Below are 64889 nucleotides of genomic sequence, written 5' to 3'. Positions count from 1 at the left end.
ATCCCGACCCTCATCGGGTGTAGCTGCATCAGGACTGACACCATTCAACTCAAACATAGACCTGAAAATGTAAAACAAAAAGGTGCATTTTGAGAAAGACTTCTCTGTCTGACTCAAACTGCTTTACAATGAAAAACATAAAGAATAGGACACAGCTTAATTTTAAACTACAGCCTTCAATGAAATAACCCACCCCCTTTCCCTATAGCTGTTTGTTCAAGATGTTTTGCAAAGGTATAAATATCTTTGGTGACAGGGGACCGAAATCATAAATTAACTCATTAACATCTTGGCATTCCAACAAAATTACAGAATACTCATTCCAACAAAATTACACAACACTTGTAACTCTCAAAGTGAGTAATAAAGTTCAGACTAAATTATTGAAGAAATTCTGTCACAAGTGAAATAAAGCTAACATACAACTGCAAGGACTCAATAGTTTTCAAAACATGTTGGTGTTCATTTACCTAACACCCATATCAATCCCTCTATCTGCTTGTCTTTTCTCTCTCATGCGAGCAGTTTTAGCCTTCCTGGCTTGGCTACATGACTTCTTTCTTAATTTTGGCATCCTAAGTACAAATGTAATAGTAAATATAGTAGAGACATTTTTTCAATTATACAAGTATTTATGAAAGTTTAATATGTAACCTGGCAGAGAAATGTTTCAACTTTATACAATAATTATTTTTAAGTTTGGACTCCAGTGGCCTCAAACAAGAAAGGTTGGAACCTATGTGACAAATACATGTAAACCAAGTACCAAACCTTTACAGGAAAAGATTAAATATCATCTAGTCTATAAAAACTTGGTGTTCAGTAACAGTGACCTTGATCTTACCAATAGTTGAGGTATCAGACTGAGTGTCTAAAGCAGATATCAACTATCAGAAGACTAAATACAAGCTTGTACATGTTAAAATGACCAACATACCAACTTAACTTTAACATATATCAGAGAATTAACATATATCAGAGAATTGGAAGTCATGGAATAGAAAAAATATTTCTGTTTGCATTCAAATTATATTACCTCACTCCTGAAAGTCCCCTATCTTATGATCTCTCAATCAAACACTTGAAGTCCTCAAATAGGTCACCTCCTCCAACACTTGAATTACTCTCACCACTTATCTCTCACTATCAGTTTGTTTAATCACTATTTTCGCTATAATCTGTCACTATCAGCTTTTTCAGTCACAATATCTAACACAATAAATATAATGTACAAAAGTAAATTGTCACAAAGAATGTCTTCAGAATGTTTTCAGAAGGCTCAAGTTGATACTAGAAGAAAAAGAAAAGTTTGTTAGTCAATATAAGATTGATGACATGTTCATACATCAAAAAAAGATAAAATTTTCAAAATCTTATTTTAGACAATATTTCATTCCAAATTAATAAGGGGGAGAGCTCAATAACTGAGTAGTCTGTGACTTCAAATCACTTGTTTCTCTCAGCTCTGGGTTTAAGTCTCACTCAGGCATGTAGGGCATTGGATTCTGGTCTATTGTTGGAAAATTAAATACTGCTTAAACTAAGTACACGCATTGTTGCACATCTTATGTAAAATAAAATGACAAAAATGGTCCTGAATAGCTCAGCTGTCTACACATGATCAAGTTTTGAACTGAGCTCACAGATCAAGACAAACATTTTGAGCAACTTTCATGAAGATGCATTGAAGAATATTCCCTGTAGAGGGGTCAAAAAGTCCATTTACAAGCTATGATTATACTGGAACTTACTTTGACAATCACAGGAAATTTTATTTTTTTTCTATAATATGTCTCACTTAAAGTATATCAGTAGACTACTTTCAAAGAAATTTACGGATATGTAAGAAATAAAGCAAAACATAAATGATAACCATGTTCAACAAGGAAATGTCCTCCCTGGAAGAGGCCCTTTTCAGCATTGGTAATTATAAACAAAAATGTGTGTTTATTATGTAAGGATCATGATCCAAATGTTTTCTTTTTATTTGAAAATTGTTAATAGAAGAGGACTACAGATAGCAACAAAATTATTCAATCCACAGAATTTAGCAAATCATTTTTTTTACCAATGGCACTTACCCGGTACGGCTGAAGCCTGCGATAGCCAATAATAAAGCATTGTATTATTAATAATTGCATGTCAATAATTTGAGAAATGGGTACAATTCTGTTTTTGCAGAATTTTAGCGCATTTTAAACATGATTTTTCTGCCATCAATGCAGAAATTCTAATAAATAATATTTTTTTCTTCCTCTGAGAGATCGGGTAAGATCCACTCCAACTGAAGAATCCTGAATAGATACCAAGAGGGTCATGATGACCCTGGATTGCTCACCAGAGTAATATGAGCTATAAATGAGTTTCAAATGTCAAACTGATGATTTTTAGAAATTCTTTGGAAGATTTTCTGATGTACAATCAAGTAACCCCTGGGGCTGGGTCAATTTGACCCTGGGGGTCAAGATTTGAACAACTTTTGTAGAGGTCTACTAGGCAATGCTACCTGTCAAATATCTAAGCTCTAGGCCTTCTGGTTTATTTTTTAGAAAATTTTGAAGACTTTTCTATGTACAATCAAGTAACCCCATGGGGCGGGGTCAATATGACCCCGGGGGTCATGATTTGAACAAATTTTGTAGAGGTCTACTAGGCAATGCTACATGTCAAATATCTAAGATCTAGGCCTTCTGTTTTATTTAAAGCAAATTTATGAAGATTTCCCTATGTACAATCAAGTTACCCCTGGGGCTGGGTCAATTTGACCCTGGGGGTCAAGATTTAAACAACTTTGTAGAGGTTCACTAGGCAATGCTACATGTCAAATATCTAAGCTCTATGCCTTCTGGTTTATTTTTAGAAAATTTTTGAAGATTTTCCTATGTACAATCAAGTAACCCCATGGGGCGGGATCAATTTGACCCCGGTGGTCATGATTTGAACAAATTTCGTAGAAATATACTAGGCAATGCTACATGTCAAATATCTAAAATCTAGGCCTTCTGGTTTATTTTTAGAGAATTTTTGAAGATTTTCCTATGTAAAATAAAGTGACTCCTCGGGCGGGGTCAATTTTGACCCCGGGGGTCATGATTTGAACAAATTTTGTAGAGATCTACCAGGCAATGCTACATGTGAAGTATCTAAGCTCTAGGCCTTCTGGTTTATTTTAAGAAAAATTTTGAAGATTTTCTTATGTAAAATCAAGTGACCGCTGGGGCGGGGTCAATTTTGACCTCGGGGGTCATGATTTCAACAAATTTTGTAGAGGTCCACTAGGCAATGCTACACGTGAAATATCTAAGCTCTAGGCCTTCTGGTTTATTTTTAGAATTTTTTTTGTAAATATTCTTATGTTAAATCAAGTGACCTCTGGGGCGGGGTCAATTTTGACCCCGCGGGTCATGATTTGAATAAATTTTGTAGAAGTTCACTAGGCAATGCTACAGATGAAATATCTAAGCTCTAGGCCTTCTGGTTTATTTTTAGAAATTTTTTGAAGATTTTCCTATGTAAAATCAAGTGACCCCTGGGGCGGGGTCAATTTTGACCCCGGGATCATGATTTGAACAACTTTAGTAGAGTTCTACTAGGCAATGCTACATGTCAAATATCTAAGCTCTAGACCTTCTGTTTTATTTTGAGAATTTTTTTGAAGATTTTCCTATGTAAAATCAAGTGACTCCTGGGGCGGGGTCAATTAAGCTCTAGGCCTTCTGGTTTTTGAGAAGAAGATTTTTTAAGATTTTCCTATGTAAAATCAAGTGATCCCGGGGTCATGATTTGAACAAACTTGGTAGAAGTCCACTAGGCAATGCTTCACACCAAATATCTAAGCTCTAGGGCTTCTGGTTTTTGAGAAGAAGTTTTTTAAAGTTTTTCCTTTCTGTTGCCATGGCAACCAGAGTTCTGCATGGAATTCAATTCTGTGAACAGTTTTTGTAGAGCTTCACCCAAGGAACATTCCTGTGAAGTTTGGATGAAATTGGCCTAGCGGTTTATGAGGAGATGTCGTTTAAAGTAAAAGTTTACGGACAATGGACGCCGGACGGTGGCTGATCAGAATAGCTCACCCTGAGCCTTTGGCTGGGTGAGCTATCTGCTGGTCATGATCAACCTCCCTATAAAGTTTCATGATCCTCGACCCAAGCGTTCTCAAGTTATTGTCCGGAAAAGATTTAAATGACTTTTGACCTTTGGAACCCAAAATAATTATGGGTCATCTGCTGGTCAAACTTCCTATTAAATTTCGTGATCCTAGTCCCAGGCGTTGTGAAGTTGTCCGGAAACCGTTTAAGTGTTCCGGGTCACTGTGACCTTGACTTGTGACCTGCTGACCTCAAAATCATTAGGGGTCATCTGCTGGTCATAACCAACCTCGCTATCAATTTTCATGATCCTAGGTCTAAACATTCTCAAGTCATTTGGAAACCGTTTAACTGTTTTGTGTTATTGTGACCTTGACTTTGACCTACTAACCCCAAAGTCGAACATGACCTGTATTTAATCATGTTACACCTGTGTACAAAAATTTAAGATCCTAGACCCAAGCGTTCTCAAGTTATCATCTTGAGCCCATTTAACTGTTCCGAGTCACTGTGACCTTGACCTTTGACCTACAGACCTCAAAGTCGAACTTGACCTGTATTTCATGATGTTACATCTGTGTACTAAAAATTATGATCCTAGGCCTAAGTGTTCTGAAGTTATCATCCAGAAACTATTTAACTGTTCCGAGTCACTGTGACCTTGACCTTTGACCTACAAACCCCAAAGTCGAACTTGACCTGTATTTCTTACCAAAATAATATATGATCATAGGCCCAAGCGTTCTCAAGTTATCATCCGGAAACCGTTTAACTGTTCAGAGTCACTGTGACCTTGACCTTTGACCTATTGACCCCAAATTCGAACTATGTTTTGATGTTACACCTGTGTACCAAAAATTATTCAAATCAGTGAAGGTTTTCATGAGTTTTCATCCGGAAACCACAAAAACCAATAGACCGACCGACCAACCGACCGACCGCCAAGATCACTCCTATATACTCCCCAAAGTTCGTTTTGTGGGGGTATAAATATGAACTCTAGAGTGGTCACAGGGTTTTTCTATTTTTAGACCTACTGACCTAGTTTTTGACAGCACGTGACCCAGTTTCGAACTTGACCTAGATATCATCAAAGTGAACCTTCTGACCAATTTTCATGAAGATCCATTGAAAAATATGGCCTCTAGGGAGGTCACAAGGATTTTCTATTTTTAGACCTACTGACCTAGTATTGGACTGCACATGACCCAGTTTCGAACTTGACCTAGATATCATCAAGGTGAACATTCTGACAAATTTTCATGAAGATCCATTGAAAAATATGGCCTCCAAGGAGGTCAAAAGGACTTACTGACCGCACGTGACCAAGTCAAAGTGAACCTTCTGACCAATTTTCATGAAGATCGCACGTGACCCAGCTTCAAACTTGACCTAGATATCATCAAAGTGAACCTTCTGACCAATTTTCATGAAGATCCATTGAAAAATATGGCCTCTAGGGAGGTCACAAGGATTTTATATTTTTAGACCTACTGACCTAGTTTTGGACCGCAAATGACTCAGTTTCGAACTTTTCCTAGATATTATCAAGATTAACACTCTGACCAACCTCATAAAGATCCCATGAAAAATGTGACCTCTAGAGTGGTCACAAGCAAAAGTTTACGCACGCACGGACAGACGATGGACGCTGCGTGATCACAAAAGCTCACCTTGTCACTTTGCGACAGGTGAGCTAAAAACAAGAGCACTGCAATGCAGAGCAATATACACAAAGCAAAGACATATATGACCTTTGACCCCTAAGCGTGACCTTGACCTTGAAGCGAGTCATCCGAAAAATGCGCTCTGCACATCGTCTCAGTGTGGTGAACATTTGTGCAAAGTTTTTTTGAAATCCTTCAAGCAGTTCAAGACGGACGACGGACGCTGCGTGATCACAAAAGCTCACCTTGTCACTTTGTGACAGGCGAGCTAAAAACAAGAGCACTGCAATGCAGAGCAATATACACAAAGCGAAGAGATATATGACTTCTGACCCCTAAGTGTGACCTTGACTTTGAAGCGATACATCCAAAACATGCGCTGTACACGTCGTCTCGGTGTGGTGAACATTTATGTCAAGTTTCTTTGAAATCCTTCAAAGGGTTCAAGAGTTACAGAGCAGACACGAAATTGCTAACAGGTGCACGGACAGACGGACGTTTTAACATATCAGGTTTATGGGGTATTCTTTTGATATTTTCTTTTGTTTGCTTATGGGCTACTAGCCCCTAAACCCATTGTTTACGGAATGAATTTATTGTGTTCTTTTGTTCTCTGTTCCGTTAGATAGCTCCTAATTCCTGAATGTTGGCTCGGACAGACGTACACCGGGTGTATAACAAAATACGTCCCTTCATATATCCATGCATGCCATACTATATAACCAGACAATAATCGGACACAGTGCATCCTAAAAATCACAAACCTGGACAAATTTTCAATAAAATTGAAAACAAATGATATAAAGAAAACTTCTTGTACTAATACAGACCTACGTATCTGTCAAACAGCAAACTTTGCAGTTCAGACAGCTTACTAAACATTCTTTGTGGAATTGTATCAGAATACACTTTCTCCTTAAACTTGTAAGTAAACTGTAAATCAGCTTTGAAGTTAATAACATAGCCTATCTTTGCATCAAGACCACTAGCATTGTAGACATTCATGACAGGGTCACTGGGATACATTTTACGAAATTTCGTCAGATGATCTGATATGTAGGTATGCAAGTTTCCAACAGTCAGAAAATCCCCTGATATATGACAGTGATCACATTGATGAATCTCACAAATTCCTCCAAGCGCAACCCTGGTAAGGCCTTGAATAAGAAATCTTCTAAATACACTCCCTCCTTCTTCTTGAATAGAATTCTGGCCTGACCTACATGCATTGATTGCCACAATGCTAATGTTTGAATCCAGTTTAAAAGCAGACAGCTGTTTAATCCAGCTACACTTTTCCTGAGATTTTGTGTCTCCTGAAGCAGCTTGTGAAAGGTTGGCTGAAGACTGTTGTTCACTGTCACTCGGATGTACGTTCTCCATGGATGGTGTTGTAATTGTTGGAGCTGAACAACAGTCTAAGAATACTATTGCGCGCTTTGAGGCTGTATGTCCTTCTCTGACAGATGCTGACCCATTTAAAATGGTAACAATTATATCTTGCAATCCTTTCAATGAAAGATACTGGAATTTTGTCTCTTTCTGAAGTTTTCCCTCCACTGAGTTACAATGACTCAGTTCAAATCCACCCTTCAATGGCTTATAATGGCCAGAGAGATAAACAAGCAATGTATGAATACCATCAATGCTTGTCAAATTGGTGACAGACTTTTGAATTTTATCTAGTATATTATCTTGCTGCCCTGGTATCTCTGGGTGCACTGTCTGCACATGGTCAGCTCTAAAATTAAGAAGTAAAAGACATAAAAATCAAACAAAGATTTTACATTTTTTCTGTATTTCTTATCTATTACAGCTACTGTAAAGTTTTGATCGCTCAAACTCAGACAATTCGTACACCAACCTTCCCTGAAGGCATTTCTAATTTTGGCTTTATCGGCCCCTGAAAGGGACCAAGTGCCCCAATTTAAACAAATTGAGAGAGGGATTTTTAATGATGATATATACCAAGTTTGATTAAAATCCTTCAAGAAAAAGTCCTTTAAAGGTAATTCTAATTTTGGCTCTAGCTTCCCCTAAAAAGGGCCAAGTGTCCCCATTTGAAGAAATTTGGGAATGGACCTCATAATGATGCTACGGACCATGTTTGATGAAGATCCATCAATCTCTTCATGAAAAGAAGTCATTTAAAGGTATTTCTAATGTTGGCTCTTTCGCGCTTCAAACGGGCCAAGTACCCCTATTTGAACAAAATTGGGAGAGGACCATATAATAATGCTACAAACAAATTCTGATGAGGATCCTTCTAGCAGTTCATGAGAAGAAGTCATTTAAAGATATTTGTAAGTTGGGTATTAGTGGCCCCTAAATGGAGCCAAGAGACCCCATTTGAACAAATTTGGGACGGGAAGTTTTAATGGTGGAGGAAAAACCAGCCTTTGTAGAAGGGAGGGAGGGAGGGGGAGGGCAATTTCGTGGAACCACAGACCACTGCTGAAGCAAGCTAGATAAGTTTGTCATATAACAGGATTCTATATCCCAAGAAGGGTTTTGCGCAATGATGGTGACGAATAAGCAATTTTGAACCTCTAGGTCATAGATGCCCCTAAGCTTTGTAAAAAACATTTTTCATCTCTTAGACTAAATTCTGTAGCTTTTGACATTAAACTTAAAATTAGTCATGGTAATAAAATTCTTCTTTAAAGAAGTTCCCAAGCATTAAGAATATACTTACCTGACTCCCATTACCAGTGGACATTTCGATATAATCACTTTGTGTATATCTTTAACATCTTCTTTAAATGATTTTGCTACAGTATCCCTTCTATCATTACCAGCTATAAGCAATGCTGCCCAGCCATGACCTGATATAACACAATAAAAACAATTCTTATATACAATGTAACTCCTAATGTATAACAATAATGGCAACTGCGATGAGTTATTTAAAGGACTGGACTCCAAACTTTGGCACAAAAACCAATCTTTCTTTAAAACTGAAGTTTAGTCATATAATGAACATTAGATTTTGAAAAATGCTTAATCAAGATCAATAAGGGCGCCATAGTCACAAAATACTCCTCTCGGGAGCTTGTTAAGTTGTCATTCTTGTATCTGACTTTTGGCCTCTTAGTGTGACCTTGACCTTAGACCTAGGGACCTGGTTCTTGCATTTCATACTACATCTCATGATGGAGAACTAGAACTGTCACAGGAGTGACTCATACCCCCACCATACGGTCTTGTCACAGAAGAATGGCAACCATAAGAAATGTTAAAAATACTTAGAATAATATAAAAATGTCAAAAAAAAGCTTAATACTTAAAAAGAATTTTACTCGTCTTTGGAGTACTTCATCCTGGGCTTCTACATATAAGTAATACTAGTATAATACTAGTATAGTAATACTAGTAAATATAAAAAAACTCTAATATAAGAGATACACTAAAAGTGAATACAAAAAATGTTTTACCAACCCATGTTACCACAGAAAAATGTATTTACTTTTTGCATAGGACTTATAATTAAAAAGTTAGAAAAATACCTAAAATATTCAAAATCTAAAAATAGGATTTCTTAAAATAGACTAATTCTTGGAATTTAAGGGGAAGAAACTCAATACAAAAGTTAAACCAGAGGGCCATAATGGCCCTATATCGCTCACCTGTTATCACTGCACTTAAGGACAAGAAGGTAAAAAAATCATCAAAAGAATCATGAGAAAATATAGCTGAAATTTTCTTAAAGGTACAGATATGTCACAAGAGGGTCATGATGACCCTGGATCACTCACCTGAGGGGTTAAGATTTAAACAAATTTTGTAGAGGTCCACTAGGCAATGCTACAAGTCAAATATCTAAGCTCTAGGCCTTCTGGTTTATTTTTAGAAATTTTTGAAGATTTTTCTATGTACAATCAAGTAACCTCATGGGGCGGGATCAATTTGACCCCGGGGGTCATGATTTGAACAAATTTAATGCTTCATGTCAAATATCTAAGATGTAGGCCTTCTGGTTTATTTTAAGAAAACAATTTTCCTATGTACAATCAAGTGACCCCTAGGGCAGGGTCTATTTTGACCCTGGGGGACATGATTTGAACAAATTTTGTAAAGGTCCACTAGGCAATGTTACAAGTGAAATATCTAAGCTCTAGGCCTTCTGGTTTATTTTTAGAAATTTTTTGAAGATTTTCTTACGTAAAATCAAGTGACTCCTGGGGCGGGGTCATGATTTGAACAAATGTTGTAGAGGTCTACTAGGCAATGCTACATGTCAAATATCTAAGCTCTAGGCCTTCTGGTTTATTTTTAGAATTTTTTTGAAAATTTTCTTATGTAAAATCAAGTGACCCCTAGGGCAGGGTCAATTTTGACCCCGGGGTCATGATTTGAACAACTTTAGTAGATGTCCACTAGGCAATGCTACATGTCAAATATCTAAGCTCTAGGTCTTTCGGTTTTTGAGAAGAAGATTTTTTATGATTTTCCTATGTAAAATCAAGTGACCCCTGGGGCGGGGTCATGATTTGAACAAATATTGTAGAGGTCTACAAGGCAATGCTGCATGTGAAATATCTACGCTCTAGGCCTTCTGGTTTATTTTTAGAAATTTTTTGAAGATTTTCCTATGTAAAATCAAGTGACCCCTGGGGCGGGGTCAATTTTGAGCCCGGGGTCATGATCTGAACAACTTTAGTAGAGGTCCACTTAGCAATGCTACATGTCAAATATCTAAGCTCTAGGGCTTCTGGTTTTTGAGAAGAAGATTTTTTTAAGATTTTCCTATGTAAAATCAAGTGACCCCTGGGGCGGGGTCAATTTTGAACCCGGGGTCATGATTTGAACAAACTTGGTAGAGATCCACTAGGTATTGATACACACCAAATATCTAAGCTCTAGTGCTTCTGGTTTTTGAGAAGAATATCTTTAAAGTTTTTCATTTCGGTTGCCATGGCAACCAGAGTTCTGCATGGAATTCAATTCTTTGAAAGGGGGCCATTCCTGTGAAGTTTGTTGTAATTCTGCCGAGTGGTTTTCCAGAAGAAGATTTTTTTTACAAATTGTTGACGCACGACGCACGACGCACGACGGACCACGCACGACGCACAACTGACGACGGACGACGGACATCAAGTGGTCACAATAGCTCACCTTGTCACTTCGTGACAGGTGAACTAAAACGGTTACTTCCCTTTGGCTCTAAGCCAATCAGAATGAGATATAGTGACAATACATCAAAATTAACCTTAAATTCTAAGTCAAATGGGACATAATTCAAGAACAAGAGGGCCAAGATGGCCCTAGGTCGCTCACCTTAGAAAGACACCATAACAGTGTAAAACATGTTTTACCTAGTGATTTCATGGAAACAAATATTCTGGCCAATTTTCATTAAGATTGGACTAAAAAATTGGTCTCTTGCGATCAAACAAGCATTTTCTTAGATATGACCTAGTGACCTAATTTTTGACCCTAGAAGACCCATGTTCAAACTCGACCTAGATTTTATCAAGGCAATCATTCTGACCAAAATTCATGAAGATCAATTGGAAAATACAGCCTCTATCACATACACAAGTTTTTTCTTTGATTTGACCAAGTGACCTAGTTTTTGACCTCAGATGACCCATATTCAATCTCGACCTAGATTGCATCAAGGCAATCACTCTGACCAAATTTCATGAAGATCAATTAAAAATACAGCCTCTATTGCATACACAATGTTTTTCTTCGATTTGACCTAGTGACCTAGTTTTTGACCCCAGATAACCCATTTTCGAACTCAGCCTAGATTTTATCAAGGTAATCATTCTGGCTAAATTTCATGAAGATCAGTTGAAAAATACAGCCTCTATTGCATACACAAGGTTTCTCTTTGATTTGACCTAGTGACCTACTTTTTGACCCTAGATGACCCATTTTCGAACTTAGCCTAAATTTCATCAAGGAAATCATTCTGACCAAAATTCATGAAGATCAACTGAAAAATACAGCCTCTATCGCATACATAACGTTTTTCCTTGATTTGACCTAGTGACCTACTTTTTGACCCCAGATGACCCATTTTTGAACTCGGCCTAGATTTCATCAAGGTAATCATTCTGACCAAAATTCATGAAAATCAACTGAAAAATACAGCCCCTATCGCATACACAAGGTTTTTCCTTGATTTGACCTAGTAACCTAGTTTTTGACCCTAGATGACCCATTTTCAAACTCGACCTAGATTTCATCAAGGTTATTATTCTGACCAAAATTCATGATGATCAATTGAAAAATACAGCCCCTATCGCATACACAAGGTTTTTCCTTGATTTGACCTAGTGACCTACTTTTTGATTCCAGATGACCCATTTTCAAACTCGGCCTAGATTTCATCAAGGTAATCATTCCGACTAAATTTCATGAAGATCAGTTGAAAAATACAGCCTCTATCGCATACACAACCAAAATGTTGACAGACGACAGACGACAGACGCCAGACGACAGACAGACAGACGACGGACGCCGGACATCGAGCGATCAGAAAAACTCACCTGAGCATTGCTCAGGTGAGCTAAAAATTGGTGTCAGAGTTATGCACCTTGTGTCACATGATGTGGGTGGTGAGGTGGAACATCCAGTTTAAGTTTGAATCAAATCCATTCAGTAGTAACTGAGATATAGTGAAAATACATCAAAATTAACCATAAATTCTAAGTAAAAAGGGGCATAATTCATGAAATATTTGTGTCAGAGTTATGCACCTTGTGTCACATGATGTGGGTGATGAGGTGGAACATCTATTTTAAGTTTGAATCAAATCCATTTTGTAATAACTGAGATATAGTGAAAATACATCAAAATCAACCTTAAATTTAAAGTAAAAGGGGACATAATTCATAAAAAATTGATGTCAGAGTTAAGCACCTTATGTCACATGATGTGGGTGATGAGGTGGAACAACTATTTTAAGTTTGAATCAAATCCATTTAGTAATAGCTGAGATATAGTGAAAATACATCAAAATTAACCATAAATTCTAAGTAAAAAGGGGCATAATTCATGAAATAGTGGTGTCAGAGTTATGCACCTTGTGTCACATGATGTGGGTGATTAGGTGGAACATCTATTTTAAGTTTGAATCAAATCCATTTTGTAATAACTGAGATATAGTGAAAATACATCAAAATCAACCTTAAATTTAAAGTAAAAGGGGACATAATTCATAAAAAATTGATGTCAGAGTTAAGCACCTTATGTCACATGATGTGGGTGATGAGGTGGAACAACTATTTTAAGTTTGAATCAAATCCATTTAGTAATAACTGAGATATAGTGAAAATACAACAAAATTAACCTTAAATTCTAAGTAAAAGGGGACATAATTCATGAAAACTTGGTGTCAGAGTTATGCACCTTGTGTCACATGATGTGGGTGATAAGGTGGAACATCTATTTTAAGTTTGAATCAAATCCATTTAGTAATAACTGAGATAATAGATTTCGCGAAGCGACGTGATGTGACGCGACAAAATTGACTCCTATATACCCCCCACCCCCAAACATGTTTGGTGGGGGTATAACAACTGTGCAGAGTAACATCAAAATCCCTCCAAGCATGAAGAAGAAATGCTACGCACAAAATTGTAATTTGTGTATCTGACCTTTGATCTCAAAGTTTGACATTGAGCTTGATTTGGGGACCTGGTTCTTGTGCATGATGCTCTATCTCATGATGTTGAACAATTTTGCCAAGTTGCATCAAAATCCCTACAAGCGTGAAGAAAAAATGCTCCGGACAAAGTCATTCTTAAATTTGACCATTGATCTCTAAACATGATCTTGACCTTAGACCTAGGGACCTGGTTCTTGTGCACGACACTCCGCCTCATGGTGGTCAACATTTGTGCCAAGTTAAATCAAAATCCCTCCATGTTTGAAGAAGAAATGCTCCAGACAACGTTATTCTTGTATCTGACCTTTGGCCACTGAGTGTGACCTTGACCTTAGACCTAGGGACCTGGTTCTTGCACACAACACTCTGTCTTATGTTGGTGAATATTCTTGCCAAGTTATATCAAAATTCGTCCATACATGAAGAAGAAGAAATGCTCCGGACAAAGTCATTCTTGATTTGACCTAAGACCTCTAAGTGTAACCTTGACCTAGGGGCATGACACTGCGTCTCAAGATGGTGAACATTTGTGCCAAGTTACATCAAAATCTCTCAATGCATGAGAAGAAAAGCTCAGAATAAAGTTTGTGTAAACCGCAGGTTCCCATAATTCCTCTAGACGGGTGTATAGAAAGTGTGTCTTGAATGGGGAATCAAAACTGTGTTCACTCTGCTATAAAAACTTTATTACCATGTTGACCAATACATCATGGAGGAATTTGAACTGGACGGGCACTAATAAAAAGCTTTAATTAACACAATTTACCTTTGGTACCCCCTGACAAACGATTTATAATTTGTTGGGAAAAACTAATAAAAACAAAGCAGTCTGAAAGACGGCTAAATCCCCCGCCACTGTTATGGATGGTGAAAGGGTAAAACTTTGACCTTAGCTATGACCTCGACATTGGACTTGATGAGGTGATCATTTGACCCATGTTCCATGAAAATTATTCAAGGGGTTTTGGAGATACAGAGCTCAGATCTTTGACCTTGAATTGTGATTTTGACCATGAGTTGACATGGCTGACTCATGAAAATCCTTCAAGGGGTTTAGGAGATACAGAGTGGACAGAAAATGGAAGGCTCAAACCTTAGTCCCTAAGTTGTGTGTGACTTTGACCTTGAGCCAACATGTCTGACTCATAGTTCTGTACATCGTCTTGATTACCCAGGTTTCATATGAATCCTTCAAGGGGATTAGAAGTTACAGAGCGGACACAAAATGGAAGGCTCAAAGCTTTGACCCTGAGTTGTGAAATTTATCTTGAGCTGACATGGCGGACATGAGTTCTGCACATCGTCAAGATGAGGTAATCATTTGACCCAAGTTTCATGAAAATCCTTCAAGGGGTTTAGGAGATACAGAGCAGACACAAAATGGAAGGCTAAAACATTTGACCCTAAGTTGTGACCTTGAGCAGACATGGCTGACTCATTATTTCTGCACACTGTCTTGATGTGGTAATTATTTGACCCAAGGTTTATGAAATTCCTTCTGAGGGTTAAGGAGATACAAAGCGGACACGAAGTGGAAGGCTAAAACATTTGACCTTGAGATGCGACCTTGACCTTGAGCCGACATGGCTGACTCATGAGTTCTGCACATGGTCCTGATGAGGTGGGTCATTTGACCAAAGTTTCATGAAAATCCTTCAAGGGGTTTAGGAGATATGGAATGGAAACAAAAGTGTTACGGACAGATGGAAGGAAGGAAAGACAAGAGACCATTCCTAAAAACCACCACCACTCATGGCGGGGGATTTAAAGATCTGTCACTACTGGTGACAAATACCCCCGAAGCATGCCCAAAATGCTACAATTGTCAGTGCAAAAAATATGCAAGAATAGTTCATGAAACTAGAAGATGCTTTTGAAAAAAAGCGCATGTCTCCCCCAATGCATAGTCGTATAGGCAGGAAGTCAATAGAGGACAGGAGAGAAAGTCAAAGAGACGCTGATGGTTGGCTGCAACAGCGATCATCTACTTGGTATGTCCAATCATCGCATTAACTTTCAACATTCTGGGCCTGGTGGTTCTCAAATTATGAACTAGAAACAGTTTTCCATGTTCAGGCCCCTGTTACCTTGACATTTGGTCGAGTGATCCCAAAACAGTAGGGGTCATCTACTCTTCATGTCCAACTATCCTATTTAGTGGCAACATTCTGGGTCAAGTGCTTCTCAAGTTATTTGGAAAGAGTTTTCTATGTACAGCCCCTGTGACCTTGACCATTGATGGAGTGACCCACAAAAACAATAGGAGTCGTCTACTCTGTAAGTCCTATCACCCGATAAAGTTTTAAGGTTCTAGGTCAACTGATTCTCAAGTTATTGACCGGAAATATATTTCCATGTTTTGTCCGCTGCGACTTTGACCTTTAATAGAGTGACCCCAAAATCAATACGGGTCATCTATTCTCCGTGCTCAATCATCCTATGATGTTTAAACATTCTGGGTCAAGTGGTTCTCGAGTGATTGGCCGGAATCTTTTTCCATGTTCAGGCCCCTGTAACCTTGACAATTAAAACAGTGATCCCATAATCAATAGGAGCCATCTACTCTGCATGTCCAATCATCCTATGAAGTTTCAACATTCTGGATCAAGTGCTTCTCTTCTTGATTGGACTGAGTTTTCTTTGTTCAGCCCCCTGTGACCTTGACCATTGATGGAGTGACCCCAAAAAGAATAGGGGTCAACTACTCTACAAGTCCTATTACCCTATGAATTTTGAAGAATCTAGGTAGAATGATTTTAAAGTTATTGACCCGAAATGGATTTCCATGTTCTGTCCGCTGCAACCTTGGCCTTTAATAGAGTGACCCCAAAATCAATAGGGGTCATCTACTCTGCATGTCCAAACATCGTATGAAGCTTCAACATCTTGGGTCAAGTGGTTCTCAAGTGATTTTCCATGTGCAGGCCCCAGTGACCTTGATCTTTAAAACAGTGACCCAAAAATCAATAAAGGTGGGTCATCTACTCTGCATGATCAATCATCCTATGAAGTTTCAACATTCTGGATCAAGTGGTCCTCCAGTTATTATCAGAAATGGTTTTCCATGTTCAGGTCCCTGTGACCTTTACCTTTGATGGAGTAACCAAAAAAACAATAGGGGTCGTTTACTCCATAATCCCATGTCATCTCATTATAGGAAACATTTATGCCAAGTAATTTTAAAATCCTTCATCGATTGCAAAGTTATGGACTTGACAAGAAACAGACCATGATACTTTTAACCTCTAAATGTGACCTTTACCTTAAAGCTAAGGGTCTGGATCTTGTACACATCGTCCCATTATGGGAACATTTATGCCAAGTAATTTCAAAATCCCTTTAAGAATGGCAGAGTTATGAAGCGGACCAAAACAGACCCTTCTAACCCTTGACTTCCTAGTATGACCTTGACCTTGGAGCTAGGGATCTGGGACTTATGCAAAACACATCGTCTCATTATGGTGAACATTTATGCTAAAATACCTTTATGGATGTCAGAGTTACAGCCCAGACATGAATTTACACGCACGCACACACACACGGACGGAAAGTGCGATTTTACTATGCCCACTTTGGGGGGCATAACAACAAATTCTCATGCTTTTCCATTAGATAAAATCTGCTAGTAACTTAAATTCAAAGCATTCTGAAGAAATACAGCATCATTTCAAAATATGTTTAGATTTTCATTTTATTTTGTTGAGGAATAATCTGAAGGTCATTCTCTTAAAGGTCAAAGCACAGACACAATTCTGTAACGCATTTTACTCATACAGTTCGTGACATTTATGAATTAAATTATTTGACTTCTAAATTGTAGTTTTATACATGTAGTTTTATACATAACTTAATCAATCACTAGCGATAACTGATAGGCAAGTAGATTTTTTTTTCAATTAAGTAATGATTATTAGGTAAACTTACAAAGCAATATTATATCTATTAATATTAATTAAGCGCTCAATTTAGAAAATGTCTTATCAATGAATAGAACTCGAGAATCCCACCAGTATAATACATAGAATGAATTCAATACACTGTGCACTCATCATGTAATGTGGTGGTATGAAACCTGGCCCGGGATTACATAAAAATACTTTCACTCAACACTCGAATTTCAAATATATAAAATGCGCTATTTTTGTCTAAGATTGCAAATGTAGATAAGAAAGAACCTATGGAAATGTTATAAGTGTATCGAAAATAATATTTGTTACCATTTTATTTGGCCTGGTTTACTAGTCATGAGGTATCTAGATGTGTAATTATTTAAACTGAGAGCCACATTCCGCATTCAGGCTCTGGTAAATTACAGTTATACTATACAATTACAATGTACTGAACTATACTTGAAAATGTAAAAGACCAATGTAAAAATTCACATATTCTTTCTCACAAAATAGTGTCATTATGCACATCCAGAGGAAATTTCACATTTTATTCTTGTAACTGTATTAATTACAGCATTACATGTACTTGATTATTAATGACAACCCTGTCGGTCAATTTTGAATGATATTTTCAAAACAGGGTAATTGAAAAAAAAATGAATAAACAATCAAATAAACAATAATGAGAAAAACTATTTCTGATTAAAACCTAACTATTCATCTCTGTAGAAATTGTTCTTGAAATTCATAAAATTAAATGTAAATATCTCGCATATTAGTGAACAGTTTGGTCCTTGATCCCATGCGTTCTGGCTGGGTACATACTGGCTACTTTGACAATTACCAATTAGTATATCAATGTACTTTTGTTGTTCATTGCAAATATATAGTATATATGTATATAGTACATATTCCTGACTGATAGATAATCACAGCAGGCCAGATGGCCAAGCTTGAAATGGAAGGTCATGTTTGCTTCCAGTAATCACTGGGTAATAAAACAAATGAAACGATGATTCTTTCTAAACTGACAATAAGCTCCATGCTATGACCACCAACCGCTACCAACATCCCCCTTTAACAGACTTCTGAGATGCTAACAAGGGAATGACCTGTATTACTAGAAATATCATACATTGAATTTTCATGTGCAGTTTATATCTCTAGTAACTAACTGATAACAATTTTTACCTTACACAAATTGTAAATGTTTTTCAGAATAAAATATACAAAAAATCATTTACCTATAGTGGGAGTCAAAACTGTATCACAAGAATGGCACACCACTGGATTGCAGTAAGAGTTCCTCATACATGACACACATACATTCATGGGGTGTTCACAACCACTGTGAATTAAAACCGGCTCTTCCACTGAAATTTAATAAGAGGGTCATGAAGATGCCATGTTCTATATGTAGTGTAACAGAATAAACAGTTTTACCTACATGTATATTCTCCATATCGACATTATATGATAAATCCTGTTTTCCGGTATTAGCCGGGTATCGGCCATTATGCTATATAGCGGTAGTGTTTAGTATTATCCTTTTTAAAGGTTTAAACAAAGAAAATTTATTAAAAAAAAAAACAACAACAACATTGCACATTATCATAAACATTGTTGTAATTAAGATGTAGCAAAAATATCCCCAAAGTTTACTTTATTTTTGAAATTTTATCTTTTATTCTACACTGCCGCTTCCGTAGCTCGATACCAATGGTGTGAAATTATTCGCATTTTTTACGGTTAACAATTAATTTTTGCAAAAATTTTGTTGCCGAGGTCGTAAAATAGTATTTTTATTGTGAGAAAGTAAGAACTTTCCTAAATCCTTATCTTCTGGCAAAAATAATCGCTAATATTGTACACGGTCTTTATATCGGTTAATCTCGCCAGCCCCCTGATCCTATTTACGGAAATATCGGATGACGGGATTTATCCTATAATGTCGAAATGGTCAATACAAAACTCTGCAATAACATAAAATTACTTAAACGAAATATGCAAATATTGAAAAAGACTGAAAAACTTTTCATATTTTATCTACTCTGGTTAACTTTGTTTCTCAATAATTTCATTGGATTATTTTTCTTTTTCAATACTTTTATACCTTGGTATATTCTATTTCAATAATTTCATACCTCGCATTATTGTCAGAATAATTTGTATATCTGATATATGGATAACGTAACACATGATAGTGCTTGACTCCCTTTTCATGCTTTCATTGCTGTAATTATTGTTGAATTACTGTTAATAACAGGATTTGGGTCATTTATGGACGATTTGGGTTAATTATAGTGTTTGCTGGAACCCAGCATCACACATTATGGTATATAAAATAGCTAAAGGGAACCAATTATTTGTTAAAGCAAGTACCCGTTGTGAAATGGGAGAGGGATAACGACAACAGGCCGCGCATGGTTGCAAAATGCGCATGCGTCAATTAGTTACTTTTTATAGATGTCGGAAATTCCAACATTTACATATCATTTAAGTTCCATATTGTGACGTATCCTACCGTACAGTATAACTTAGCAGGGTAGTCATCGTTATGTAACATACAACAGAATGAATTATTAGCCTGATATGTCACAATTTATTTTTCCGTTTATGTGGCCTTAAAACTATCAAGTGGACACGTTCTGCGGATGAAATAACATGTAGTAATTTCATTTTAACTGGAACTGGTTAGTGCAATTCATTGAATTGTATATTTATTCTATTATACATAGTTACACCTTACCCAATGAAACTGCTCAACGTTTATGCAATTTTTGTTCAAAATAATAATTACTTTGAAATAGAAAGTTGAGAGGTATGGTTCAAACAATTTATTATTCATGGTAAATGCAAGTAACAGACATACAAATATAAACAAACATCGCCAGCAAACATTTAAAAATAATGTTTTCCAATATAAACATATGCAACAAAACTCCCTGTAACTTATGTTTGTCCTTTTGTAGACCATCATTAATTGCCTTTCAAGTTAAAATTGTTAGTGAGACAATCAAGCACTTCAGAGAAGCAAAACAGCAATGTATTTCCTGACCTAATTGTGATGTTTATTATGATAAAATTCTTATTCTTAACAATCCCTTTTAAGAGTTATTGCAGCCTTTCACAGTCCACTGCCCTTGTGATAACTAACGAGAAAAATGAATGCCGTTCTCTAAAATTCAACTATGTTGGAGCGGATAAAATGTGTAAGGGCCGGATAGCTCTGTCAAAAGAGTTCGTCCTGTAAACCGAAAGTCCCCGGGTTCGAGTCCTGGTCACGCAGTACATTTTTTTTTCACCCAGTGACATATCCATCACGGAGCAGTCAATAAGTCCATATACCGAGCAAGAAACGCGGTATCATAAGTTTCTTTTTGTGGGCAACATACAAGAAATGGCTGTTTCAATATTTGACATATATATGAAGATAAGTGTATGGTCTTCAATTCTTTCTACGGGCACGCAACCATTTAAATATTAATGCTATAATCGAATGGTATAACACAAAGTTAATTAACTGTGCAAAATTTATCATATTTTGCTCATTTTTTTCTACAAACGTTATTTTGTACTGTTTTGAAATTACTTTAGCCATGCACACCACGTTGTCATGTCAGGAGCAAGATCTGTATCATAAATACAGCTAAATAGGCTCCAACGATATCATGTCCGGTAACAACATTTAAAAGTAGGTCTTACAAGTACTATAGATAACCAGGCCCCAACCTGTTGTCATGGTTGATGTACAAACACGTAGAGCAATGGTGTGTAATAAGTATGAAAGATAACAAACCTCAATCTGTTGGCATGGTTTGTGTAACAAAGTCTAGAGCAGGTCTGTTTTTAGTACAATAGATACCAACCGACCAAACTTTTCTTATGGCTGTGTTATAACAGTTAGAGCATGGTCTGTATCAGTAAAATAGTAAGACCTGCTTCCGGGCTGTTGTCATTGACCGGAAACAACAGCTAAGCATAGTCCTATATCTTACTAAAGATAACCCAAACCCCAACTGTTTTTATGGTTGTGTTACAACAGCTGAGTATGGTAAAAAATCAGTACAATAGATAAACATTGCTCCGGCACTTGTCATGGTCCGCTAGCAACAGCTATAAGAACATGGTCAATCATCATTACAATATAGATAAACATCTGGCGGCTGTTGTCATTGACTCGCTAACAACAGCTATAGCATGGTCGTATCAGTACTATAAATAACCAAACACCAACTGTTTTCATGGTTGTGTTACAACAAGCTGGAGTATGGTATAAAATCAGTACAATAGATAAACATGCTCCGCTCTTGTCATGGTCCTCTAGCAACAGCTAGAACATGGTCTATATCATTACAAATAGATAAACATGATGCTTCGGCTGTTTTTCAATTGACCGGTACAACAGCCTAGAGCATGGTCTGTATCAGTACTATAATAATCCCAAACCCCCACTGTTTTCACATGGATGTGTTACAACAGCGGGGGGGGGAAAAAAAGTATGGTATAAATTCATACAATAGTAAACATGCTCCGGCTCTTGTCATGTCCGGTAGCACAAAACAGCTAGAACATGGTCCTATATCCATTACAATAGATAAACATGTTGCGGCTGTTGTCATTGAGCCGGTAACAACAGCTAGAGCATGGACTGTATCAGTACTAGAGATAACCAAACCCCAACTGTTTTCATGATTTTGGTTACAACAGCTGAGTATGGTATAAGATTCAGAAACAATACATAAACATCTCCGGCCTCTTGTCATGGTCCGGTAGCAACAGCTAGAACATGGTCATATCCATTACATAGAAAAACATGCCTTCGGGCTGTTGTATTGACCATAACAACATCTAGAGCATGGTCCTTGGTATCAGTACAATAAATCTCCAAACCCCAACTGTGTTCATGGTTGTGTTGCGAACAGCTGGAATATGATATAAAATCAGTACAATAGATAAACATGACAGCAGGGCGGTTGTTGTCATTGACGGTAACAACAGGCTAGAACATGGTCTGTATCAGTACTATTAGATATACCAAACCCCAAACTGTTTTCATGTTTGTGATAACAACAGCTGGAGTATGTATAAATCAGTACAATAATAAACATGCTTCGGACTCTTGGTTCATGATCTGGTAGCAACAGATAGAACATGATCTATATCATTACAATAGATAATACAGGCTTCGCTGTTTGTCATTGACCGGTAACAACAGCTAGAGCAATGTTCTTATCAGTACTATCAGATAACCAAACCCCAACTGTTTCATAGGGTGTGTTACAACAGCAGGAAGGTATAAAATCAGTACAATAGATAAACATGCTCCCGCTCTTGTCATGGTCCGGTAGCAACAGCTAGAACATGGTCTATATCATTACAATAGATAAACATGCTGCGGCTGTTGCCTCCATTGTCCGTAACACCAGCTAAGCATGGTCCTGTATCAGTATTAATAGATAACCAAACCCCAACTGTTTTCATGGTTGTGTTTTGGAGCAACAGCCGGAGTATGGTATGAAATCAATACAAAGATAAACATGCTCCGGCTCTTTGTCATGGTTCGTAGCAACAGCAAGAACATGGACTAGCTCATTACAATAGATAAACATGCTGCGGCTGTTGTCATTGACACGGTAACAACAGCTAGAACATTGTCTGTATCAGACTATAAGATAAACCAAACCCAACTGTTTTCATGTTGTGTTACAACAGCCTGGGGTAATGGTATTAAATCAGTACACTAGATAACCATGCTCCGGCTCTTGTCATGGTCCGGTAGCAACAGATAGAACATGGTTTATATCATTACAATAGATAAACATGTTTCGTCGGCTTGTTATAGTTATTGAACCGGTATCAACAGCTAGAGCATGGTCTGTACAGTATACAGAATAACCAAACCCTAACTGTTTTCATCATGTTTTTGTTACAACAGCTGGAGTATGGTAAAATCAGTACAATAGATTAAACATGCCTCTTGCTCTTGCATGGCCCGGATAGCAAACAACAAGAACCTGGTCTATATCATTACAATTAAAGATAAGCATATGCTTCGCTGTTGTCATTGACTTGTAACAACAGCTAGATCATAGGTCAGTATCATAACAAAATAACCAAACCCCAACTGTTTTCATGTTTGTGTGCAACAGTCTGGAGTATGGTAATAAATCAGTACAATAGTAAACATGCTCAGCGGCTCTTGTCATGGTCTCCGGTAGCAAAAACAGCTAGAACATGGTCTCATAGCAATTAACAATAGATAAACATCATGCGGCTGTTGTCATTGACCGGTAACAACAGCTAGATCATGGTCTGTATCAGTACTATAAGATAACCAAACCCCAACTGTTTTCATGGTTGTGTTAAACAGCTGGATTGTATAAATCAGTACAATAGATAAACAAGCTCCGGGCTCTTGACATGGTCCGGTAGGCAAAACAGCTAGAACATGGTCTATAAAATTACGAATAGATAAACATACTGCGGCTGTTGTCATTGACCGGGTGAAAACAGCTAGAGCATGGTCTGATCAGTATAAGATAACCAGAGAACCCCAACTGTTTTCATTGTTTTTACCACAGCTGGAGTATGGTATAAATCAGTACAATAGATAAACATTCTCCGGCTGTTGTCATGGTCCGTAGTAACAAGCTAGAACACATGGTCTATAGCAGTGCAAAAGTTAAAATGCTCCAACTGTTAGACATTGACTGGTAACAACAAGATGGCGCATGGTCTATTAGTAATATAAATACACAGGCCCCAACTGTTGTCATGGATGATAACAACAACTACAAACAGCATTGTCTGAATTATACTATAGATAAACATGCACCGGCAGTTTGTCATGGTCCGGGAAACAACAACACGTACAGCATGGTCTGTATTCAGTAATGTAACAAGAAGGCCCTAACTATTCCAATTATACTTAATATAAATCAGGCTACATCATGGACTGCAGTCTATTACTTTAGAAACCAGACCCCAAATGTTGTCATGGGTTGTGTTTACAACAGCTGCAGCATTGTCTGCATCAGTACTATAGAATAACCAGACCCCAACTGTTTGTCATGTTGGGTAACAATAGTTTAGAGCATGGGCTGTACTAGGAATGAACATGCACCGGCCTGGTGTCATGGACCAGTTACAACAGCTACAGATGGTCCTGTATCAGTAATGTCACAAGCCCCCTAACTGTTCTCATGGTGTGTTACAACAGCTAGAGCAAGGTCTGTATTAATACTATAGATACCAACGACCCAACTTTCTCATGGCTGTGTTTATAACAGCTAGAGCATGGTCTTATCAGTAACAATTGATAAACCTGCTAAGGCTGTTGTCATTGTCCGGTACAATGAGCTAGAGCGCAGTCTATATCCATTCCATAGATAAACATGCTGCGGGCTGTTGTCCATTGACCGGTAACAACAGCTATAAGACATGGTCTGTATCAGTACTAAATATAATCAGGCTACAGCATGGTCTGCATCATTACATTAGATAACCAGAACCCCAAATGTTTGTCATGGTTGTGTTAATCAACAGCTTGCAGCCTTGTCTGCATCAGTACTAAAGATAACCGAACCCAACATTTGGTTCATGGGTGAGTAACAACAGTTTAGAGCAGTTCTGTATAAGTATTATAGGTTAAAATGCTCCTTACTGTGGCCATGGTCTAGGTACCGAACAGCGGAGCATAATCTGTTTTCAGTACTAATGATAACCTGACCCTAACTGATGTCATGGTTGTGTACCAACAGGCTAGAGCATGTCTGTATTCAGTGAGAGTACTCATCGTAAAACCGGAACAGCCCAACAATTGTCAAGGTTGCGTTACAACTAGCTGGAGCATGATATGTTCAGTACTCTGGATAAACATTTCCTCCGGTTGTGTAATGATCCGGAAACAAACAACGGGAGCATGGTCTGTAAATCTGTACTATAGATGAACAATGCTCCGGGCTGTTGTCATGATCCGGAAACAACAGCTAGAGCTAGTGTAGTAATCAGTGAAAAGATAAAATGTGCTCCGCTGTTGTCATGTAATCGGTAATCAACAGCTGGAGCATGGTCTGTATCAGAACTAAAGATAAACATATTCCGGCTGTGGTTCATGGTCCGGTTTCAACAGCTACAGCATGGTCTGAATCAGTAAGAAGATAACCAAGGCCCAAACGATTCTTAGGTTGTGTAACACACCCAACTAGACCATGAATCTTTATCTGTCTACTAAATATAGCCCCATCTGCTTTCATGGTTGTGTTACAACTGCTGGAATATGTCTGTACAGTACATAAGATAACCATGCCCAAATATTGTTCATGGTTGTGTTTACCAACAGCTACATCATGTACTTTCATGTACCAGGTATCATGTACCATACTATTAGATACACAGACCCCAATTATTGGTCATGGTTGTTGTTACAACAGTACGAAACATGGTCGCATCATTACTTTAGATAAACAACCCCAACTGTTGTCAAGGGGGGGTAGTGTAACAAGAAGCTACAGCAAGATCGTATCAGTACTATTAGGATAGTCAGACCCCAACTGTTGTCATGACTTGTGTAACAATAGTTAGGCTTGGTCTGTATCATTACTAATAGATGACCAGCCTCCGGCTGTTGTCATGATCCGGAAACAACAGCAAGAGCATGATCTATCTCAAGTGGCAGAAAGATAAAAAAGCTCCGGCTGTTGTCATGTATCGGTAACAACAGCAGGAGCAATGGTCTGTAATTGTACTATACGATGAACAGGCCGCCAACCATTGACAAGTTGCGTCAACAGCTGTAGCATAACAGATATCACGTACTATAGTTACACATGCACCGGCTGTTGTCCATGATCGAAACAACAGCTGGAACATGGTCCTGTATCAGTACTATAGATGAACAAGCTACGGCTGTTGTCATGGTCCGTTACAACAGGCTACAGCAATGGTCGTATTCGTAGATACCTAGGACCCCAACTTCCCTCATGGGTTGTTGTTTACAACAGCCAGAGGATGGTCTGTATCAGTAACAATAACCTTGCTACGGCTGTTGACATGGTCCAGAAGCAACAGCTTTGACACGGTCATATTAGTACAATAGATAAAGATGTCCCGCTGTTGTCATGGACTTAACAACAGACTAAGCATTGTTTGTATCAGTAACTATAGATAACCAGGGCCCCCAACTGTTTTCATGGCTATGTAACAACAGCTAGCGCATGAGTTGTATCAGCACTAAATGTAACAAGGGCCCAACTGTTTTCATGTTCTGTTACAAAAGCTGGAGCATCTTCTGTACCAGTAACTATAGAAAACAAGGCCACCAACTGTTGTCATGGTTGTGCTACAAACCGGTGGAGCTTGTTCTGCATCACTACGTTAGATAACAGGCCCTACGGTTGTCATGGTATGTGTAACAACAGTAAGAGCATGATCGTTGTGGGTTCGAGCCTAACGCGGGGCGTTGAATTCTTCCTTTGAGAAGCCAACAAGGCTGGCTTACGGAAGATCGTTGGTTCTACACAGGTCCCCGCCCGTGATGAATAATGCACCTTGGTCTTCCTCCACCCTCAAAGCTTGAAATCGCCATATGAACCTATGATTGTGTCGGTGCGACGTAAAACCCCACCAAAATAAGTAAAATAAAGTAAAAGCATGATCGTATTCCGTACTATAGGTTAACATGCCTGAACTAGTTGTCATGGTCCAGAACCAATAACGGGAGCAGGTCTGTAGCATTGCTTAAGATAACCTGGTCCCAACCTGTCTCATGGTTTGTAAGAAACAGGTAGAGCTGAGGGTCTGTATAGTACTATATATAAACAAGGCCACAACAATTGTCAGGTTGCCGTTACTACAGCTGGACATGGTATGTATCATACTATATAAAAAAATTCACCTGCTGTTGTCATGGTCCCATTAACAACAGCTACAGCAATAATCTGTATCAGTATTGTAGATAACCAGGTCCCCACTATTGTCGTGGTTTAGTGTAACAACAGCTAGAGCATGGTTTGTATCAATAAAATAAACCTACTTCGGCGTTTTGTCATAGTCCCGGTAGCAAAAGGCTAGAGCATGTTCTGTATCAGTACAATGATAAACATTGCTCCGCATTTGTTATTAACCGGTTACAACAGAATAGAGCATGGTTTCCTTCTGTACTAAATGTAAACCAGGCCCCAAGTGTTGTCGTGGTTGTGTAACAACAGCTAAGCATGGTTTTGTACCCCAGACTATAGACAACCAGGCCCTAAATGTTATCATGGTTGTGTTACAACAGCAGAAAATGCGTCCTATATTAGTACTATCAGATAAACAGGCCGCAACTGTTGTCCATGTTTTGTGTAACAACACTAAGCACGGTCTTGTAACAGTACCATATGATACTCAGGACCCAACTATTCCTCCATGGTTTGTAACAACAATTAATCATTGTTTGTATCAGTACAATAGATAAACATGCTCTGCCTGTTGTCATGGTTCCGATTAACCAACAGCCGGAGCATCTGTTTTCAGTACTAAAAGGATAATTAAGGGCTCCAACTGTTGTCATGTTGAATAACAACAGGCTGGAGCATTGTCTGTATCAGAATCATGCCATGCTGTAGATGATATTATTACCCGAACCATTATAAAAGTCGAAGCATGGTATCTATAGTACACATATATACCTGCTTCCAGCTGGTTGTTTCCGAACCACAGCAACAGGCCAGAACATGTTTATCTGTAATACTGATATCGAGGGGTTAAAACCAAGAACGGTAATAAGTCCATTTTTTCATATGTAGAGAGAAACGCAAAAGAAGGTTTAGACACATAAAACTTTTTATGAATGGGAATATTTAGGTATGATTTAGTATTATTATAGTCCAATAATGTTGTTATAATAAAGGAAGACTATAAAAGGACTTCTCAACAAATTAAATTGGTTTCTATAAGTTAAAATTGTACTTAACCTCAATCTGGGCAACAACAAAATGCAAAATAATTTCAAAGGTTCAAATGTGTTAAGTGCACCAGTTACTCTACAAAACTGCAATAGTGCGTTGATTTTATTGGATGCCATACTGTCACAAGTTGCACTTATAACAAAACTATCAAACTCTAGACATGATTTACAAACCAAAGGAATATGAGCAACTTAGCACAATAGAAATGTTGATAAACGGGTATAAAATTACAATTATGGTTTAAAATTGTATAATCAATTACCCCCCCACAAGTTTTAAAACAGTCCCTTTTAGATATTAGTAAAAGAACGTTATCCCATCTGTTTCTAGTATAAGTACCTCTTAAAACCCCCCAACTATTTTTGTAACTTTATAACGACTATTCAATATCAGAGTTATCACTTACTTCCAACAGGACTGGTTCTGATAGGCAGTCTCTGGCTGCTTTTGTTCAGGATGAATATTCTTGAAATACTGATGGCATTCTGAGATATTGTTCCTTCATGAACAAAGCTAGAGAAGGGTCCTTCCTTTTTATATAATGGTAAGTTTCGCATTGTAGATCGGCATAATCAGATTTTATAGAAGCTCCTTTCCTTGATGAATTCAGTTTTATACGGTGGAAATGTAGGTCATAGAATATATTCATTTCAGGTTTACCTTCTCTGTAAATTTTAACCTTTTAGTTTTCTCCATTTTATCTGTAGTCAAAACCGTGTGAGAATTAAAATCCAGTTACTCATAGAGATGGACTTTAGGATTCTAGTTCCACATACAAAGCATTGCATGGACAATCAACTGATCTATGTTAAAGACTTGACTGGAACTTCGATCAGCAGCCAGCAAGAAATATGGAGATCCAAGAACAACTCAAAACAACTAGTAGTTCCAAAAAGCAAAACTGTGGAGGTCTGTAGGTCGTAGATTTCCATCAGCGGCACCAAAGATATGGAATGCTCTTCTCCGTCTGACCACCAGAGACTCTAAAAAGCTTGGATGCATTCAAACGATCATATGAAAACACACTTTTTGGTTCAAGGTCCGATTGAAACTCACTTTCACTGAAAAACAATCTTTGCAATGTGAACTTATTTCCTATTATGTTTATTGTTCTTTAAAATATCTAGTACAATTAAAATGCAGAGTAAAACCTATTCAAGCTAAATACCTTTTATTGTTGATATATATTTTTTTTTGGTGTTGTATTGTATGTCCATATCATGCAGATTGTAAAAAACAAGCGCTTTTGAACGTTTATTTTATAGATGAAAAGACGCTATAAAAATCTGGTACCAATAATAATAATAATATAATAATGGAAAATTCTGTTTCCCTTTTTTTATCTAGCATTTTTGGAATTCATACGTAGCAATGCTCTTTTGATTGAAAGAAAAAACTCTCACTGTGTAAATGTGCTACAACAACGTTCAAAACAAGGTTATTTGTAATACCGATATATACCGTGCAACTTCCTGTTTTATCATGTAAAAACCATGACAACAGTTAGGGCATGGTTATCTATAGTACTATTATTTACCCTTTGTTCCAGCAGTTGTTAACGAACCACAAAACACAGCCAGAAACATAGCCATCTCGGTAATACTGATATAAACCACTCTTCCAGTTGTTTACCAAAAAACCATGAATAGAGGTACAGCAGGTTAATCTATAAACTCATATATACCGTACTCAATACTTGTTGCTACACCGAACCAACACTACATTGGGTCCAGTTTAACTATAGTACTGATAACTACGTAGCTCCTCTTTCGCTATGGAACTCATATATCATGTTACAGTTGCTGCGTACCGAACCATAACTAACAGCACGGCTGTTGTTTATCAAACCACGAAAAAGAGTCCGGTGCATGGTTATTCATAGTAATCTTTGTATACCATGTCCCACTTGTTGCTACTGGTGGTCGTGGTAAAATATAGTACTGATATCACAATGCTCCAGCTGTTGTCAACAAACAATGATAATAAGTTAGAAGCAATAGTTTTCCACAATAGAACTCATCAATATCGAACCACAACAAACACATATTCATCGGTAATCACCGAGATAAGACCATGCTCTTTCCTGTTTCTTACCAAACCATGGGACAACAGGCAGGGCATGGTATCTATAGTACACATATCATCGTGATCCACAACAACAGCCAAACATGGTCTCTGTAATACTGGATATACACCATGCTCTTCCTGTTGTTACAAAACCATGACACAGTTTGGGGCATGGTTAACTAAGTACGTCCATATTTACCATGCTCCCCCACTGTTATTACGAACCACAACAACAGCCTGGGAAACATGGTTATCTGTAATACTGATATATACCGTGCTCTTCCAGTTGTTACCAAACCATGACAACAGTTAGGGCATGGTTATCTATATACACATAATTACAATGCTCCCACTGTTGTTACTGAACGCCACAACAAAAACCAGAACATGGTTATCCTGTACTACTGATATATACCGTCTCTTACCTGTTGTTACCAAAACCATGACAACATTGGGTAGCATGGTTACTTATAGTACTCCATATTACCATGCTCCCAACATTGTTACTGAACCAGAACAACAGCCAGAACATGGTCCATCTGCAATACTGATATTACCAGCCTCTTCCCTGTTGTTACCAAACCATGACAACACTTGGGGCATGGATATCTATAGTATTCATATTTTACCAAGCTTCCACTATTTTTCCAGAACAACACAACAGCCAGAACATGTTTATCTGTAATACTATTAAAACCATGCTCTTTTATTACCCCTATGATTACCCCAAACCAATGACAACAGTTGGGTCATAGTTATCTAAGTACTCCAATATTTTCACCATGCTCCACAAGGTTGTTACTGAACCACACACAACACCAGAACATGTCATATGTAATAACTGGATATATAACCATGCCTTCTGTTTTGTTACCAAATCATGACAACAGTTGGAGTGCATGGTTATCTACAGTACTCATCATTTACCATGATCCCTTCTGTTGTTACTGAACCACAACAACAAAACCGAAACATGGTCATCTGTAATACTGATATTTACCATGCTCTTCCTGTTGTTACCAAACCATGACAACAGTTTGGAGCATGGTTATCTACAGTACTCATATTTACCATTATCCCTCCTGTTGTTAACTGAACCACAACAACAGCCCAAACATGGGTCATCTGTAATACCGTATAACCATGCTCGTCCTGTTGTTACCAAACCATGATAACAGTTAGGACATGGTTATCTATAGTACTCATATTTACCGTCATCCAGCAGTTTTTATCGAACCACAAGCAACAGCCCAGAACATGGCCAACTGTGAAATCTGATATATACCCAGCCATCCCTGTTGTTACCAAACCATTCCAAAGTTAGGGAAAAGGTTATCTATGGACACATATTCCCCGGGATCAGCAGTAGTTTTTTGAACCACAACAGCAGCCAAACATGATCATCTGTAATACTGATATATACCATGCTCCTTCCTGTTGTTTATTGAACCATTATAACTGTTTGGGGCATGGTTATCTAAAGTATCATAATTTACAATGCTCCACTGCTGTTTCTTTAATCACAAAAACAGCTAAACATGGTCCATCTGTAATACTGATATATACCATGCTCTTCCTGTGGTTACTAAACCAAGACAACAGTTGGGTCATGGTCTAACCCATAGTACACATAATTTACCATGCTCCCACTATTGTCTAAAGAACCCAACAACAGCCAGAACTGGTCATCTGTAATACTGATATTTACCATGCACTTCCTGTTGTTTGACTAAACCATGACAACATCTGGCCTGGTTATCGTATAGCATTCATATTATTACCAAGCTTCCACAATTGTTCCTGAACCACAACAACAGCCAGAACATGGTCAACTGTAATACTGATATATACGCATGCTCTTCCTGTCTTACCAAATCATTACAAAAATTGGGTCATGGTTATCTATAGAACTTATATTTTATACATGCCCCACAGTTGTTACTGACCCACGACAACAGCCAGAACAAGGTCTTCTTAATACAGATATTGACTCATGCTCTTTCTTCCCCTGTTGTTTTACCAATGCAAACAAACCATGCCAACAGTTGGAGCGAAGTTATCTACAGTTACTCATAATTACCATGAACCCTCTGTTGTTACTGAATCACAACAACAGCCAGAACATGGTCCTCTGTAATACTTACATATACCATCTCTTCCGTTGTTACGAAACCATGACAACAGTTTGGGCATGCTTGTCCTAAAGTAAAATTCATATTTACCATGCTCCCACTGCGTATTACGAACCACAAAAACAACCAACAAGGTTATCTGTAAACTGGTATATACCATGCTTCTTCTTGGTGATACCAAACCATGACAACAGTTAGGGCCAATGGTTATCTGTAGTACTCGTATATATCGAAAGAAAAACAACAGCCATAACACATGCATCTGTAATACGATATATAAACCATGCTCGTTGCCGGTTGTTACCAAACCATGATAACAGTTAGGGCATGGTTATCTATAAGTACTCATATTTAACGTCATCCAGCAGTTGTTAACGAACCACAACAACAGCCAGAACATGGCCAATCTGTAAAACTGATAATACCTGCTCGTCCCTGATGCACCAAACCATAACAACAGTTAGGGTCATGGTTACCTATGGATTCATATTACCGTGATCCAGCAAGTTGTTATCGAACCACACAGCGCCAGAACATGGTCATCTGTAATACAGATATATACCATGGCTCTTCCAGTTGTTAACTGAACCATTAAAACCTGTTGGGGCATGGTTATCTAAAGTACTCGATATTTACCATGCTCCCACTTTTTTACTTAATCCACAACAACAGCCAGAACATGGTCTCTGTAATACTGATATAACCGTGCTCTTCCTGTAGTTACCAAACCATGGTAACAGTTGGTGCATGGTTATCTAAGTACTCATATTTACCATGCTCCCAATGCTGTTACTGAAACAGCAAAAACAACCAGAACAAGGTATTAGCTGTAAATACTGATATATACCCTGCCTTCCTGTTGATACCAAACCATGAGCAACTGTAAGGGCAAGGTTTTCTATAGAACTCATAGTTACCGTCATCCAGCATTGTTTTTCGAACCATACAGCAGCCAGAAATGGTCATCTGTAATACGGAATATAAACCTATGCTCTTCCTGATGTTACTGAACCATTAAAACTGTTTGGGGCATGGTTATCATCAAGTATTCATAATTACCATGTCACCCCACTGTTTTTACTTAACCGCACAACAGCCAAACATGGTCAGCTGTAATACTGATATTTACCATCCTCTTCCTGTTTTACCACACCAAACTACAGTTGATCGAGGGCATGGATTATCTATATTATATTATATTTAACCAAGCTTGCTAACCTATTGTTCCTGAACCACTAAACAACAGCCAGAACATGGTTATCTGTAATACTGATATATACAATGCTACTTCCTGTTGTTACCAAACGATGACAACATTGGGGCATGGTTAACTTATTATTCATATTTACCACGCTTCCACATTGTTCCTGAACCACAAACACAGCAGAACATGGTATCTGTAATACTGATCTATACCGATGCTCTTCCTGTCGTTACAAAACCATGACAACAGTTGGTCATGGTTATCTATTGTACCTCATATTTATTTACCATGCTCCCACTGTTTGTTACTGAACCACAACAACAGCCAGAACATGGATATCTGTAATACTGATATATACAATGGCTCTTCCCGCTCTGTTTTGTTACAAAACCTGACCAACAGTTGGAGCATGGTTATCTACAGTACTCATATTTACCCTGATCCCTCTGTTGTTACTGAACCACTACAACAGCCATAACATGGTCAACAGTAATACTGATATATACCATGCTCTTCCTGTTGTTACTGAACCATGACAACAGTATTGAGCATGGTTATCTGTAGAACTCATAATTACATGACCCCTCTGTTTGTTACTGAGCCACAACAACAGCCAGAACATCGTCATCTGTAATACTTATATATACCATGCTTCTTCCCTGTTGTTACCCAAACCATGGACAACAGTTGGGGCATCTTAATCTAAAGTACTCATATTTACCATGCTCCCCCTCTTGTTATACTGAACCACAAAAACAACCAGAACATGGTTACTGTTTATACTGATAAATACCATGCTCTTCTCTGTTGATACCAAACCATTACAAACAGTTAGGGCATTGTTTATCAGAGGTACTCATATATAATCGAAAGACAACAACAGCCAGAACATATGCATCTGTAATACTGATATAAACCTTGCTCTTCCTGTTGTTACCAAACCAATATAACAGTTAAGCAGTTGTTAACTGAACCACGACAACAGCCAGAACATGGTTATCTGTAATACAGGATAATACCGTGCTCTTTCTGTTGATTTCAAACCAAGACAACTGTTGGGACCTTGTTATCTATAGAAATCATTCTCACCAGTGCTTTTAAAACTAACGCCCTATCGCTTATCAACATCACTACTGTTATGCATGAATACTGATATTACCATGCTCCTCCTGTTAACAAACCATAACAACAGTTGGTCTATGTTTATCTATTAGTCCTTGTATTTTACCATGCTCCCGTTGTTGTCAGCCATAACATGATTATCTGTAATACAGAATATATAACCGTGTTATTTTTCAGATGACATCAAACCATGACAACAGTTGGGACATGTTATTAATAGTCCCATACTTACCGTGCTTTAACTATCGCTATCAAACTAATACTATAGTTGGTGCATTTGAATACTAGATATCAACCATGCTCGTCCTGTTGATACCAAACCATGATGAATAGTTGGGGGCATGTTATCAATATACTCATATTTACAATGTTCCCGCTGTGTGTTGTTAAGGAAACATCAAAAACAGCCAGAACATGGTTTATCTGTGAATGCTGGTACTATAGAACTCATATATACCGTGCTTCCGCTGTTGCTACTGAACCACAGCCCAGAATATAGTTCTCTTAAATACCTATATACACAATGCCCTTCCCTGTTGATACCAAACCATGACAACAGTTTGGGCATGGTTATCTTAGTACTCATATTTACCCCTGCTTCCCCGCTGATTTTTAACTCACCATAACAACATCCAGAACATGTTATTCTGTAATACTGGTTATATACCTCTTCTTGTAGATACCAAACCTGACAACAACTGGGGCATGGTTTATCTTTTTTTCTATATACTCATATTTACCGTGCTCAAGCTGTTATTTTCACTTGACACAACACCGCCAGAACATGGTTATCTGTAATACTGATATTATAGCGTGCTCTTTCTGTTTGATACTTAACCATGACAACAGTTGGGCATGGTTATCGATAGCACTCTTACCTATCGTGCTTCCACTGTCGCTATCAAACCATCACTAGCAGTTGGACATGAATAACTATATACTATTATATCCATGCTACTGCTAGAGTTAACTAGCTTCAGCTTTTGTTATCGAATAATATCAACAGTTGGGACATTGTTAACTACAGTGCCTGAACGGATATATGCAAACTCTAGCTGTTGTTTATCAAACCACGACAGAGCCGGTGCATGGGGATAATATTATATTACTCATGTAGACCATGTTTCGGGCTGTTGCCTTCTTGTGCATTAATTACAACTTTGTATCACGGTTAAATCTTGTACTGATATATATCATGCTCGCCAACTGTCCTTAACCGGAACCGCGTCAACAAGTCGAACATGGATACTATAGTACCCATATATATGTTACAGTTGTTCTACTGAACCATAACTACAGTTTGAGCATGGATGAATTATAAGCACTAATAAATCCCATATCCAGATGTCGGAACCAAAAGATAATAGGTAAGGGTAATTTCTCAGACGCCCAAAGCATCAAAACACAACCCAGGAGCTACGCATTATGCATAGTAGTCCCACAACAAAAATAAGCTGTAATGGAAAAATATTTCAGGAGGGTTCAAACCAACTCAGCTATCATGGCCAATAGTTATCCAAATACACATAAATATTATGCACCACCTAGGCATTGGGAACTATAATATTGATATCTACCATGTTTCAGCATTTTGTTAGCGAAATAAGTACAGTTTGGAAATGGATACAAATCTTTTGGTAATTACCATTCTCCAGCTGGGTTTAAGGGACAACATCCCAGAACAGGATATTATAATATATAAACCATGCTCCCGTCGCATAGCAACATCTGACACAGAATTAACTATAGTAACATGTCACTGTTCTGCTACTCTAGCTGTTTTAACCTAACCATGGCATAAGTCAATTATGTAATCTAAGATACTCAGATAAACCATGCCCACTGTTTATTTAACGTGAAATAACTATACTAATGATAACATACATTGCTACAATTGGTGTTAATTAAGCTGGTTTCAGATTTTGCTTATCGTACAATAGCAACATTTGGGACATTGTTTAACTACACTGCATGTGCAGATATATGCTGTTGTATATCAAACGCATGACAAGAGTTGGTGCATGGTTATTTATATTGACTCATGTATAACAGGTTCAGCGTTGCTACGGAGCATTACAACGTTAGTAATTGTTAACAATAGAACTCAATATCTCCCCTGAGGTACCGAACCACGACACAGGCTAAAACATGGTTAACAGGTGAGGCATGTGTTATCTATAAGTATTTCATATATTCCCTACTCCAGCGTTGTCTAGCTATTCATACATTGGGTCCTGGTTAACTTTAGTACTGAATATACAGGATGCCCCATCTGTTTTTACCACCCAATGACACAGTTAGGGCATGTTTATCTATAGTACGCGTATATACCGTGCTCAATCTGTTTGCTTACCGATCCATCACTCCAGTTTTGGCTACTGGCGCATTCCAACTGTTCGTCATGTTAAGTAATAGTACTGCTATATATAATGCTCCAGCTGTTGACACCAAACAATGACCACAGTTTAAGGCATGGTTATCTATAGTACTCATATATACTGTGCTCACTCTGTTGCTACGAACCAACACTACAGTTTGGTTTGGTTAACTATAATACTGATAAATACTATGCACTGCCTGTTGTTATCGAACCATGATAACAGTTTGGGCATAGTTATCTATAGTGCTTATATATACCGTCCTCAAGCTGTTGTTACTGAACCATCAGTACAGTTGGAGCATGGATAACTATAGTAATGGTATCTACCATGATCCGCTGAGGTAACAGAAACACAACAATGGTTGGAGCATGGTGAACATAGTAATGATATATACCATGCCCCAGCTGTTGTCATCTAACCAGGACAACAGTCGGAGCATAGCTTTCTAAAATACTCATATATACCATGTTCCAGCTACATGATGCTTTTGAAGTACAAAAATATGCGGAGCATGTTATCCATAGTACTCACAGATACCATGGGTCAGCCGTAGCTATCGAAACATGACAACAGTTAGGGCATGGTTATCTATAATACTGATACAAACAAGGAAGAATATCCAACAGGGAAAGCCATGTTCCAAAAAACGCAGCCTCAAACCATACTTGTCTGCACTTAAGTTACTGTTTCTTTCTAGTTTTGATAACAGTCGTGAATGTTTACATAGAGTAAGACTACTAATACAGAGCATGCTATATAGCTGTTTTATTTCAATGCACTATTGCCGTAAAAACGACTTATTAACATACTTCATGACTTGTGCGGCTTCGGGTCTGAAATTAGTGTTGAACTCTAACAATAATTTCTTTCCCTTCTATACAAAACTGTCCGAAGTGTCTTGTCGATCTTGTTTCCGAAAATGAGGAAGAAGTAAAATATTCAAAGTCGTCAATGGCATTTTTTGCTGCCTCAATAGACACAAATGAACCGTAATAAGAGTCATTCTTCATAGTGAATTCCTCATCCCATTCCATGATGTTAATTGAAAACAGAAAATAGGCTAGTTATCTAAAAATAGACTTTTATTTGGGATGGCTATTTTTAGATGGCTATTTTTACACGATATTTGCACATGCGCATAACAATACCATGCGCGGCCTGTTGTCGTTATCCCTCTCCCTTGTGAAATAGTATGTACAGATTTGGACCAATCAGAAATAAGTTCTACAAATAGCACCAATCAAAGCTCATGTCTGCTAAGGTAGAAATAGGTAGATGGATGACAGGGAGATCAATCTGTATCCAGCAATTGAAGCAGACACATCGAGGATTCAACTAATAATTTATCCCAGTACCTCGATGAGGAAGTTAAAGGCCAGTCTGGTGTAGGCCCTACACCCAAACTGTAGGAGAAGCTTCCTAAAAATACATGAATGTAAGTGAGGTCAAGAAACGGTCAGTTTGTTCCAGCCAGGTGAATCAGCTGACTGACCCTAATAAAAGATATTAGTGGAGTATTTGATCCCTGTTGATCAGCTACATATATACATAAGGTCAGAGGAAGTAGTCATAATTTACTGCTAGAATTTAGTTGATTTAAAAAAAATGGAAGATACATAAGTGAATTGTGTTACTCTTAAAGTCATTGTGTAACAGTTGAATTCTAAACAGGCACTGTTAAATCATCAATGCGTTTTAGTTGTAGTGTACACAGAATCACTTCCATTAAATATATTATGGATTCAATTGGTACGTATTTTCTTTTATTTAACTTGATCACATTTTAACAAATTTATAAAAAAAAGAACAAAAACAAAACAAAACAAGGAGCTGCGTTCAATAAACGCTTGATGCCCCCGGTGGCATCCTTGTCGATACAAAGCAACCTTAGTCCAAAACGATGTCAAGGTCAAACTGAGGTCAGGTGATGTTTCAAGATGAGGAATGGCCACAGGTTACATCTGTATTAGTATCAATTCATTCGTGTAAGCGGTATTGATGCTAGACAAAACGGTCCCATTTGGTTAACCGAGAGATGGCCCATATAAAGCAACCTAATTCCAAAATGAGGTCAAGGTCAAGGTTAAACTGAGGTCAGGTGATGTTTGAAAATGAGGAATGGTCACAGGTTACATCTGTATTAGTATCAATTAATTCTTGTAAGCGGTATTGATGCTAGACGAAACGGTCCCATTTGGTTAACCAAGAGATGGCCCATATAAAGCAACCTAAGTCCAAAATGAGGTCAAGATCAAGGTCAAACTGAGGTCAGGTGATGTCTGAAGAAGAGGAATGATCACAGGTACCATCTACATTAGTATCAAGTCATTCTAGTAAGGGGTATTGATGCTAGACGAAATGGTCCCATTTGGTTAACCTCGTACGGACGGACGAACGAACGAACAGACAGACAGACGGACGGACAGACAGGACAATCACTATATGCCTCCCGCATCAGTAGATGCCGGGGGCATAAAAATCAATAGTAGCATACATATTTATATGAATTTGCTTTATGACATACTAATAGGTAAGTGTCATTCATCTTTTTTTTACATAATTTATAATTACCACCGACTATCTAGAATAGCTCTGGAACTGCAAGATTATCAGTATCCAGTGTGATAAATAACTATTGAGAACAACTAGTACCTTGTTACCTGACCTGACCGGTGTTTTTACATTTCCTGCTGACTGTTCTGCTTTATCACATGACCGATGTCAGAGTTCAGATTTCAAATTTCAACTGTCAAATTTTCAAATTCTTGTTATTTTGCAACCAAAATAACTCCTATGAGATATTTTTGTATAACTTTCTTTAATTTAATATCATTAAAAAGATTAGAACTAAGAGAATTGATGAGGCAAAATATATTTAATAATTTTCATTCTTATTTGAGTTATTTAGAAAAAAAAATATCAAAGACTGAAGGATATCTGAATGGTTTTTGAATTTTCAATGATTTACATTTTGTGGGTGGAGCAATTCCTTTCATACTGAGCCCTGGGGTTTAATTGCAACTACACTTCTCAGGTCGGAAAAATTATTAACAAGAGGGCCAAGATGCCCCTAGGTCGCTCATCTGAGAAACACACATTAACAGTGTAAACATGTTTGACGTAATGACTTCATGGAAACAAATATTCTGATCAATTTTCATTAAGTTTGGGCCAAAGATGTGGTCTCTTAACTGTAAACAAGCATTTTCTTCCATTTGACCTTGTGACTTAGTTTTTTTTAGCCAAGATGACCTACATTTGAACTTGACCTATATTTGATCAAGGCAATCATTCTGACCAAATTTCATGAACCTCAAATGAAAAATACAGCCTCTATCGCATACAAAACTTTTTTCTTTGATTTGCCCTAGCGACCTAGTTTTTGACCATAAATGACCAATATTCAAACTCGGCCTTATTTTCATCAAGGCTGTCATTCTGATCAAATTTCGAAGATCAATTGAAAAATACAGTCTCTATCATATACACAACGTTTTCCTTTGATTTGACCTAGTGACCTAATTTTGACCACAGATGACCCATATTCTAACTTGACCTAGATGTCATCAAGGCAATCATTCTGACTAAATTTTATAAAATTCCAGTGTAAAATGCAGCCCCTATTGCGTACACAATTTTTTTCTTTAATTTGATCGGGCGACCTAGTTTTTGATCCCAGATAACCCATATTCAAACTCAACCTAGATTTCATCCAGATAAGCATTCCGATCAAATTTCATGAAGATCCAGTGTAAAATACAGCCCCTATTGAATACACAAGGTTTTTCTTTGATTTAATCTAGTGACCTAGTTTTTGACCCCAGATGACCCATTTTCAAACTTGGCCTACATTTTATCAAGATTATCATTCTGACAAAATTTCATGAAGATCAGTTGATAAATACAGCCTCTATCACATACAAAACATTTTTCTTTGATTTGACCTAGTGACCAGGTTTTGGATCCCAGATGACCCATTTTCGAACTTGGCCTAGATTTCATCAAGGTAATCATTCTGACCAAAGTTCATGAAGATCAATTGAAAAATACAGTCTCTATCGCATACACAAGGTTTTTCTTTAATTTGACCTAGTTTTTGTCCCCAAATGACCCATTTTCAAACTTGGCCTAGATTTCATCAAGGTCATGATTCTGACCAAATTTCATGAAGATCATTTGAAAAATACAGCCTCTATCGCATACACAAGCTAAATGTTGACAGACGCCGGACATCGAGCGATCACAATAACTCACCTGAGCAATGCTAGAAAGAAAACGTTTGAAGTTCATAGACTAAAGAAGGGTTGCAGAATTTCAACAAGGTTTCGAGCTATAGGGCCAGCGCATAGGAGTTTTACTTTAACGGTAGTTGAATGCTATAGACGATAGCAAATATAGGCTGAGCATCGGAAAGCTGAGACAGAGACAAAGGTGTTTTGGTGATCTACTGAGAAGTAGGAGAGTTGCAGCTTATAGACGAAGTTCAGCGTTATTGGCGAAGCCAAGGCATCAGTGTTATACCTATATGGTAGTTGAATGCTGTAAGTGATAGCATATAGGCGCTGAGCATCAAGAAGTCAGGGCAATCTTATTGAACTGCAGCTTTAATTAAGAGAACATAAGCTAAGCATCTATACGACAGGACTCGTACTTTGTTGTTAAAGACATTGTCTGACAGGAACTTCGACACAAAGACCAGTCAAGTATAGTATCTCCAGCCTATAGGAGTTTAAGCTGCTGATTTTGAGTTGAAGATTGATAGTTGAAACAATAATTTTTGCCTGATCACTGAAATTATCTAGCTCAAAATTGAAATCATTTACGAATCATTGGTACACAAATCATTTAAGCAAGGTAGCCAGAGGAAAATTTTATGTATGAGATATTTGGTCTCATCAGCTATACATTTTAACAAAGGACATTCTACATCGTTTGTCTGCTAGTCTGAGACATAATCACCTTAGCGATTTCATTGTTCAAGATAACCAAAGGTGTAGGCACTTCCCTGGGTCATATAACTCGTATCCTGACAATAATTTTATTTTAACAATTTTATACTTTGGTTTATTCTTTTTCAATAATTTCATACTTTGGATTTTTTTTCAATAGTTTTGTACTTTGGATTACATTCTTCACACTTTATTGAAAATTCTTCTTTGAACTAACAGTCTTAGTCTGACATAACTGTAAACATCTTGTTTACATTTAAACCATTTTAATGAAAAAGTTGTTTAACTATTTGACAAATTCAACAAACTTATACATTTTTATTACTTTGTTGCTATATAATGTGACTATTTCTGGAACCTGGCTGTTAAAAAAGAGGGCCATGAAGGCCCTATACCGCTCACCTGACCTACTGACCTAAAGATCATCGAGATTAACATTCTGACCATGTTTCATTAAGATATGGTCATAAATGTTGTCTCTAAAGTGTTAACTAGCTTTTCCTCTGATTTGACCCAGTGACCTAATTTCTGACCCCACATGACCCAGATTCGATCTTGACCTAAAAATCATCAAGATTAACATTCTGACTAAGTTTTATGAAGATAAAGTTATAAATGTGGCCTCAAGAGTGTTAACAAGCTTTTCCTTTGATTTGACCTAGTAACCTAGTTTTTGATATCACCTGACTCAGATTAAAAACAAAGAAAAATATCAAACAGGGAAATTAACATTCTGACCAAGTTTCATTAATATATGGTCATAAATGTGGCCTCTACAGTTTTAACTAGCTTTTCCTTTGATTTGTCCTGGTGACCTAGTTTTTGATTCTACATAACCCAGATTCAAACTGGACCTTAAAACCATCAAGAAAAATACTCTGGCCAAGATTCATGAAAATACAGTCATAAATGTGGCTGCTACAGTGTTAAGAAGCTTTTCCTTTGATTTGACCTGGTGACCTAGTTTTTGACTCCAGATGACCCAATATCAAATTTTTTCAAGATTTTATTGACGGTAACATTCTGACCAAGTTTCATTAAGATTGGGCCAAAATTGTGACCTCTAGAGTGTTAACAAGCTTTTCCTTTGATTTGACCTGGTGACCTAGTTTTTGACCCCAGATGATCCAAAATCAAACTCGTCCAAGATTGAATTGTGAGTAACATTCTGACCAAGTTTCATTAAGATTGAGCCAAAATTGTGACCTCTAGAGTGTTAACAAGCTTTTCTTTGATTTGACCTTGTGACCTAGTTTTTGACCCCAGCTGACCCAATATCAAATTCTTCCATGATTTAATTTAGAGTAACATTCTGACCAAGTTTCAGTAAGATTAGGTCAAAATTGTGACCTCTAGAGTGTTAACAAGCTTTTCCTTTGATTTGACCTGGTGACCTAGTTTTTGACCTCAGATGACCCAATATCAAAATTGTCAAAGATTTAATTAAGAGTAACATTCTGACTAAGTTTCATTAAGATTGGGCCAAAATTGTGATATCTGGAGTGTTAACAAGCTTTTCCTTTTATTTGACCTGGTGACCTAGCTTTTGATCCCAGATGACCCAATATCAAACTCGTCCAAGATTTTATTAAGGGTAACATTCTGACCAAGTTACATTAAGATTTGCCCAAAATTGTGACCTCTAGAGTGTTAACAGTCAAATTGTTGACGACGGACGGACGGACGACGGACGGACGACGACGGATACAGGGCGATCACAAAAGCTCACCTTTGAGCACTTTGTGCTCAGGTGAGCTGAAAAATGTAGCTCTTCCTTTAACAGTTAAACAACTACTCCTTAGCATGAAAAGCGAGAGCTATTGCATCAACTTGACCAAAATAAGTATTACCTCCTTTATATTCCAAACACATGTGACATTTTTTGGACCGATCATTTACTTCACAAATAGTCTCCCACCTTTTTGTATTTGTGTTATTGAGATGATTCTGAAAACAAAAACTATGTATTGACAAGAGATATTTTTAAAACATATGCTCTACCCCCTACCCCATGATGGGTTATCACATTTTCAGTCCCATGATCACTATGACCTTGACTATCTAACCCTAAAATATTTACATCATAAGCCAAATCACTATATCAAGCTTAAGACAAAACCATTTTCAAGGGTCAAGTCCCTGAGAACTTGACCTTTGACATATTAACCCAAAAAGCAATAAGGGGACATATACTATCTAGTGGTATAATAATGTATGAAAATATTTTTTTCTACTAAAACTTGAAAAGCTATTACAAAGCACTTTTAAATAAATCATGACACAGTTTTATTATTTTCAAAAATGTGATACTGCTTTAGTTGTGTACATCTACTTCATTTTTTCATCCAAACACTTCTTTCACCAATCAATTTATCCAGGCCTAGTATTCAGTTAAACAACTGAAGACTAAACATCTACATCCTGAGGCCTGAAATATCCTTTTCCAATAATTACTTAAAATTTGTGAAATTCTGGCAGAAAATAGCCTGAAATCAGGACATCCTAAATATCCTGAGGCTATTTCTCATAAAGAATTTTATTTACATCTACTGTAGGATTAACTGAAATTTTTCAAAGTTCAAATTGCTACTTTCTTACCTTTAATTCAGTTACTATTGTTTCTGACTTCATAAGCTTATCTGTAATACATTTTTCTGTAAGATCCACAAGGGGTTTTGTCACAGGTGGCTCCACTTTTAAATTCTTCCACATATCCTGGAAGGAAATTATAGATAAGCAGCCACATACAAATCTCATTCTGACAATCAATACCATAAATGTAACAGTAATTTTCTTTTCTGTTTTTAGCAGAATCTGTTCCTAACAAAAAGTCATACAAATCTTTAAGCTGGAAAAAACTAGACTCAAAAACCAAATAGGAAGAAGTCCAGTTAAACCAGAGCGTGTAAAACACAAAATGATGCATTCAGTTACTGTAAAGGGAACGGAAATTATTTGGTAACTGTGCAATGGACATTTTAAGTACTGGCCTCAATAAAAAAAAAATATGAGTCATTTATCAGTCAAAGACCTCCGTATCAATTGTGATCTTAGACCAAAGCATTCTCTAGCTACCGTATAGCGGGTTATTTCTACGGTTGGGATATTTCTGCGTTTCTGCGGTCTCTCGGTATAATCGCAAAAATATTTTCAGCAGAATATTTACCAAGCAAAAATTTAAACCGCAAAACAATCTGCATTTATTTTTCACCACCGTAGTTTCATGCTTTGTTTCCAGAGGTAATCCGAAGTTCACAATGTCTAATCATTGAAAATTACCGTCGCCATCTATCAATTACCGATAATGGTATAATTGAGTATGATGGTCATTCAAAGTGCTAACTGTTAATCCTACAGAAAACGTGAATAAAATAAACTGAGTGAATTTCACGTGAATTGTTCTTAATAGTCCCTCTTAGATCTTACTACCTATACTTTAGTAACCTTTATATAACCTTTATACCGTTAAACCGTAGTTTGCAGTTGTAGTTAAAAACGATAGAATGAGTATCTTACGATGGATACATTTGTTGTTCCTGAAAATGATAGTGGACCAAGGGATTTGGTTGGGGAGAGTGTGCTTCAGGAAGTAAATGATAAATTAAGGAATGTACTCACTTCTTTGTCCAACCCGGGAACTTCTGGAACTGCAGGGACCCTTAAATCTAGGGACAAAATACGCACCATAAACACCACATTACCGCGCTAGCATTGGAAAATACTCTGCTGAACTAATTTAGTTAATTGTTTTTCATGCGCTAGACATTCTCACGACGAAGCATGGAATTGCCTCCTCCTATACATCGAAAACGCAGAATTTTCTCTTCCTTTTATGTGAAAACGCAGAAATAAAACAAGTAGAAATTTATTCAGCAATTTTTGGGACCAATGCGCAGAATATTATGACAGCAGGAATAACCCGCTATGCGGTATTTGGCAAAGAAAAGTTCTACTGTTCTGGATCAATGTGACCTTGACCTTTGACCTACTGACCATAAAATCAATAAGGGTTATCTGCTTGTAATGATCAACCTTCCTGTTAAGTTTCATAAGCCTAGGTCCAAGCGCTCTCAGTTATTGTTCGGAGATGTTATAACTGTTCCGGGTCATTGTCTACCTACTGATCTCAAAATCAAAAGAGTAATCTTCTACCAAGGAGTTATATGTCTAATAATATAAGAATATAATAATTTGGGTTTTAAGAGGCATCAAAACAGAACAGGTTATATGGCACCAAACAGGACTAAAATTTCTATCTCAGATACATCTCATTTCCATTAAATTAAAAATAAAAAATGGAATTAAAACTTTCATATCTACTGGAATCACCCAGATACATCAAAACAAGAGTTCAGACATATAAGTTGCCTTTTACTATCATGAAGGGTAGGGCCGTGGTTCCAATTTTTTAAATAGACATTTAACCATAACAAAACCATATGTGACCAAGTTTCAGTTAAATATAGCATTGTCAAGTAATTGGGGGAAATGAAATTGCTAAATCACAGAGTGTACAGACTGATAGACATATAATGGACAGATACTAGACTTGTAATGTCAATAAATACCTCATTTTGGTAGTAAAATAACTAGAAGATGCTTTTGTAAAAAAAGCCAATGTCTACCCCAGTGCATAGTCGTATAGGCAAGAAGTCAATAGGGGACAGGAGCGAAAGTAAAAGAGACACTGATGGTTGGCTGCAATAGGGATCATCTACTTGGCATGCCCATTCATACCACTAAGTTTCAACATTTTGGGCCTGGTGGTTCTCAAGTTATGAATTGGAAACATTTTTCCATGTTCAGGCCCCTGTGACCTTGACCTTTGATTGACCAAAATCAGTAGTGGTCATCTACTTTGCATGTCCAATCATCCTAGTAAGTTTCAACATTCTGAGTCAAGTGGTTCTCAAGTTACTGATTGGAAAGATTTTTCTACGGTCAGCCCTCTGCGGCCTTGACCTTCGATGAAGTGACCCCAAAAACATTAGGAGTCATCTACTCTGTAAGTCCTATCACCCTATGAAGTTTGAAGGTTTTAGGGCAAATAGTTCTCAAGCTATTCACCGGAAATGGATTTCCATGTTCTGTCCACTGTGACCTTGACCTTTAATAAAATGAACCCAAAACCAAAAGTGTTCATCTAATCTGCATGATCAATCACCCTATAAAGTTTCAACATTCTGGGTCAAGTGGTTCTAAAGTTACTGATCAAAAATGATTTTCCATGTTCAAGCCTTGTGACCTTGACCTTTAACAGAGTGACCCCAAAATCAATAGGGGTCATTTACTCTGGATGTCCAATCAACCTAATAAGTTTCAACATTCTGGGTCAAGTGGTTCTCATCTTATTGATTGGAAAGTGTTTCCTATGTTCAGCCCCCTTTGACCTTGACCTTTGATGGAGTGACTCCAAAAGCATTAGGGGTCATCTACTCTGTAAGTCTTATCACCCTAAGAAGTTTGAAGGTTCTAGGTCAATTAGTTCTCAAATTATTGAACGAAATGAATTTCCATGTTCTGTCCCCTGTTACCTTGACCTTTAATAGAGTGACCACAAAATCAATAGGGGTCATCTACTATGCATGTCCAATCATCCTACGAAGTTTCAACATTCCGGGTAAAGTAGTTCTCAAGTTATTGATCAGAAATGGTTTTCCATGTCTAGGCCCCTATGACCTTGAACTTTGATGGAGTGACCCCAAAAACAATAGGGGTCGTCTACTCCATGAGCCCTACCATCATTATGAAGTTTGAAGTTATTGATAGGAAATGATGTATGATGTATGGACGGATGGACGGACGGACGGACAGACAGGACAAAAACAATGTCTCCACCAGTGGGGGGAGACATAATAATAATTATGTAAATGCCTTAAGGATGGCAGAGATATGGACCATATTCAAAGTATGATGGACTGACTAAACAAGAGGACCATGATGGTCCTATATCGCTCACCTGAGTAGAGTTGCTTGCTTGGACAAATTTCTTAGCTAAAGCTTTAACAAGAGGGCCATGTTGGTCTTGTATCGCTCACCTGAGTTAAGTTGCTTGCTTGAAGAAATTTCTTTACTAAAGCTTAAAAAACAAGAAAGTAGTTCAGTAGATCATACTCATGGTCAATGAAAGTCAGTTTTAAGATTGGTGTGCAAAACTGTACATGACATCCAAATTTCAAGGCTGTATCTTATTAAACAAGAAAGTAGGTCAGTAGGTCAAGGTCACAGTCGGGTGACCCCTTATCACTTGGGGTCATCCGGTAAATATACCTAAACAGTCTAGAAAACATGATCTGATAATTTTGAAGCATTTTTCCCATATAACTCATATATCAAGTGACCCCTGGGGCGGGGCCTTTTTTCATCCCAGGGGCATAATTCGAACAATCTTGTTAGAGATCAACTAGGCAATGATACATACAAAATATCAAAGGCATAGGCCTTGAACTTTCTAACAAGAAGATTTTTAAAGTTTTTCCTATATAAGTCTATGTAAAACTTGGTACCCCCAGGACAGTGCCTCTTTCACCACAGGGGCATAATTTGAAAAATTTTGGTAGTAGACCTCTAGGCAATGCAACATACCAAATATCAAAAGCATAGGCCTTGCAGTTTCAGGCAAGAAGATTTTAAAGGTTTTCCTATGTAAGTCTATGTAAAACTTGGGACCCCCTTGGTGGGGCCTCTTTTAAACTTGGGGGCATAATTTGAATAATCTTGGTAGAGGACCACAAGGCAATGCAACATACCAAATATCAAAAGCCTATGCCTTGCAATTTCAAACAAGAAGATTTTAAAACTTTGTTCCTATATACATCTTAGGACCCCCGTGGAAGGGCCACATTTTCACCCCAGGGTAATAATTTGAACAATCTTTGTAGAGAACCACAAGGCAATGCTACATACCAAATATCAAAAGCCTAGGTCTTGTGATTTTTGCAGTTTTTTCCTATGCAAGTCTATATAAACCATGTGACACCCCTGGGTGGGGTCATATTTCACCCTAGGGGGATCATTTGAACAATCTTGGTAGAGGTCCACTATATGATGCTACAAATCAAATATCAAAGCCCTAAACCCTTTAGTTTTTGACAAGAAGATTTTCAAAGTTTTTCCCTATGTAAGTCTATAGAAACATTGTGACCCCCAGGGCGGGGCCATATTATATCCTAGGGGGATAATTTGAACAATCTTGGTAGAGGCCCACTACATGATGCTACATACCAAATATCAAAGCCCTAGGCCTCGTGGTTTTGGACAAGAAGAGTTTTGAAGTTTTTCCTTTCGGTTGCCATGGCAACCAGAGTTCTGTACAGAACTCAATTTTTTTAACAATTTTTAAAGAAGACCATCCAAGGGTCATCCCTGTGAGATTTCATCAAAATTGTCTTGGTGGTTTAGGAGGAGATGTTGTTTAAAGTAAAGTTTGGACGGACAGACGGACGGACGCCAGTAGGTGAGCGATCATAATAGCTCATTCTGAGCCTTTGGCTCAGGTGAGCTAAAAACAAGAAAATTAGGATTGGGTCAAGGTAAAGATTATGCAAGATTACTTTTGAAATTTGTAAAAAAATATTACAGGTGGTCCACATCCTTCTACTGTAGCTCAGAAAGTAGGTCAGTAGGTCATGGTCACTGAAAGTCTGTTTAAAGATCGGCATGCAAAACTATACATGTCATCCAAATTTCAAAGCTGTATCTTAAACAAGAGGGTCAGGATGACCCTGGATCGCTCACCTGAGTAATTTGAGAAATAGGCCATTAGGTCACATTTATGGTCGCTGAGTTTTAAGATCAGTGTGCAAAACTGTACATGTCATCCAAATTTCAAGGTTGTACCTTAAAAAACAAGAAAGTAGGTCAAGATTACAGTTAGTTGACCTCTAATTACTTGGGATCATCAGGTAATTATAATTAAACACTCTAAGAAATATGATCTGATAATATTTGAAATATTTTTCCAATATATTAATATAACAAGTGGCCCCGGGGTGGGGCCTCTTTTTCAACCCAGGGGCATAATTCAAACAATCTTTTTAGAGATTCACTACACAATGCTTCACACCAAATATCAAAGGCCTAGGCCTTGCAGTTTCAGACAAGAAGATTTTTAAAGTTTTTTCCTATATAAGTCTATGTAAAACTTGGGACCCCCGGGTTGGGACCTCTTTTCACACAAGGGTAATAATTTGAACAATCTTGGCAGAGGACCACAAGGCAATGCTGCATACCAAATATCAAAGGCCTAGGTCTTGTGGTTTCAGACAAGAAGATTTTTAAAGTTTTTTCCTATATTAGTCTATGTAAAACTTGGGACCCCCGTGGCGGGGCCTCTTTTCACCCAGGGTCATAATATGGGCAATTTTCATAGAGGGCCATTAGATAATGTCACATGCTAATTATCAAGGCTCTAAGCCTTGTGGTTTTGGACAAGAAGATTTTCAAAGTTTTTCCTCCCGGTTGCCATTGCAACCAGAGTTCTGCATGGATTTCAATTCTTTGGGCAATTTTGAAAGTGGGCCACCCAAGGATCATTCCTGTGAAGTTTTGTGTAAATTTGCCTAGTGTTTTATTTACAAATTGTTGACACACGACGCACAACGGACATCGAGCGGTCACAAAAGCTCACCTTGAGCCTTTGGCCCAGGTGAGCCAAAACAAGAAAGTAGGTCAGTAGGTCAAGGTTACAGTCAAATGAACCCTAGTTACTTGGGGTCATACAGTAATAATAATTGAACAGTCCAGGAAATATGATCAGATACTTTTTAAGTATTTATTCCTATATAAGTCATTTAAAACTATGTGAAAACTATGTGTAAAATAAAAATCCTATGTAAGTTCCGTAAACTTGGGACCCCAAGGCTTTTTACCCGAGAGGCATAATTTGAACAGTCTTGGTAAAGGACCACTAGGCAATGCAACATACAAAAAATCAAAAGCCTTGGCCTTGCAGTTTCAGACAAGAAGATTTAAAGAAAAAATTCCTATATAAGCATGTTAAACTTGGGACCCCCGGGACGGGGCCTCTTTTCACCACAGGGGCATAATTTGAAAAATCTTGGTAGAGAACCACAAGGCAATGCTACATACCAAACATCAAAGGCCTAGTTCTGGTTTCAGACAAGAAGATTTTTTAAATTTTTTTCGTATATAATAGGCAGTGTAACTAAAAATACAAACTTCATGTAGGAACTGTCTATTTTAGATATATGTGTAGTTAACTGCATCAAAGTACGTAGTAGACTGAAAAAAAATATTAAAATATCATTTTCTGAAAGAGAGTTATTTGAGGTGAAAAAAAATTATCCCGGGTAAAATATTTGGAAAAAATGGAGACAACTCCGCTAAGACTTTATGGTAGGCTTAGGTGGTTATTGACCTAGAACCTCATGCAAACTATGCACTTTTTACCTCAAGGCAGGGGAAAAGCATGCCTAATTGCCACGTGGATTAGCAATCTGAATAGAAAACTATGTAAAGATCAAATAAGTTAATGCCCTGGGGAAAGTGTGACATTTTCTGTGGTGAAATTTGTCAACAAACAGACGTTTTTTTTAAGTCCAAACCCATAGAATTTCACAAGGTGAAATATGTTGAAAAGGCTGCTGCTGGAATGAGAACAATCTCTACTACCCATATATATGCGTCAAAGTATGGGAAGAATATCTAGAAATATGAGAAAATCAAAGAAATCAATTTCAGGACTGTTCGATGCATGACTGTGTTATCATGCATAGCATTTAACATAGATAGGTTACTTTTCCTTTGCACTGATGTAACATGGACAGGATTAAGATTAACAAACGGTGTTCACTCAATAATTTCACTATATAAACAGATTGTTTCCCTTGTGTAAAGAAGGCTTAGGGCAAGTCTCTATATATGTCTATGTAAAACTTGGGACCCCCGGGACAGGGCCTCTTTTCACCCCAGGGGCATAATTTGAACAATTTTTATAGAGGACCATTAGATGATGTCACATGACAAATATTGAGGCTCTATGCATTGTGGTTTTGGACAAGAAGATTTTCAAAGTTTTCCCTATATAAGTCTATCTTAACCATGTGACCCCCAGGGCGGGGCCATATTTGACCCTAGAGTAATAATTTGAAAAATCTTGGTAGAGGACCACTAGATGATGCTACATACCAAATATAAAAGCCCTGTGACCTGTGGTTTTGGACAAGAAGATTTTTTAAGTTTTTCCTTTCGGTTGCCATGACAACCAGAGTTCTATATTTGATTTTTTTTAAAGAAGACCATCCAAAGAACATCCCTGTGAAGTTTCATCAGAATTGGCTTGATGGTTTAGGAGATGTTGTTTAAAGGAAAGTGTGGACAGCCGGACGGACGGAAGCCAAACGGTGAGCGATCACAATAGATCACCCTGTGCTAAAAATGAATGGAGGAATTCAATTTCACTATCTGATTCTTCAGAAAAAAATGTAGAGACATTAATAACGATGATAATTATGCAATTACAAATATCTAAAATAGATTAAACTAACCATTAACTTGTTTTTCATAATCATCCTCACAGATTGATCCATCAGTTTATCTTCAGGAACTCCTTCCACAGATGGTTTTCTTCCAGTTAAAAGTTCACGCATTACTGCAGTCAAAAATATTTAATGAACATATCACACTGCACAGATAAGTCGGAAGAAGCACATATGTTTGAACAGTACAACTTTTATCCTTGTAAGTGAGAAATGTAACATGCTGTAATAACAGCTGACATGTGAAATAATGCTTGTCCAAATACAGGTTGAGTTTTTGGTGTGCTGAGGTTAAACAGTCATATGTCAATACCGAAATAAATGTGGTACATTTTGAACAGTTAATCTATTAACTATTTGGAAGATTTTATTTGATGGTTACCCTTTTATGACAATACCTGCATTTTTTTTGCATCTATAAATTCTAACAAAGTCGTAAAGACAGACAGACTGAAATAAGTAAAATTATTGTAAGATTATTGACAATACAGTCAAACATCTTTAGTGCTTTAAAAGTTGAAACATTATAAATAAAAACATTCATAGTTTGCCATACATTTACTACCCATTAAGAAGACATTTCCCGTTTGCCAGTTTGCTGTCAATTACTTGCGAATCACTCAAACACCTGGTTGCCCTCCGTGACCTCGGAACATGTCTTTGAGCTTACCGGCATGTGATCGGGAATCGTGCGTGTACATTTCACTATGAGAGGTATTTATCGATAAGCATGTTGCAAAACACTCCATTAGGACTAGATCAAACTTTTGTTTGTTTGCCGCTTTACTCGTTTTTATCTGTTCATTAAGATATTTTTGATCGAATTTGTAGTCTTGCTTTTGCTTTAAAATTCATAAAGAGTGTCCTTAATTGGCAACTTTAATGTGACTTCTGTTTTCTCTGTACAGTTTCTGAAATAAAGATGTAATAGAATCGTGGCATCGGTTGGTTTTAACATGTTATGCACTAATGGATTAGTCGACTCAGTTCGTGTAATTGAGTTTGTTGGTTCCAGCTTTGATTGTGGAAGAAGACCCCCAGGTGCCCCTACGTGCACTATGTCATCACGAGCGGGCACCTGGGTAGAACCAGCGACTTTCCATAAGCCAGCTGGATGGCTTCCTAACACGAAGAATTCATCTCTCTGAATGAGGCTTGAACCTACATAGGTGAGGAGCAAGTGATTCAAAGTCAGTCACCTTAACCCCACGGCCACGGAGGCCCCGTGTATTTGAGCAGCATACTATAATATTGCGTATATCATGTATAGGAGAGTACTTTTAATATCGAAAACATTTGTCTGTTGAAAGAATGCTATAAAATAACTTCATTTTATCATTTCATTATATCCGGCAATAGAAACACAAACGGAATTTGAATTAATTTATAATTGTATACTGCGTATACAAGTATGTCATATGTTGACGTTATAGTTCCGTGTAAATAGAAATGCTGAACAGTTATCTTAAATTAGAAGCCAACACATAAATTTTGTTTGTTTGTTTGTTATGGTTTTAACACCGTTTTTTAACAGTATTTCAGCCATGTAATGGCGGGCAATTAACCTAACCAGTGTTCCTGGATTCTGTACCAGTACAAACCTGTTCTCCGCAAGTAACTGCCAACTTCCCCACATGAATTATCAGAGGTGGAGGACGAATAATTTCAGACACAATGTCTTTATCAAATCTTTACGGAGAACATAGCCCCGCCCGGGGTCCGAACTCGCGACCCCGCGATCCGTAGACCAACGCTCTCCCTACTGAACTAAGCGGGCGGGCTACACATATATTAAAAAACAACTATTTTTTTGATTGGCCTATACGCTTGCCAATGTAAGAGGAAACGATAGCTGGTGTCTGTGACGTATAAATTGCGGCAATATCAAACTATCGATTTTTTTTTGGAGTTGTTCAAATCGTTAAATGGGAAAGATCTTCTTAACAGGTAGTACAACATTGCTCGTTCTATCAAAGGCATTGAATGTTTTAATTAAGGTGATCAAAATCTAACATTTTTGGATGGCCTCAATGTGATATGAGAATATTATTTCAAAAAAGATTATTATTATTATTATTATTATTATTTACCAGATTTTTATAGCGCTCTTTTCATCTATAAAATAAACGTTCAAAAGCGCTGTACAAGCTACATATCACAGAATGATATGGACACACAATACAACACAAAAATATATTTAAAAATATATCAACATTAAAAGGTTGTTAGCTAGAATCAGGGTTGACTCTATATATTAATAATACTAGATATTTTAAACAACAATAAACAACAGTAAATAACTTCTATTGCACATCCGTACAACAGCTTGTGTTCGAGTGCAAAGTTAGTTTCAATAGACCTTGAAGAAAAAGTGTGTGTTTAATGATCTTTTGAAAGCATCTAAACTTTTAGCATCTCTAATGGTTGCCGGAAGAGTATTCCATAACTTCGGTGCAGCTGATGAAAAACTAGATCACCGTACCTCACAGTTTTGCTTTTTAGAACAACTAGTTGTTTTGAGTTGTTCTTGGATCTCAAATTTCTTGCTGGCTGATAGAGTTCTAGCAAGTCTTTAACATAGATCGGTGATTGGTCATGCAATGCTCTGTATGTGTGAACTAGAATCTTGAAGTCCACTCTGTGAGTAACTGGTATCCAATGCAGTTCTTTTAAGACCGGTGTAATGTGATCATAACGCGATATTCTTGTTATGATTCGAGCTGCAGTGTTCTGAAGATTCTGAAGTCTATTCAGCAAGGACTTCGGAACACCATACAAGAGCGCATTGCAATAATCAAGGCGTGAAGTGACGAGTGAATTTACTAGGGATTTTGTAGCATCTGCAGGGTTCAAGCTAGCCCAGAAAAATTGGGAGAAGTGACTTCTCCCTCCACAGAAAATAGGGAGAAGTTTTCTCAGAACAGGGAGAAGTGGGGCTGCGGATCAAAATAGTCATTAAATACACCGTAAATTACAGTTTTGATGGTACAACACAAAGGAATGACATTTCAAAACAACACATATTTTTTTTTCAAGTACAAAATGCCAAGCATCAAATACAAACACACACAGTGAGCATGTATTTATGCAGTATTTTGAAACATTTATAAATAATACTAAACCACCATCAGTATTACAACAGGCATGTGTGGTGTGATTTGTTGTTTTGGCTCATGTGTCATGACCCCTTGCATATGCATTATCAAATTTTGCCAGTCTACATATAACACAGTGTGATTTGCCAGGCTCATCTTCCTTATACAAGTCAAAACAATAGAAAATTAATTTTTAGATTCTCATCCCTGCACACCCCTATCTTAAACTCTCGCTGGTCAAAATCTGAATATCCAAAATTGTATGTCAGGACACTGATACACTTCCATAAGCATTGCCCAATTCTCCAGTTTAAAGAATTTATTTGACAAATTGTGATGATGCAAAGACAATTTAACAACATTGGACAGTATCTGATACTAAAGTCTACAATGACAATACCTTTTATTAAAGAAAATTAAGAAACATGTTCATGAAATATTGGCAGTTTGTCACCGCAAGCAGACGTTCTGACAGCCTACTTTCGATTTCAAGAACTTTTACAAAAAAATAAAAGCCAATGTGTGCTTATCTAAAATTGATTGTGATTGATTTTTATTGATTGAAATCAAATATCTGTTGTCTGAATTTCAATTTAAATTGTGTATAACACGGATATTTACGTCTGGCAGCTGCAATTAAAACCATACATTACGAACAACTCTGGTTAATATTCAGAGCTTTTCTTTAGGCCCTATCGGTCACTTTGCGATGGGCTATCATCCTTTAATCAGCTACTGACTTTTGCGCCGACATACTCGTGTTTTTTTTAACCCTACTTTTGACAGTTTTTAGTTGTTTGTTTTCACACGTGATGCACTCTTTTTTTATCCGTGATGCACAAAATCGATATTCGGTGATAGGCGGAGCATACTTTGTTGACAGTTCACAACCCGTAACGGGATAAGTTTACGCTAATTGATTATGTAATGTTTTTACAAGCTGATTAGAAGATGATCGATGTGATATATACATGTATGATAACAGCCTTGGGCGCCAGATTTTAGGGCGACTTGTTTTTCGCTTTTCTGTACAAACAGAGCGAAGTCATCAGAAAACAAGAGGGTCATGATGACCCTTGATCGCTCACCTGAGTAATATGAGCTACATGTTTCAAATGTCAAACTGATGATAAAATATTAAGAAAGTCAGTAGATCATATTCATGGTCAATGAAATTCAGTTTTACGCTTGGTGTGCAAAACTGTTCATGTCATCAAAATTTCAAGGCTGTATCTTAAAAAACAAGATAGTAGGTCAGTAGGTCAAGGTCACAGTCAAGTCACAACATATTACTTGGGGTTATCAGGTAATTATAATTAAACAGTCTTGGAAATAGGATCAGATAATTTTTAATATTTTTTCCTATATAACTCACATAACTAAGTGTCCCAAGGGCTCTTTTAACCCCAGGGGCATAATTTGAAAAATTTTGGTAGAGGACTACTAGACAATGCATCATACCAAATATCAAAAGCCTAGGTCGTATGGTTTCAGACAAGAAGATTTTTAAAGTTTTCTCCTATATATAAGTCTATATAAAACTTGGGACCCCCAGGGCATGGCCTCTTTTCATCCCAGGTGTACAATCTGAACAATTTTGGTTGAGGACCACAAGACAATGCTACAAACCAAATAAGGTCTAAGTGTTGTGGTTTCAGACAAGAAGATTTTTAAACTTTTTTTCCTATATAAGTCTATGTTAGTGTTGTGGTTTCAGACAAGAAGATTTTTAAACTTTTTTTTCCTATATAAATCTATGTTAAACTTGGGACTCCAAGGGCGGGGCCATATTTGACCATAGGGGGATAATTTGCATAATCTTGGTAGAGGACTACTAGATAATGCTACATACCAAATATCAAAGCCATGGGCCGTGTGGTTTTGTACACGAAGATTTTCAAAGTTTTTCCTATGCAAGTCCATATAAACAATGTGACCCCCGGGGCGGGGCCATATTTGACCCTAGAGGGATAATTTGAACAATTTTGGTAGAGGACCACTAGATGATGCTACACACCAGATATCAAAGCCCTAGGCCCTGTGGTTTTGGACAAAAGATTTTTAATGTTTTTCCTTTCGGATTCTGCATGGAATTCAATTCTTTGAATAATTTTAAAAGGGGCCATTCAAGGATCATTCCTGTGAAGTTTGGTGTAATTCTGCCAAGTGGTGTTGACGCACGACGGACATCAAGCGGAAAAAGTAGGTCAGTAGGTCAAGGTCACAGTCAAGTGACTCCTAATTAATTAAACAGTCTAGGAAATATGATCAGATAATAAGTATAACTCATATACAAGTGACCCCCGGGTGGGGCCACTTTTCACCCCAGGGGCATAATTTGAACAATCTTGTTAGAGCACCACAAGGCAATGCTACATACCATATATCAAAGGCCTAGGTCTTGAACTTTCGGACAAGAAGATTTTTAAAGTTTTTTCCTATATAAGTATATGTAAAACTTGGGACTCCAGATCAGAGCCTCTTTTCACCCCATAGGCATAATTTGAACAATTTTGGTAGAGGACCACTAGGCAATGCAACACACCAAATATCAAAAGCCTATGCATTGCAGTTTCAGGCAAGAAGACTTTTAAAGTTTTTTTTCTATATAAGTCTATGTAAAACTTGGGACCCCCTTGGTGGGGCCTCTTTTCACCTCAGGGGCATTATTTGAATAATCGTGGTAGAGGACCACTAGGCAATGCAACATACCAAATATCAAAAGCCTAGGTCTTGTGGTTTCAGACAAGAAGTTTTTTCCTATATAAGTCTATGTAAAACTTGTGACCCCCGGGGCGGGGCCTTTTTCCACCCCAGGGTAATCCTTTAAATAATTTTGGTAGAGGACCACAAGGCAATGATACATACCAAATATCAAAGGCCTAGGTCTTGTTGTTTCAGACAAGAAGATTTTTAAAGTTTTTTCCTATATAAGTCTATGTAAAACTTGGGACCCCAGAGGTGGGACCTCTTTTCACCTCAGGGGCATAACTTGAACAATCTTCATAGAGGACCATTAGATGATGCCACATGCCAAATATCAAGGTTCTACGCCTTGCGGTTTTGGACAAGAAGATTTTTTAAGTTTTTCATTTCGGTTGCCATGGCAACCAGAGTTCTGTGTGGATTTCAATTCTTTGAACAACTTTTGAAGGGGACTACCCAAGGAACATCCAGGCCAAGTTTCATCAACTTCCACTAAATGGTTTCAGATATGTTGTTTAAAGGAAAGTATGGACGGACGGACGCCGGACGGTGAGCAATCACAATAGCTCACCCTGAGCACTTTGTGCTCAGGTGAGCTAAAAAGCGACCACTTCACTTCACGTCGCCTAAAAGCGTGGACCCTGATCTGTATTTAGATGTTTCCTAGTGCGGCCTATTTGAAGTAGCTGTCCATATCCTGATCTACAAACCGAGTTAATATATCAAGATTCCTTACACATTTAGATGGTTTAATGTTCTCTTCTCCAATTTTCAAAGAAACCAATTCAATGTGTTTTTCGTTTCTTTGAGAGGTAAATACAATGACTTGAGTTTTATCGGCATTGATTTTCAACATGTTGCTGTTCATCCAAGATATAATTTTGACAAGACAGTTTTCAACACAACGTAAAGCATCCTTCTGGGAGACCGGAATTGTTGGTTTGAAAGATAAATAAAGCTGCCCATCGTCGGCTTAAAAATGGTGATTTAGTCCATGTTTCTTGCATATTGTACCAACTGGTTTAGTGTATATTGTGAAAAATTTTGGTCCGACCCCTGTGGGACACTGTACGTCATTTGCACTGGTTTTGACAATTCACTATCTATGGTCACAGATTGGTAGCGGTCGCTAAGATATGAAGTTATCCATTCGAGTGGTTTCCCTGTGATGCCAAAGTGGTCGTGGAGGCGGTGCAATAATGTCTTGTGGTCGATGGTATCGAAAGCAGCTGATAGGTCAAGCATCACTAACATTGATACATCATTTTGGTCAAGGGAGTTGAGAATGTCATTTTGAACCTTCAGACGTAATGCAGTTTCAGTGGAGTGAAATTTTCTGTATGCAGACTGGTGTTCTTCCTGGAGATTGTTCAAAGACAAGTGGCTTCCAAACGAGCATCGACTACCTTTTCAACTGTTTTAGACACGTACGGTTATTTAGAGACAGGTCTGTAATTCTTAAGAACATTTGCATCTAGATCTGACTTTTTGATGAGTTGTCTGATCAATTTATTTTTGAAGGATTTCGGTACATTTGCTTTCTCCAAAGAAAAATGGATTATTTTAGTGAGAGATGGTAGCAGTTCTTCTAAGCATTCTTTCAAAAGCCATGTCGGAACTGGATCTAGCTCACATGATTTACTTGCAGATTTTGAAATAACTTTTTTCACTTTATCCCGTGAGACTGGAGTAAATTCAACAAGTTTATCTATTTGCGTGTTCGGAATTTCCTCGGTGGTAACCGCACCAGTTTGTAATTCTGTTCCTGACCTAATTTTATTTCTTATTCCATCAATTTTATCGACGAACAAGTCGCTGAAATTTTGTGCTAGTTCTTTGGATGAGGAAGATGTTGGCAGGATGGATTCCTCGTCTCTACCAAGAAGATTCTTTGTCACTTTGAATAAAGTTTTCTGATCGCGTCCACAGGACTCTATCTTTTCAGAATAGAAATTTACATGTGTTTGTTTCAGCAATTTATTAACAGAAGCACAATGATTTCTGTATATCCCACGATCTACCTTTAGATTTGTTTTCTCCATTTGCGTTCAAGTTTTCGTTTCAAATGTTTGGCTTCGTGTAGTTTTTCATTATACCATGGACATGTCGGTCTAAGCACTATTGTTTTTGTAAGCCAAGGGGCGTGCTCGTCAACGAGTGATATCAAACTGTTGTTAAATGATTTCACGTGTTCGTCAACATCAGACATTAACGTATTTGTGTCGAGAATCTTCAAAGATTTTGTTTCGTTTCTGAATGATTCAATGTCGATGGATCTCAACTTCCGATAGGTCACGGTTTTCCTTATTGGAGCAGGTTTTTCTGCTCGAATATGAAATATCACAGTGAAATGGTCACGTGATAAGAAGATAAAACTTTTATATTGTATCACTTTTGTTCACACAACCTAATATTTCTAGCATTGGCTTGTTCATGTGTGAACTTACTGCAAATAGAAGAAAGCAGTGGTCTGCAAATTAATTTCAAAATAATTATGACAGGAATATATTAACAAGTAAAGGGGGTTCCTAAATCTACAAGAAAACTTGAATTTATCTTAGAAAGAACTATCTTAAGCTTACCAACACCAAAACAACGGTAATCATCATGTTTCGCCAGAATCTGTTGTTGGGTCTCTTTCCCATATCCCGAGGTTGAAGGATATTGTATACTTGTAGTCTCCAAGTGGTCATGACCATGTTCCATCTCGCGTGCAAGACCAAAATCAATCAACCGTGCATTAAGATATTTGTCCAGGACAATATTTAACGATTTAATATCCATGTGTAGTATCAATCCTCTGAAAAATAAGATATGAGCCACGCGATAAGAAAACCAACAAAGTGGCTTTGAGACCAGCATGGATCCTGACCAGCCTGCGCATAGAGAATGTTTCGCACAATTTCCACATTAGGGTTTGAAAATCAATCAATACATGGCAGTTATCAATCACATCTATACATTACAAAGCGTTCATGCAGACAAAATGGAAAACTGACTGAAGGACTAAAACAATACACAAGCCATGTCCACAAATCTCAAGTTTCAATCAGTAGGGGACTACTTATAAAAGAAGAAAAAATGTATTCTCTACCTTATATCTGGAACTGGGGTATGCAGAAAATCTATGGCAGAAGCTATCTGAAACATTATCCTGAGTCTGTAGCTAATGTTTAACACAGGCGGTATGCCTGCTTTGATTTTATTATTGTCCACTTCAATTGCATGATTGAGGTTGCCCCTTTCCATGTATGGGGAAACAAAATAAAATGCCCTGAAATTAAAATTGATTCTGTAATTACCTTCTAGAAATGCAAGACAAAATATTAACTACAATTTCAAAGTAAAATGTTAGAGCTGTCCATAAAGCAGGGTGCTTCACTATTTGACAGCCTCTATGTTAAACAAGGACTATAACAGGGCCAGCCTTTAAAGCGACTAACTCACACATCATGGCGTCAGATTTTAAACAAGAGCTGTCACAGGAGACAGCGCGCTTGACTATTTCAATGCTGGATAGTGAAACTAGGCACATCTGAGGAAACTGGAGCTGTCACTGGAGTGTTTAATGACTCCAATGGCGGATGAAGATATTGCACAATAGCTTGAGTCTGTGTCAAAAATATTAAGTAATAAAAGAGGTAAAGATAAAGTGTATCAAAACACAATATAAGTATACTTCTAAGCAAAAAGGGGGCAAAATTCATAAAATATTGGTGCAAGAGTTATGCACATTGTGTCATATGATGTGGGTGATGATGTGTAACAACTACCTCACGTCTGAATAAAATGCATTTCGTAATAACTGAGATATAGTGAAAATGCATCAAAATTAACCTTAAATTCTAAGTAAAAGGGGGAATAATTCATGAAAAATTGGTGCCAGAGTTATGCACCTTGTGGCATATGATGTGGGTGATGATGCTGAACAATTATTTTAAGCTTGAATCAAATCCATTCAGTAATAACAGAGATAGAGTGAAAATGCATCAACACTTTAACCTGAAATTCTAAGTAAAACGGGGGAATAATTCATAAAAATTTATACCAGAGTTATGCACCTTGTGTCATATGATGTGGGTGACGATGTTGAACAACTATTTTAAGTAGGAATCAAATCCATTCAGTAATAACAGAGACAGAGTGAAAGTGCTTGAAAACTTTAACCTGAAATTCTAAGTACAAGAGGGTCATGATGACCCTGAATCGCTCACCTGAGTAATATGAGCCACATGTTTCAAATGGCAAACTGACCCTAAAATATTAGAAAATAGGTCAGAAGGTCACATTCATGGTCACTGAAAGTCAGTTTTAAGATTGGTGTGCAAACTGTACATGTCATCCACATTTCAAGGCTATATACATCTTAAAAAACAAGAAAGTAGGTAAGTAGGTCAAGGTCACAGTCAAGTGACTCCTAAGCGTTTGGGGTTATCTGGTAATTATAATTAAACAGTCTAGGAAATATGATCTGAAAATGTTTTAAGTATTTATTCCTATATAACTCATATAACAAGTGACCCCCGGGGCGGGGCCTCTTTTCGCCCCAGGGGCATAATTTGAACAATCTTGTTAGAGATCCAGTAGGCAATGGTACATACCAAATATCAAAGGCATAGGCCGTGAACTTTCAGAAAAGACGATTTTAATTTTTTTCCCTTATATAAGTCTATGTTAAATTTGGGACACCCAGGGCAGGGCCTCTTTTCACCCCAGGGGCAAAATTTGAACAATTTTAGTAGAGGACTACAAAGGAATGAAACATAACAAATATCAAAAGCCTAGGCCTTGCAGTTTTAGGCAAGATGATTTTTAAAGTTTTTTCCTATATAAGTCTATGTAAAATTTGAGACCCCACAGGGCAGGGCCTCTTTTCATCCCAGAGGCATAATTTGAACAATTTTGGTAGAGGACCACAAGGCAATGCTTCATACCAAATATCAAAGGCCTAGGTTTTGCGGTTTCAGACAAGAAGAGTTTCAAAGTTTTTTCCTATACAAGTCTATGTAAAACTTGGGACCCCCCGGGGCTGGGCCTCTTTTCACCCCAGGGGCACTATTTGAACAATCTTCATAAAGGACCATTAGATAATGTCACATGCCAAATATCAAGGCTCTACGCCTTGCGGTTTTGGACAAGAATATTTTTAAAGTTTTTCCTTTTGGTTGCAGTGTTCTGCATGGAATTCAATTCTTTGAACAATTTTGAAAGGGGGCTACCCAAGGACCATTCCTGTGAAGTTTGGTGTAATTATGCCCAGTGGTTTTCAAGAAGATTTTTTTAGAAAATGTTGACGGACGGACGACTGACGACGGACGACACACGACTGACGACACACGACTGACGACGGACATTGAGCGGTCACAAAAGCTCACCATGAGCCTTTTGCTTAAGTGAGCTAAAAAAGGGGGCAAATTTCATGAAAAAATTGTGCCAGAGTTATGCACCTTGTGGCATATGATGTGGGTGATGATGTTGAACAATTATTTTAAGTTTGAATCAAATCCATTCAGTAATAACATAGTGAAAATGCATCAAAACTTTAACCTGAAATTCTAAGTAAAAAGGGGGAATAACTCATGAAAAATTTGTACCAGAGTTATGCACCTTGTGTCATATGATGTGGGTGATGATGTTGAACAACTATTTTAAGTAGGAATCAAATCCATTCAGTAATAACAGAGATAGAGTGAAAGTGCATCAAAAATTTAACCTGAAAATCTAAGTGAAAAGGCGGGATAAATCATGAAATACTGGTGCCACAGTTATGGCCCTTATGTCAGATGACGTGGGTGATGATGAGGAATAACTATTTTAGTTTGAATCAAATCCATCAAGATATTACAGAGATAAGAAGAACAAAGATAAAGTGTAAAAAAAAACTGTAATCAAGGTGGGGACGCGGAACGACGCCGATGCCGGGTCGAGCAGGATAGCTCTCCTTAAACTTCGTATAGTCGAGCTAAAATCAAACTTTTGCTTCATTCACTTATATGCTGCATATTCGATGTTCTTACAATGTACTTGTCATCAAATTCTGTTGAAAATCGTTGTTTTCCTAATACATTTAAAATAAAAACATTGGTCCACAATTTCTGATAAGGGTTTCCCGGTTTATAAAACAAGAGGGCTCACCTGAGAAACAAACCATAACAGTGTAAACATGTTTGACCTAGTGATTTCATGGAAACAAATATTCTGGCCAATTTTCATTAGGATTGGACCACAAATGTGTTCTCTTTAAGCTCAAACAAGTATTTTCTTTGATATGACCTAGTGACCTAGTTTTTGACCCCAGATGACCCATATTCAGATCTGATCTAGATTTGATCAAGGCACTCATTCTGACTAAATTTCATGAAGATCAATTGAAAAATACAGCTGCTATCGCATACACAATGTTTTTTTTTATTTGACCTACAGATCAGCTCACGCGGAAAACCCACTTTCCGTTTTTCCTCGAAGGAAAAATCTTGTATAGCGAGGAATTCCTCCGAGTACAGCCTAATTCTGACT

At 37.5% G+C, this 64889-nt stretch overlaps 1 protein-coding gene across 1 annotated transcript; it reads right to left on the bottom strand.

Annotated features, from left to right (window-relative positions):
- Window positions 1-6574: 6574 nt before the first annotated feature.
- Window positions 6575-61647, bottom strand: LOC128552417 (uncharacterized; the record flags this gene model as incomplete). Its single annotated transcript, XM_053533453.1, has 8 exons — window positions 6575-7496; window positions 8451-8580; window positions 18511-18639; window positions 43924-44020; window positions 44672-44788; window positions 52582-52685; window positions 60956-61173; window positions 61468-61647. Coding segments are annotated over 8 exons (1897 nt in total), but the record flags the coding sequence as incomplete, so codon positions are not given.
- Between the last annotated feature and the right edge of the window lie 3242 nt (window positions 61648-64889).

Source organism: Mercenaria mercenaria, unplaced genomic scaffold (assembly GCF_021730395.1).
Source record: "Mercenaria mercenaria strain notata unplaced genomic scaffold, MADL_Memer_1 contig_2789, whole genome shotgun sequence".
Classification (NCBI taxonomy): Eukaryota; Metazoa; Mollusca; class Bivalvia; order Venerida; family Veneridae; genus Mercenaria; species Mercenaria mercenaria.
Note: the sequence above shows the minus strand (reverse complement) of the source record. Positions and strands in the feature narration are given on the sequence as shown.